Here is a 60948-nt window from a genome sequence, read left to right as displayed (position 1 = left end):
ATTTTATTATTTACATCAGTGTCTTTATCTGTTTTACAGTCTATTATGGGGGATATGAGAGACTGTAATTTTGTGTGAGGTTACATTCCTAGATTTTATCATATCATCGCTGGATTGTTGATGTGATCGTGATCCAGATATTCAGACAGCTCTGAAGGCGTCGTGTTACGTAATAAATGAGGGCTGGGCATGCAAAGAGTGAAGGGGGAGGACAGAGAAGAGGTGTAGGAGGGGACGAGCAAAGGTATACAGTCAGGCACGTAAAGTAGCTATTTTACATTCTTTGATTTTGACAGCTCTTCTACGGACATAGGGACATACGGACTAAACTCGCTGACAGATTCGGGAGATTTTCCACGCAGGGACGCGCTGACTGAAGCGAGAAGAACTCAATTTTATTCAGCACAGCTGGTAAGACACTAGTGGTAGTATTTCCATGTTATATATTTTTATATGAAAGATCCAAATAGAAGTGTTAACACATTTGTATTCCGGAGATATACATAGAAACACAGAGGGGGGGGCTCTGGCAGCCAGCAAACGCAGTCTAAAGAGGCTTTACAGCAAGCTATCGCCTGGTTGTTTTATCCCATGATGTTTATTACACTGGAATTTGGACACAGCTACTTACACACACTTCTGTTTGCTTCATTTGAGTTAATAATTGAGCGAATGTCTTTTACAAATGTTGCGTTCAGGTGCTACATTTGGTCGCTTGTCGTTGTTAGTCCTGTAGGTACTGGTTGGTGTTTACATCAGAGCTGCGTTGTTCACGAGAGCCACGTGTTGGGACCATGTGGCCATTGTAAACACTGCTAAGGGGTTTATGTACAACCAGTGTTCTCCTCTCCTCCCCCCCCCCCCCCCCCCCCCCCGCAGTGCTTTATAGTGAAGGTAAAGTTGTAACAAAAAAAACCCAACACATTTATTAAAATCCTCCTGCGTCTCTGTTGGGAGCCCAGTTCGGATCAGACCCACATGGTTCGCGAATGTTCTCCGTTTCATCTCCCCGTGTCTGTGTCATACAGATATCAAGCTTGTGGTTATGGGCGACAGGAATCAGAACCTCTTTGTCAGTAATGTAAAAGCCTGATGTAGTCTGTAGCTTCAAACTTAGACCAGAGAAGTCCGTCACAGAGGGCTGTGGTTGGTTACTGCATGTAACTCCAGTTCTGAGTAAGTGCGTAGCTCTCCATGGCTTCGCATACTGTTATTGTAATGATGCAGCTTTTCCTACTACAGTCATTATAATAAGATATTTAAAAGCACTCTCTTAAGTAAAGAAGCCAACTATTTTTATAATTGTTATTATTTTTGTATTTTTTTACTTTTGTGTAAATATAACGTGTGTAAACTTACAGTGTAGTGTATGCTTAGTTGTTTTTTTACATATTTATTTTGCGCTTATTTAACAGCTAACAACATGGTACAGTTGTCCAAAAGGCTTCATACAGTAGTCAGTGTTTCCCTCACGCTGACTGTCTCATGCTGCATCATATTCATGCTGTTTTTGTTTCTTTCACTGCCAATTATGGCCAAATTAGTCCGCTCAATTAATGTTTGTATGAAGTTTTTTTGGCTCGCTGAGATTGGAGTTCTTAACTTGTTTGGCCAGAAGCCAATACAGTGTTTATCGGATTCTATTGTGCAGCTATGTAGGGTAGGTACAGTATGTATTATGTAATGCAACCATTTGCATGAACACCCCTTCTCTTCCCCTCACACAATCATTATTAGTTCCAGCCAGTTATCAGTTTAAATGTCAATATTGTTGCAGGAAAGGTCAGGTTCCCACATGACAATCAGCAGACACTCTGGGATCAACAGCAGGCCATGTTCCTCCCACATCTTTTGTACGTGCCTGCATACTCCAGTTAATGTCAAAAAATGACAGGACAAGTATGAGTGGCAGCAGAGGATGAGGGACAGGCTTTGTCAGAAGATGCTCCCTCAGATTCTTTTGTTTCATGGATGTGGCTCCATTTAAATTCAATTTATCTGGCTGCCTGATATTGACATAAAAACCTTATTAGGTCTTCTTGTTATTATAGCCTACAAAATAAGTCAAAGCTTGTGTGTAAGAATGTTTCTAAAAAAAACACCTAGTTGTTTCCTGAATGAAAATCAATAGCTGAAAGCTACATTAGTGCATGAGCATGGTGTGGAATTATAATATCAATTATTAATTTGGCAAATTAACTATGTTGCTGAGCTCAACAGCAGAATATTTAAGACAGTGTCAGAACGAAAGGGGGGAGATCGTTTTATCGATAGACAGAGACGAACATTTCATATATCAGGCTTTGAAAAGAAAAAAAAATCTTTGCTTTTTCAGAAAGAGATGGAAATCATTTTTTTCTGAAAAAGAAACATACTATACTTTTGGTGCCTGAGGCTGAGAGGGTTGTGTTGTTATTGTGCAGCTAAGTTACATAGACATCATTCACAACAAAGACTTATCTCTCCAGGTTGGACATTTGGTCTGTTTCTATAGATTTGATTATTTTTTATAATGTAAAGATATTTTCTGTTACTTTTTGTTGTTGTTAAAAAATAGTAAAATAAATCCCTGTAGTGTGTAGTCTGACTGCTTACTTAAATCACCAACAGGTAAACCAGACTGTATTTGTCATGTATCACATTCAGAAACAAGCTGTGCCAGTTCCCAAAGGCACCAGTTATTGGCTAAAAAATGTACATTTGACCCGTCATACCAAAACGTTAACAAGGGGTTAATCCTTCTGTGTCACAGCTTGATACACAAACAAAAGATTTTTGTTTTATTTATCAATGCTGAACTGCAGAATTATTCAACATGAAGATAGGTGCGTGACAGTGTTTAGGACTTTGAGTTCATAAAGAGGGAAATAAAGTATCTGGTTTATTAGATATCTTTATTCAGTCATCAACATTTAATGTAAAAAATACTTACCTTTCAGCCAGTGAGTGAAGAGAAACACCAGTTATGACAGCAAACATCTTTTAACATGCAATCCATTCATATGTTTTTTTCCACCCCTTATATTAAAGCAGAGTAGTGATACAATACTGGGGCAACGTATAAATTATTGATACCTGTTTTGATACAAGTGCAACACAATTTGATTCTAGGTACCCCATATTGGGCAATGTCTTTTTTTTTTCATTTCCAAAAATTGCAATCAAACTTTTGCACACTTCCCAGGTTGCTTTTTAAATGTGTTCATGCAATTTAGACAGTGTCACTTTCACCTCCTCTGCACTCGGTCTGTTAGACACACCTAACTTTTGCAACATTCTGATGAACTGAAGGACTTGAGTTGAGAAACGTCACTATTTGCCAACCTGTGTGAATTTGAATTCACCACCGCTACTGAATATTTGAGAAACATTGAAAAGTTTTTAATATTTTGCCAACCAAGGTGTCAGACCAGTGAAGGTCTGTTTTCTATGTTAACTAAAGGGCATGCTTCTGTATGTGAGACAGTATGTATAGGAGTGTGTAAGGACGGGCTGGAGCTGGACAAACGCTGTGTTTGAAAGCTCTAAGGTCTCCAGTCTTGGAGATAGTGACTGTCTGCCTTGGCTTTCGAGCCAGACTGTCCCTGTGATCTTTGCCTACCTAAACCTCACCTTCCTCACACCACCCCCTCCTTTGTCCCTATCACTGTCCGCCGCTTTCTCTTTACACACACACACACACACGTATATGCACACATTCGCTTTACCACCGCCTCATTAATACTATTGCCATCTGCTCGATGTGTAACAGTCCAATTAGAGAGATGCCCTTTGACCCTACCTGTCCAGATTGAATTTGAAAGTCCACCGCCATCCCCGCACACTCTTCTTTCCTAACAGACACACGGTTTAAAATCACAGGATGCTTATTGGCTGTACAGAACTTGACCTTTCGTTGTCTCTCTACAGGGCCTGAGCTGATCTGTCAGCCTTGTGTAGGTTCACCCCCCCAAGTGTCCTCTGGATATCAGCTGACCATGAGGATCTGAACGGAGGCAGCGCAGGGAGAAAGCCTGGCACAGTGTGTGTTCACTCTAACACAGCGAGGCTCGACTAAGAGAGGAGCAGACACCGAGCGGAGCAAAAAGAAAGACGCTTGCTAAAAGACAAAATGTCTCAAAACAGAGAACTAGTGGTTTTCTACATAACCTATAAATTCTCTCAGAGAAATTATCCTCTTAATCACATGGAACTCTTAGAGCCTCCAAACAGGACTGATGGGGCGGGGGCAGGGTCGGGTGAGGAACAGCAGGTAGCGACGCACGCCAACGGGACTTTTAACGGCACGAGTCCTGGAACCCCCCCAGCGTCCCCACACCGGCAGCAGCAACAACGGTTACCAGCAACGACGAATCTGGACGCGGTGAAGGAGGCCCTCCGGGACTCGGCCAACGAGTTTGAGCTGCGATATGCCAGCGCCTTCAGCGATCTGCACAACCAGCTGCACATCACGCCGGCCACAACCCACCAGAGCTTTGAGAACGTGATGGACGAGGTGTTCCGGGACGGAGTCAACTGGGGCCGCATCGTGGGGCTCTTTGCTTTCGGCGGGGCGCTGTGTGTCGAGTGCGTGGAGAAGGAGATGAGTCCCCTCGTTGGCAGGATCATAGAGTGGATGACTGTCTACCTGGACAACCGAATTCAACCTTGGATCGAGAGCCAAGGAGGATGGGTGAGTCTCAGTCACAAACCAAAGTACTGGTGTGCAACTTATATGGGATTTTTGGGATCTGATTTTAAAGGGGATAGAATCACAGATTGATGATTTAGTGGATTTTGGGATGGAATTAAATCTTTATGTTATGCACATATTTTGCTTTGTAAACATACCCAGAAGGCTGTTTTCTTAAACAATTAACTGTATAAGAAAATATCTTGCGTTGTGTGACACATTGTCAACAGAGTTGTGATGCTCAGCTACATCTTTCTGAATTAAATTGTCTGTGAAAGGAGATCCGGCCATATTGAAATACGCATTCAGGCTTGAGGATAATTTGTTGGACTCTACATTATACAATTAAAAAAAGTGTTAGGGGTATGATGCTGTTTGTTTTTATAATCACTTTCATGCCCTTCAGCGTTGCTTGGTTCAGTTATTTGGGTAAGCTTCGGTTGCCTGTATGGAAAATTCCCATGTTGACACTTTCCCTGCACACCAGAGCTGGTAGGAACACTGCAGGAGAGAGGCCCGTTGGAAAATAACGATAAATCCTGTCCTTATTTTTCACAACTTGTTCTGGAAAATGTAAATAAAATGATGGCCCTTGGAGATTTATTAACTGCCTTCAGACCAGATTTACAGTTCTGTGTTTGTATGTTGTTTGCTTCCTTTGGCTTGTTAGTAAGCTGTGTTTCTTTCTGACACTCGCTAACCCAAAGTGACTCTCGACGAACAATATTCTCACTATAGTTTTCATTACATCATACATGTTGTGACTCCGTCCATGCAGATGGACCCAGATAAACCAGCATGCTGACATTTCAATTCTATCAGCCGCCATCAGATAATGGCATGACACTTGGGTGGGGTTGGCTCGGCGTCCAGGCAGCACACACATGGTAGAAACATTTCTGTTTAAAACCAGAATGTGTGGTCAGCAGCTGGTTCAGCTGTTCTCTAATTGATCAGCAGCATGGAGCTGAATCGAAGCAGGAGCTTAACAGGCTACATCAGGGCTTTGTAGCTCTCTGGAGATCGAAGTTCTCTCATCACACATAACCCTTTGTTTTACTCCGGCCAGTTGATTGACTTTGTGCTTTGTGTTCTTTTTCCACAATCTGTCCACTTTCTTCCCGCTGCCCTATCTTGTCATCTCTTTTGTTGTGTTCTGAATCAAGGCAGCTGGACGCAGATAAAAGCGCTGTGTGTTTTTTCTTCTTCTGGCTGCACAGTGGGCTTGTCCTGGTACTGACAATCCTAGTGTGTGTTTTTGAGTGTGTGGACTTGTGCTTGTGAACACCTTTAAGACAGTTAAGGTCAGCTCTTCTTCCTTTGTGCAGACCATTTCATGGTATGACGTCGAGCAGGGGGAGCAGAGAGGCTGTTTATGTTCTGCTCCATGCCGTATAACACCAGGTCAAAGGTCAATCCTCTATAAACTGACTTCCCAGTTGCTGAACAGCATTCCTTAAAGATAATCCCCATAGGCAGAAAGTGTCATTGCTTACTTTGCACTACAGATATAGAATTTTTATATTTATTCGGATGTTGGACTGAAACCTGGAGATAACACCGAGGAGAGGGGATAGCGGGGATGAGGTCATGGAAGCAGGTGACAGCATATGATATGTGATAAAGCTATTTAACATACTGCGGCTTTGTTGGAAGAAACACTGCAGTATCTTCCCAGAGGTCTGCTTTCATAAACACAATGCCACCCTCTTTTTTTCGCTCCTGCATTTGGAGCCATGTTAATTGCCTCTATATGGATGGCGATGCTGTGCTTTGGTTCAGACGTAAATATATCAACAACTCCTGAACTGATTTCCATTAAATTTTCCACAGACATTCAAGTTCCCTTGAGGATGAATCCTAATGACTTTGGTAATCCCCTTTAATTCCCCCTCCCTCTCTTGATTCACTCTAAAGCTTGCTCGACCACCGCTGCTCTCCACCCCGCTCTTTGGGGCCGCGAGGTGAAGCTTATTTTGAATGGTGTGTTTACAAAGGGGGACAAACAATTCCTACACATTTCACTTCTCCTGCAGGGAAAGGAGCATTTTGGCCTCCTTATTAAATGCATTAATGAAGGAAGGGTGGTGGAAAATATCCAATATAGTTAGAAGCCAACTCAACTGTGAACCAACCTGAACAATTAGTATTCATCAATACGATCCATCCATCAATCCATCCATCAATCCATCCAATGATTGGTTAGAGCCTATACAGATTGTGGTTCCGCAACAGCACTGTAACGAATGTCCGCCATCATTCATTCATTATACTTACTCATTGAAATTGCTAAACTCTTCCGCCCCGTCTCCTCTGACGCTACACATTGCCAGCGTGTGTATGCAATGACACCTCAGTCACTCTGATGGCGGATCAGGTGCGGAACGACTTCTCCCCATCATTCCATTTCTGTACTTCAAACACTGTATTCCATTTGAATGTTTTTTTTATTTATTTTTTATATTTTTTGCCGCTGAAGAGAGACAGGAAATGTTGTGAGGGGGGAGAGTGGGGGTTGACATGAAGCAAAGGGCCGCGGTCAGATTCAAACCCACAGCCACTGTGACGAGGACTATGGCTTCCGGACATGGGGCTCGCAACATTACCGCTAAAATATCTGGTGGCCCTTTTTGAAAGTTTGGACAGACATACATCTTTCCTGTGTACCAAATTTTCTTTGACATCAGTATTTGAATTAGTTTGGTATCCTGTTTATCAACATTCTTTATTAAGGCAAATGAATCAGGTTAATATCTCTTTGTTATCCCCCAAACTTTGGGCAAAATGTGTGAAAAGCTTAACTTAAAGGCATCACACTTTTTTTGAACGGCTATCCATCATGACGAAGCCAGGAAATATGTTGACTTCATGAAAAGATTCCATGAGAAACATCTTTACCAGCAAAAGATGAAGCTTTTTTTTTTAATTATAGGATTAAAAAAATACTCTGGGTCTTGTAAATTATAATTGCAGTTTTTAATTTCAGAGGAGATTAAGTGTATCAAAACAGTTGTTGGAAAAATAACAATGAGTTAAAGTACTGGTAGTTATCAGAACTTGTTATGTTCTTTGTTTTGTCCTTACCTAAACCGCTGTTTGAATAGAGAGATAAAGTACTCGTTCACTATGTGGTGGCACATTCAGGATGAAAATAGATCAGAGATTACATTTACCGGTATGATAAATATAATTTCCACAAATACCACAAAAAAATATTTTCATCATCACTGTCATCAACACATCTGTCATCTGTCATCTGTCACATGTGGTTGTTCTCCATGACCTAATGTAGACAAAATGAACTCAGCACCCACACAGATGCTCCCTCGAACTCCAACACACAGGACAGTTTGCATGGCGACAAATCAGACTGACAACATCTGCATCAGCATGCAGTGGCGTGCATGCACGTGGTCGGCGTCTTGCATGTCAGTGTAACCTAGACCTGGAGAAGTGAATGAAATGTTGAATGGATCAGCATGTTCAGACGATACACTGGAATGGTTTCACTTCTCATGCCGCTCAGTAGCAATGCCTCTGAATCACATGATTTCACTTCCTTCCTTAAAGGTTAGATAATTCAGTTCTTATTCGGTTGTTGATTCAGTTGTCTGATGCTGGGGACTGAGAATCGACCTTTTGTGTGTGTCCCTTATTCATAAACTAATACACTTACAACAGGTGCAGTCTCAACATGCATAGACAAACTCAAATGTGCAGTTCAGTAGGTGGTTCATGGTTATGAGTCTTGTCATTTCTTTAGATCATTCTACTGCTCTCCCCGTCTTTGTCTTGATATCACTACTCTTTTCTTTTTTGTGGTTCGTGTGTTCAAAGACATCCTCACCATCCCTGAAATGTACCAAAGTCTCTGATTAAACCCACACAAGACTTTGTTGTTGTTTAAGTTTCTTCCTGTCTTTCTTCCTCCCGTCCCTCCCCTGACGCTCTCCCTCACAGGGATGAAGCACAGAGCTGCCTGCTGGCAGATGTGGGGACCTGAGTGAAGCTGTGAGGCAGGTGTGCCTGTAGTGTTAGCTGATGAAATATTAGTCTGCTCTAAGAAGAAGCAAGGTCACTTTCTCTCTCGCTCTCACTCTCACTCTCTTTCACTTGTCTCATGATTCTCTTGTCGCTTCCCCTTTTTTTTTTTCTCACTTTGGCGTACTGACAATAAGGTTGTCATGATACCAGAATTCTAAACTTAAATACAATACTGGTGAAAATAAATCAAAATCCACACTTGTATTTTTGTTGCTGTGGAACTAAAACGAGTCCTATAGGCAACCAATATTTGATAATTTCTTCTTTTTTAATTATCAAACCTCTGCACACTGGCTATATTGTACAAATACATTAACAATGGATTTGTTGACAATGTATTAGTGTTAGACATGTGTCACCTCCCCTGCTCTCTGTCTGTTTGCAAAACACATGAGATGCCAAAAGGACTCAAATAACGGCAACATTTGCCGACTTTTGAATTTCAATGATGCGTCGCTGCTCTCTCTTTTTTGCTATTGGAAGCTTTGGGTAAAATGTGATTTAGGATTTGTAGTTCTTTAAGAAAGTTTCTAAACTATGTGATACTATCAATCACTAAAGCAACAGAGATTGTATTGTTTTAAAAGACAGGGTATGGAAATTTTTGCAACTGTTCTGAAAGTAAAAGTAGAGGAAATCAAGGAGAGGAAATGTGAAATTTGGACATAGGAAACATGATGTAAATGGGCCATCAGTGCACGGGTAGGACACGTCATGGCCAGATGACATGTTCCCTTAATAAAGTAACTCTGTGGCCACCAAATATTACATGTAGGTACTAATATCATATATACTGTGGCTATCTCCCAGCATAATTCCCTCGCGCTAGTGTGCTAACAGGGGCGGGTGTTCTGGCTGTTGAACTGCTGCAGCGGTGAAAGAGCTTCTGGGGATATGCTGAGCAGTCAATCAAACACACTCATACAGCGACTGGACATTGTGTCCTCTACGTCTGTTACCGTTTAGTTGTTGTCTGGCTTAGGAATGAAAAAAAGTCCAGTTTTCTGTGCCGTTGATAACCTCTGGCTAGCACTTAAGTTGACCCTTAACACTTTGACCAGGCATGATGATGATGTCATTTATTTTAAACTGTTGCAATGTTGGAATGTTTTTTTTTATTATGCAAACATTACTGACACAATGGAGGGAAGGAGGGTGGGAGAATGCATGTGTGAAGGATGACCTCGAGTCTTCTGTTGAAAGACATTATAAAATATGTTTCCATTTGATAATGTCTGTTATTTTATTCAACTGTAACAGATTGTGTGTAGCCTTTAAAACATTTTTTATTGTTAAATATTACATTTTGGCCATCAAGAATTTACTTTGGCAACCCAATTTAGGGGATTAAATGGTAAATTCTTAAAATGCAGTTAAAAAGAAAACTATGCTGAGCTTTGAGGTGTTTCCCCAAAAGTTGGGACTTTACAGTCTTTGTGGTTGGCTACGTTTCAGAAGAGACTAGAAAATGGAATTTCATGCCCCATGTACGGAGGCTGCAGCCCTCCTAGTGGACAGCCCAGGTTCCGACCTGGCGCTCCTTTCCCACACGTCGTTCCCCTTTGTCACTCTCCTTGATATCCGACTCTGTCGTCCCTATCTCTAAAATAACCCCAAAAAGAAAATCTAAAAAAAGAAAATAGCATTCAATTTAAACACAAACCCTTTCAGGAAGCAGTCATTTTTTCCTATTACTATGAATGACTTCAGCATTATGTTAACTAATAAATTATAATAATTATTATCATTTTATAAATCTGTATCCAAAACAATCTCTAACTTGTGCATATCATATGTGAATATTTGATGATTTTCTTTGCCCTATACAAAAGAAAACTCAATCATCAAGGTTTTTCTTTTGTAGTATATTCCAAAATTCCAGTCCACAAAAAGTGAAAAGTGAACATTTCTGTTGGCTGGGCAGAATTTTAATAAGTCAGAATTGGTGCTGCCTTTTCTTGTAGAATTTCAATATGTAAATCCAAAGGAAAAGTTTGACTAGTGAAATAGTTGGCAGGTAAATATTGAGAAGGGGAAGGTGTTTTGCACAATAGAGCAAATCCCACTGTCATAAACCTGAGAAAGTGTCAACCTTAATGATCCCGCTGGAGCTCATTGTGGAGCCTCCACTGCCCGCGATGCTGAGACATTAAACAGCCCGCAGAGTCTCCCTCCGTGCCTGATGTTTTAAAAGAAGTGTAGGAGGAGTAAAGCCATATATTGTCGGATAATAAACCTTGGCAGACAGCAGTGGTAGAGACAGTGCCATCGACCTAATAATGCTGTTTCCAGCAGAGCAGGCGATGGCAGTGATTACTCAGTGGAGATTGAGCCGCCTCGGGGTGGGGGTACAGGGTTATTACCAATTATAGATGAATAATATCTCGACCTGCTACTGGGAGAAACATTGTTTTTTTCCCCGTCTGACAGACTAATAAAAGCTAAACTCATTTAGAGGAATCACACTGCTACGATCTGGGGAAGCTTGGCGGGAGCTGGGTGGAGATGGGTGGAAGGAACAAGGCTGGAAAAGAGCCCATTATCCCAGCGGTTCTGCTTTATGCTGTCCACAGTCTCTGTAAGGTCAAGGAAAAGTTAAGTACAAGAAAAATGTCCTCCAGCACTTAAAATCTTTCCATAAGGGCTGGATTTCTTAACCTTTTTTTTAATAACCTCTGACACTGATGGCTGTAAACAGATCATGTTGTTGTGCCATTTTCAGCACACTGTATGCTATCTTTAATTCCTCTGTGTTATTATGTTTGAATCTAAAAGCACATGTGTTCCTGCTGCAGAAAACAATAATATGTGTTTACTTCTGCAGACAAAACACTGCCCTCAGTATATAGGCTGAGAAAAAACAGAGCCTTTTAAAAGAATCTAGCTCATTATTCATGAACAGAAGTTTTCATCTGCATTAGAAAACACACAGGGCTTTTATCTAGAGAGCTACATGCAGGCGTGTAATAAATACAGATTGATGAACGTGAGATTTTGTAAGTTATACAATATTTAATCAGGGATGTTCCTCACCACAAATTTGCTGGTTGGAAAAATAAATTCAGACTAGTGGATGAGTCTAAAGGTAAGAAAACACTGAAAACAGTTAAAATGATCACAGTTTATTCAACACATGTAAACACTGTTTGAAACCATACTGCATGAAGCTGATTGAACTGCTATTTGAATCATGGCTATTTTAGATCAAGCTGAATTGTGTGGCACTTTGCGACGTGCATTACTCTACAGGTAAATAATGTCAAAAGGGTCTGCCGAGTGTGGCTAACACTAGCAGTGCTAGCCCCACTTGCTGTGCTGGTTATACTTGTACATATGGGCAGTAGAACTGGGAGAGCTGGCCCATTAATCAGAGCTAGTGGCAGCTTTACACGTTTGACCAGTAATGTGGGCATAAAGATGTCTTCTAGTGGCGAGAAGCGAAGGTGACAAAGTTTCATTGTGTAATCGACTAATCGCACACATCCCTAATGATTATTCTTATTCTTATCTGTTCTCTGATTTGCACTATTGTAGCAGTGTTTTAATTGTCTGTCGCTGAAGTATTTGCTGATCTTGGTAAAAGGGGGTTCAAAAACACTTCTTCCTCTTGTTGGATTGAACTGAAATAGTCTTTGAACCAGGCGGAGGATTCTCTCTATATGTTTTATTCTTGTGACTTGGATGGCAGTACATCTATCTGTACATGTTTTGAATATAGATTTACGTTTATGAAACAATATTCATCAGTCATTTGTTGTTTATATTTTGAATTCTTATTATCATTATTATTATTATTTATACCTGAAGGTCTGCAGTTGCTGCTACCTGTCTTGGCAGGGACACTCATGAAAACATGTTTTTCCATCTCAATGAGACTCCTGGTTAATTAAAAACAATACAATTAATGTTTTATTTTGAAAGTATGCACGCTTGTTTAGATTGTGAAGTGGATGATCCTCTGAGGCTGTAATTTATTGACCTGTTTTGACGAGGGAAAACACCTGAGCTTCCTTTGTGTCATTCTCCCTGGCAGACTTATTGACTTTCTCTTTCTCTCTCTCGCTCTCTCTCTCTCTGTAATTAGCATGCACATAGGATAGGCAGTTAGATCCCCAACCACCCCCCCCCCTACCCTCCACCCTTCATCCCCTCCCTCTGCCTCTCCTGCCATCTCCTCCTGGAGCACTCCTCCCCCCTGCCACCGATCGATTTTTGTCCCTTATTTTTCTACCTTTGACTCCTCCCACTCCTCTCCCTTTATTAATCATTTTGAGCTCCTTTATTTCCCCTCCTGTCTGCTCTTCCTCTCCCTAACCTCCGCCTCCCCATCCCTTTCCTGTCTCCTGCACATCCATCTACCTCTCGTCTACCTAACGGACTATATTGGCTAAATACATTACAAAGCAGACATGCTAGCGCACGCCTCATCAATTTCCCTCTTAACCCCCGCGTGGCCTTCCTCTTGTGTCTTCTCCGTTTGTTTGTCCGTTTGTTTATCAAAAACACAGAAGTCGTCATCAGCGCCGTCGATTCCCTCCAGCTTTATCTCTACTTAACTACCCTCCAAAACCTCCACCCCCACCTACACGGCTGCCTCCATCCGTTCATCTTCCCCTTCATCCCTCTTTTACCCCCCCCCTTTATCTCCCGTCACCCTCCTCCTCTTTCCTTCATCGCTAATGGCTCACGTGTGGTTAATTAGGAGAGATGTTTTTGTGGCTTGGTTGGTTTTTCTTTTTAAGGACGGTGTTTTGCTCATCAAGCAAACTTTCCTTAAAGTGATTGAGTGTTATCAAACATGTGGTGGGGGTTGTTGTTGTTTCATACGTTAGGGTATGGAGGTGCGCTGGGAAGGGGAGGGGGGTGGCGGCGCTATGTCAGACTGGTCATGTGACTTCCTCAAACAAAGGACCCCATGGCCACACACACACACACAGGAATCTGCTTTACTGGCTGTTTAGTTGTACCCACAGGTGTGTTGTCGTCCTGCACACAAAGCCATCGCTCAAAGTGATGCCCCGATTTAAAAGCGACTTTGTCATTGTCTCACTTTTTTAACATGTGACACTCACAGAATCCACACACATGTACAATGGTCTCGCAAACCCTTTTTGGCTTCGGATCAATGGCGGCGACTATTCAAGCGCCCGTCAATAAACGCCTCTGTGTGGTGGGCGGCTCCGTGCAGATTGATCCCCGAATGTTTTCATATGAATGTAGCCGAGCTGAGCAGCCACGGGTGCGTCCCCATTGTCTTTGTGTGCATGTCTTTGAGCTCATGTATTAGCTTTCCCTTATCTGACGGGTGTGTGTGTGTGTGTGTGTGTGTGTGTTTGTCTGTGTGTGTTTGTCTGTGTGTGTTTGTTGTCAGTGGTGTGTGTCGGACTCACAGCTTGAAAATGGCAGCAAACAGATTGTATTGTTCAGTTGCCTCCAGCTCCATGACGAGAACATCAGGGACATGTCTGGTGTTGTTCCCTTTAAGAAGAACACAGGCCGCCGTTGTGTTTGTCTGAAGAAGCTCTGACATGAATTCATGTTTTCAATCCAGACAGATTTGAGATTCAAGTTTCTCGTATTTTGATTTCTAAATTTCAAAAAGACTTTGCTTAAGAAATGTCTGGAGATTGAAATGTAGTAAATCCTATATTTGCTGTGTGCTTGATGTTGCCTCAGGGTTCTGGTCTGATTAGACTGCATTTGGTTTTCACCCCACAGCTGGTTGTTATTCTATGGGATACTAAGCTTTCACACTTTTTTACAGACTTTCAGAAGTAAGCTGTGATAAATGCTGCTGTAACACTGTAAATGTATCCGTTTTGGGGATGAATAAAGGTTCATCTTATCTTATATTTGAGATGACATCACTCTTTACAGCCTCCTATTTTAACATTATTCTTTAACCAATTGTGGTTACTTTATCCATCATTGTGAATGTGCCATTTCAACCATTGTGTCTAGTTATTCTTGAACTTCCTGGTGTTACCAATGGTCTCAGCCTCTGCCGCCAACCTTCCTGGTCTTGGAACTGAGGTGAATGGACACTCTTTAGAACATGGATATGATTCATGGTCGAAACCGCTAGCACTTCATTTGCCGACTCTGCTAGAAAACCCAGAGGATGGCAAATGAAAAAGGCTCATGCCCCCCAACTCAAAGTGTTACTTGGAAGCCATGCCAGCTTTACTGGACAGAGATTCTTCACAGCCACCTTTCACTTTCTCTAACAACAAGTTTCTTGTGGGTTGGATCCAAAGTTTGTATTGGCGTCAGATTTCTTTCTGGCCCTGGTCCCACTCTTAAGATCTTTGCACACTTGCACTTCTGAACATTTCTTAAGAATTTCAGGACAGACTGCCCCTGAAACTTATCGGAGTTTCTTCTTTCAGACATTCGGCACAGCGGGAGCTTTTCCCTATAGGAAGGGAGGGGGGGTTCAGGAGGCAGGACATGACTTAATAACAATGCTGCAGGGGTCATTGTAATGTTTACAACATATCCAAGATGGCGACTGGGAAATGTCCTGAATAATACCTGTGTCTATCTGCTCCCCCAGACTTTTCGTGGAAATGTTACTGGACATCTGGCTGTAAAGAAATCGGTTAGAGCAAGGGTGAAAAATGTGTCCAAGCATGCATCTCCCCCTGAAAATGTTAGGACATTTTGAAGACTTTTTTGCGATGTGTGAAAAGGCTCTTGGTTGCATTGCAAACGGTTTAGCTGTATATATATTAACATCTGCAAAACCATTGTTGTTGGGTAACAAGAGGTTTTTGAGGTTAAAGCGACTGCATCATCCCTACAGTTGGTCTGTCTGCCTTTTGCTCTTCTTGAAATGTGGCCAGCTGGTACAAAGGACAGTAGAACCTGGGTTAAACAACAAATGCATGCATAATGAAACATAATGATGTTGATTTAAGTGAAACCAGTGGACTCATGAAAGAATCTGAGACCACTTTGAAGCTCATTAAAGTGATAACAAATACCACTTTGCTCGGAGAACAGGTCTTTAGGCAACAACCACCCACAGTGTTTGTTTACATCTTCTGTCAGAACATCGGCTGGGCATGTGAAAGAGGAGACCTGTCGCCCTGCAGATCACAAACAGCAGTGAGACATCACACAGTCTCTAATGAGCACATTTGCTGCATTTAGACCCTCGCTCTGTTTCTTCTTTCTCTTATTTAGAATCACACACTCCGGTGTCACAGCAGCAAGACGTCTGTGTGTTCCATATCCAGACGCTGTTTATGTATACAGGACAGATATCCAGCTGTGTAATATATGAGTGTGTGTGTGTGTCTGCACTGCCAGAACACTGCAGAGTGTGCAGCTATTAGAGCGGCTTTGCCAGACTGGTAGACATCCGACTTTCACTGTAGTGCAGCATTATGTGCCGCCCCCCCCTCGGAGGTGTCTGGCAAAGTGTGGCTGCAGAGAGCGTGGAAGGTAAGAATAGAGAGAGGCAGATGCATATGGTGAGCACTCAGGAGGGCAGCGATTTGGACACATTTTCTGATGACACTGCTTTGCTGTCCCTTCTCTGCGGTTCAGAGTCTGACCAACAGGGACGCCTACACTGATTGAATTTCTTGTTGTGATAACAACTACTTGGGCTTTTATTGAATTTATATAGTGAATCATGCACAATGAAAGCTAAGGAAAGCAACATCATATAAAAAAACACTGCTATTATTTACAAGGATCACCTTATAATTGATACAAACACCGATGTTCCTGTAAGCAGGGACAACAAAGAATTCCCCGTCTCCGTCAGCCTGTGATCTTCTGATGTTTTTATTAATCTTTTATTGAGTCTCCTGAGTTTTTTTTTTTTTTTTAACTGCTGGTTTCAAAGTCTCACAGTGAAAGTCATAAAACAGAATGTTCAAATCTGTGTCGAGATCACCAACTCCAAAGGAAGAGATCAAAAATCCTCCTGAGCAAATTTAGCCACTTCAGGACACAGCCAACACCTACAACGGACAGTTTTTCTCCTCTGCTGTCTCCTACGTATAACATGTTTCCAAAGTTATTGCAAAAGATTACAAGTTTCTGCAAGTGAAAGTGTAATCAACATCCAAATGACTTTGATTTGAAAGCAGATTGTTATGCTGCAGAATTTAGCTCTGCATGAAGATGTCACTTTAAGATTGTGCAGGATTAGATCTGCAGTTTTAAGACTCAGCAGGCTGCTGTAAAACTTAAACTTAAACACGTTGTATAAACAATTTTCAGAATTCTTCGGTTTAATCCAGTCTCATTGATAACAGTGGAAGCGTAGTTTTGTAGCAGCTGCTTTGCAAATGGTCCCTGCATACTAAAAATAGAAAATCACAGAGACTATAAGTAATTTAGTTCCCAAAAAAGCTTTAAATATTTCAGTTATTGCTCACTGAAGCTTCTTTGCACCATTAATGGCTTTTTTTTGGGGGACAGACCTAGTTTTCTAACTCCTCTTTTGTATTGTTATCCGGTTTTGCAATTTCAATTTTTTTATGATTCTACTCCATATTTAGCTTTTTTGTATTATTAATGTGTTGTCTGTCAGTATTCTGTGTTAAATCTGCTCCAAGAAGTTGCACCCAGTCAAGTTAATAAATGAGGTTTTGATTGTTTAAGTTAGGAAGCTTGAAAAAGAGGACATTAAGGGAAGGAAGCTAGATGAGGGTGTAGTATGTCGTGTGGGGAGTAAATGCATATACTGCATGGAGGGTCTGATTTGTATGTGGTGAGTGTATCCCCTCACATCATGCTGTATGAACAGTGCAGCTGCATATTTGCAGAGCCGACAGAAGACACTGCATTTGGATGCGTATGTGCTGCTCCACTTCTCCGAGGCTTAGTGTTGAAATCAGGTCATGAGCAAGTCTCCCCCCCCCCCCCCCCCCCCCCTTTCCTCTTCTTCCTTCTCTCCTTCATTCAGCTTGCCCCCCTCATTTTTTTTACCCTCTCTGCTCTAGCCCACATCCTTTCACTTTCTCCAGTGATAAATTGTTGTTTTATTTTTTTCTCCGCGCAGCAAGGTGAAAAGTCTCAGCATCCGTCTGGATCCCTCTCTTCCTCTCTGATTGCATTTCATTCCTCGCTATCACTCTCCCTCGATCCGTCTTCTTCCTGCCTTCTCGCCTCTGATTCTCTCTCTTGCTCATATCTGTGATCAGATTACGAGGCATATCATGGGATTATTGAGTCTCATGGCAGGTATTAAAGTGGGAGAGCACAGGGACGGTTGGGAAGGTTGATGAGTTTTTCATGGTAATGCGGCACCCAATCTCATACAGCACAAAGACGAAATGATGATAAAGAGCATCAGGACCATCGTTATGTTCATCACAGGCTCGTTTCAATGGCCGACGGGGCAAAGCAATAAAGACAGAAGATATCTTCACAGGCTTCGCAATAATAGAAGAGAGAGGAGTTAATAGAAAGAGAGAACAAAAGCTGACTAGCTCAGGGCTGCTCGATATCCATCAGTGTAGCAGTAATTCTGAAGAACTGTTGTCCTTGTTGTTGAATTATTAAAAAATGTTCAAGTGATGGGAAATTTAGTTTTAAGGATATCTGTAAGAGTACCTCACTGCTTCCACCTCCGCCCTCTAAGTCAAGTTCTAAACTGGCCTAGCCTTAAGAACCCACCAACAACTCCTTTTATGAAAATGAGAAAAGTTCCCGGCTTTAATCGGCTCCTGAGACGGTCATCCTTCCTGACTTCCAAGAAGACTTTATTGGAAACAGCATGGACTTCAAAGAACATAATGGACACAAAAATGTTAATTTTGTTTTTGCTCAAAAATGATCTTGCTCTCCCTTGGCAGAAAGCAGCTAACTGTTTGAATCTTGAACCATAATGCAAATTCAATATGTCAGCTGAAAAAACCTTTTTGATCATCAGGTCAACATTGATTTAGTTTGACATGTTTCTGTGGAACATGACATTAGATCTGTCACCTGGCCAAGCAATTCCCAAATGTTCTCCATCACTTTGAGTTTTTGAGAAAACTCTGATTCAGAAACTCATTTTTCCAATTACGCAGACGCCACATGAATGCAGCGTTTCTCCTCATGGGGTTTCCTCCTTTTCAGTTTCCAGTCGTTTTCGTCAGCCGCTGCCCCCCCCCTGCCTCAGCAGACGTCTTCACCCAGTTCATTTGTTCTACTTTCTCCTATTTGGTCTCATTTCTACCCCTGCCTCAGCTTAATATTTTTGTTTGGTCTCAGTGTCACTGCTTCCACTCTTGGTTTCTGCTCATCATCATCCCAGACAGATGGTAGATTTTGGGGTCATGATGAGGTGTCTGGGTGGGGTTGATAGCCTACAGGGTGGAGGGTCTTATACTGTAGCAGAAATCCAGTCAGACATTTTATTCTCTTTCTTCTTCAGCAACCTCTCTCTGTTCTGCTCTCTCTGTTCTGCTCTCTCTTTACACTCTCCTAATGTGTTTATACACACAGTCCTGAGTCCTTGGCCTTCCTGCTGTGTCCCGTCAGGTTATACATATATGTGTGTGTGTGTGTGTGTGTGTGTGTTAGGTGACAGAATGGGGTTTTGTGGAGGGACAGCCCCCAGAGTGGGACTGGGAACAGATTGGTGTCTGAGCCTCTATGTCCTGACTCATTAATCTCCTCTTTAATTCATGGTCTCACCGCCGGCTCAACATATGCACAAACGCACGCACGCACGCACACACACACACACACACACACACACACACACACACACAGCCAGCTCCAAGGTCTGAAAGGAGACGACGGAAGAGTAGCAAGTGTCACCACCGAGGGGAAGTTAAATGATTCCTAAATGATTTCTAAATTTCTCTCACTTCCTTTCTGCTGGTGGGAAATGATCCATCACAAGTAAAATCAGCCATGTCGTCCAACACCATCCCCCTCCTGCTACATCGATCTCAAGCTTACGTTGGAGGCAATTTAGTCGAAAACGTGATGTCAACAGGAGGGTGCATGTTACTGCTGCTCATCCTTCATTAGACTAATTGTCTTTTGAAAGTCCCTCTTTCTGGCTGAACTCCAAATGTCGATGACACACGGAGAAGAAAAAGAAGGAAGGTTGAGAAACCATTCAACTTTCTCTCTCACAGTTGGTGCATAACTTCCTTCAGTATCAGCTGGGTCCTTTCACGCTAAGAGGTGCTGTCTGTCACCTTTAAAATGCTGAATCCTTTTATACATTGGAAAATAAGTAGAGTTGAAACACATTCAGAACAAAAAGAACCCTTTTTGACGAGCAAAGGCTAAAAGCTGCCCAATGTTTGTTATTCCATTATCAGCCCAAGTCAACTTGCAATTTATCAATCAAACTCTGCACTTTGGTTGGTTTTTAGTTGCATCATTGGACACAGATCAGTCGAGGAACGACTTCATACAGCCTTTCATCTTTACAAACCTCAAATGACCCTCACACTGCTCCAGGACTAACAGGGACTGACCACTGTTACCTCTTGTACACGGTAATGCAACACCGGCTTACGTGATCATGAAGTGTGCTTAGTTTAATACAGCCATAACACTCCAGGATTTCTAGATAATGGAGGTGGGGATCGATCATACTTCGTGTTTACATTGTGTTCTTGTGCTCGTGCTCGTGCTTAAGCAAACGTACCGTGCCGAAGCACACCTCCTCCAACCGTGCCAGGGCCAAGGGATCGGAGCACTCACACTTGTCAATGTATCTTGTTCAAGAAGAATCCAGTAACAACGGGGGACATCCACTGCTAAACACCTGACTATTAAGCTCTGACTGTGCTGTGAGTTTCTCTACACAGCACTTTTCCATGCACTGATTCCTCCCTATCAAGGTCATATTTGATCTCTGGCAGCTGGCCTGCCCACCATGCTCCTTAGAAAGACCTTGGCTATTGTTGTTCAGATGGAAATATGTAGAAGGTCCTGATGAGGAGCAGTGAAGAGATAGAACTGGAGGGGATGATGAGGACTTTGATAAGAAGGGAGGAACAGACGCTACCATTGTTAGTCCTTCTTTTTTTTCATTACTGTACACAGATCTGATGTCATGTAATAGCTAGGATAAAGGAGTGGTTATAATGAATACAGTAATTATAATCATATGATGTTGATGACTGTGTTGATAAGGATGAGGGCTAGGAGGTTATCTGTGAGATCATCATTTCAATCGTTTATTATTATTCTAAAGCAAACTAAGGTCAGGTTGAGACTGTCATGAGCACTTTGGAAACAATTGTACAAAGTCATAGTTTTTACAGATAATAAACTTATAGCTGGTTTAGGTTCACACTAAACCCCTCGTTAAAACCAGTAACGAGGTTAAGTTGTGTCTTTGTTTGGTTGCACCACAGAGCAGAGACATAAGGTTCATAAGGTACATAAGGTTAACTAGTTGAGCGTAACATCCTAACTCACCAAAATATTGTCACAGTGATTACATTTTCACTTCCTGACCAATCAGTGAAAAGCGTTTTTGTGATGCAGTGGATGTTGCAGTGCTGCCTCTCGTGTCTAATTGTATCTGAAGAGACTTACGGCTGCAACTAACTTCCGTTAATCACCATTAATCCACAAACAACGTTTGAATTGTTTGTAAAATATGACAAAATGGGAAACGCCAATGGGATTTCAGATCAAAGTCATGATATGGATTATAGGGATCAAATCTGTCATAGAGAACCCACTGCCCACATCAAACAGCTAGAAAACTTGCCACTCCTCATCCTCCAAGTTCAGGTTTAGGTTACTTGTTTTGTACTTGTAGGTACATTTAGTTGCAGGGAGAGTCACGTATAACTTATTAAACCCAGACAATTCAAATGCACCTCCGGTCAAAACGATACATTATGACAACTGTATTTTAGGTCTGTACATCTACTAGGAGTTAGGTGCAAGATTTAAGTTATAACTCATGCATACATTAGAATGATCTCAGCTGGTGTAACAACACAAATGTACATGTGAGAAGTGCATAAACCCCATCAGTTTTCTCTCAGTCTTTAGTAAACTACATTTGAACGTGCGTATAACCGGGGCTATTCAGTGGTCATCGCTCTGACTGAGTCTTGTCAGGTTACACTTCAGCTAAATAAGCTTTAGAAATAGATAACTGATGTTGCCCATTTACATGAATCTGACTAATCCCCGAAGATAAAAATCCACCACCATTACTGAAGTGGGACTTACTATGCAACTAGTCTGTGATGATTAAATGCATCAATTTATCAAGACTTCTTGTTTGTAGAATATTGTCATATTATTCAGCACTTCATCACAAACATATTTTTTTTCTCTGTTTCTTCATTATAATCGACTGCTGTTGTAACCAATGTCTAGTTTGTCAAATCTGATGATTGTAAAGATCCTCTGATTAAGGTACCTTCATAAACAGCTGCCTCACGATCTATGCTGCTGTCACAGTCAGTAGGAAGCAGCAGACACCAAGTTAGCGCCGACGCAATATAGCAGTGAACACAAATTGGTCGTTGGATTCATCTGTAGAAGCCATGGTAGTAATGTCTGGGGACCTAAGAAGAGTTCTTTATTTTAGTCTTGCTTGAGCTGTTAATGTGTAATTTTAAACATCTCTGGAAATCAAATCAGAATTGATTGAATTTGCCAAAGATGGCCTCCAAATGAATTCTACTTTATTCTTTTGAAAGGTTATTAATGCGATAGTATTGAGATGTTGTGATTGGATTTATCGTCTTAAATACACAACATTGTTCAGCTTAAAGTTGAGGTCTTTACAGTGTATCTCTGTGTCCTCAGCTGCTTTATCTGAAACCCTGAGTGTTATCTTCTGTTTCTTTTGATCTTACCGAGTCACTGTGATCTTCTGACCCGATCACAAGCTGTTTGTCCCAATGTGAGGCAGAGGTCACTCACTGTCTCCCTGTGTGACATCACCTTGTTTTACCAGCAAGAACATCACACTAGCTCATCGTGTCGCTCTGTAAACACTGTTTAGTCAGTCATGAGTGCAACAGTGACATTACTCAATAAACAAAAACACATGATTTGTTGTTTTCTCTGCTGAGCCTTAGAGACACTGTAGCGTACGTGTGTGTTTGTGTGCGCTAAGGACTTGTCTGTGTGTACACATTGAATGTGTTGCAACTTTCTGGAAGTGTTGTTCAGCTTTTCCCTGGACAGATGACTTTTTTTTTTTTCAAAGAAACATAGTCAACTCGTGACTCTGGGAACATCAGGCTTTGGGGTCAAGAGCTTCTTTTCAGCTCGGGAACTGCTCTTCCTGCTCAATCTGTCTTCTTACCCATTTATAAAATCTATGCTATTTTGGGGCTTTTTATGCTTTTTATTTTGGAAACATGTACAGTGGATAGATTGAGAAATCAGGGAGAGAGAGTGAGGAATTACATAGTGGAAAGAAGCCAGAGGTAGGATTCGAACCCCGGGCCGCCCTCTTGGCGGACTACAGCTTCCGCACATGAGGCACGTGCACTAATCACTAGACTACTGGCGTCCTGGGGGTCTACGCTTTCTAAGTTTTTGGGGTAGGATATAAATGTAATAAAGCTATTACTCACAGGGGCTGAATAAAGGTCAGGAATGTTTTTGATCTGCTATTGTCTTAACTTTTACTTCGCCCTTTCAAAGGTGTGAAAATGCACTCATTGTTTTGCGAACAAAAGGTTGTTGAGAAAGTGTCAGTGGCTGCTTGTTTGATTGTCTGACAGATTTTGTCTAGAAGAGAAGCAGACAACAAAATCACCCCCTGTGCTTACATTACTTTCTGGCTGTTGATTGACTCACTCGGTGGATGTGGAGTTTATTATCACTCAGCAGACACTGCTTACTCATTCTCACACACACACACACACACACACACACACACACACACACACACACACACACACACACACCGATATACCACTCATAATACAGACACAGGGGTTTGAAAATGTGCTCGCAGCAGTTTAGAGTTGAATTTTTGTAAAAGAGATCACTGAAACTTTTCTTTTTAAAAAGCAACTTGCTTGTATATTCATCTGATCAGTTAAATTCTTAGAGTCTCATATAAAAAGTATTTTAAGAGCTAATAACACCTCATCATATGAACATCTCTTTGTGGTGTCGTTAAAATTCACTTCATTCAAATAGATTTATTTAGTTGTTTATCTTTTACTGATTCCATGCTCCCCACAGAGTATGACCCACTCAGTTCCAGTAAGTTTCCACTTCACCTCTTAAACTCATTTATCTCCTCTCTCTGGATTGGACTGGTTCAAAGCCGGCTGATCTAGATTATTGTTTTTAGCAAATAATTGCTATTCAGAGGGAGTGTGGCACACAAACTGGAAGCATTCCCCCGTGTGTGTGTCCAACGGGAAGCTTTGTCTGCTTTCTATCAGAAGAACTTTCCAGTTGGGGATGCTGATCCCTCTGGATTCCTCTTTCTGCATATGAATGGGGCTTTCTTTCTAGCGTCAGCACAGTTTCGTCACAGCCAACATCCGCTTGTGGCCACTGTGGCCTGAACATCATGTGTTTTGTCTTTTGGGTTGCTAGAAAGCTTCCCTTCTCTGTTTTTTATTTGGGAACTGTCTAGATCAGATGTTGTAAAAAAGTCAACCTTATCATTTATGCAATCATTTCATCTTCTGTTACCTAACATGCTCGAGATTGCGTCACGTAGTGCAGACATTTATTGACTCCTTCCGTCAATGGGGGCATGGCATGCATGGTTGTTTGTCAACGTTTTTTTGTATGACCCGCCATGTATAATTGATCCAGACTGCTTATTCCTCTTTTCGTACAGACATTATGTTGATGAAAGTCATGAGTTAATTCCAAGCGGCAACCTCTGGTCTTGGGAAAAAAGGAAGCCAATGCAGAAGTGAAAAATCCTGCAGTTCCTCAAGTGTCCTCTTGAAGCTGGCTCCAGGAACACTGGAAGTCACATACACATGACTGGCAAAAAAGCTGTTTTTACAGAATAAATAAACATGTTTACAGCCTGGTACAAAAACAAAATAGGTCTGATTAGTTATTGTCATCACTGGCACACACTGTACGGAGGGGTGAACGGCTGTGTTTTGATTTTGAAAACGATACGTGTTATCCATAGTTAGGTGCGTAGCTGACATGATTGACAGGTGGGTGCGATGTAACAGTTCGTTGAACCCACCTCAGCGCCACCTCTCAGCCTGTCGTTAGGTTGACTGAAAGTTAGACTGAGACAGGATTTCCAGCATGGCGGCTGCTGCAGATGAGCCTCCAGAGCCCCCTGCAGTAACAGATGTCATTCAGTTTTCATCCATAAATATTTAGTCTATGGTTACTTCTCTAAAATAAAATTTCGAGTCTACTGCAACAATTCATGAAGCATCACGGTTACCTGTCAATGAGCCGTATTAGACTTTGCATAGATCCTCTGTGTTTGCCTGTGATGGGCTGCAGACTGTGTTAATCACAGATGTAAATTCTCTTGGGAGGAAGTGCAGACTACACTTGATTGACAAGAGGTCCCGATTCAGTGAGCAGGAGCAGGATAGCATTTTAATATTCCCTCTGCTACACCAATTTGTATTCAGCATAAAACCACGCCTCTTACTTCTCTTTTTTTCAGAGTCTCCTTTCTGTTCCTTTGGTGAAAAGAAATGGGCAAGGGCACTGGTTTGTGGAGGTATACCACTGCAAGGCATTCACTCAGGTTACTCTACTCGCTCATTTTGTCAGTAGATCTGGCTTTTAATTGGCCCTCGTGTATGTTCACTGGAAATATCACTTTTTCCCTCGTAATTTGATTAAGTATGATGACATTTCAGGAAATTTGAATAAAAAGGGTATATCAATGAGAGCGAAAAAAGATACTGTGTGTGTGCGTGCGTGCGTGCGTGCGTGCGTGCGTGCGTGCGTGCGTGCGTGCGTGCGTGCGTGCGTGCGTGCGTGTGTGTTCACTTCTGTGACACTGCAAACCAACAGCACATAGTAGTGGCCTTTATATTAGGCGGGTATGATGACAGGTTGTCTGCCATCTGCTTTACTTGCAGACGCTGCAAGAGCTTTCCTCAGTGGTTGTGTGCATCGAAAGTTGAGCTGCAAAGATTCATATAAATTAATATAAATCGATTAATTTACCTTTTTTAATAATAAGTTCATAGTTTTGGAGGTTTTTTTCTGCTTGTTACAGTTTTGAACATGTTCAGGATATGCTGCTTTTTTTGTCTTTTGCTTTGAGAAGTTCAAGGATTTGACCTTTTGCAAAGACAAAAGACGTCATTTGAAGACATGTCTCTGGACTGTGGAGAACTGTGACAGTTCATGTTTATTTTTTTTTCATTTTAGATGTCTTCCTCCTGACCGAGTCCTCAATAACCCAACATGAAGCAGCTAGGTTGTAAACAAATACTGGTTGTTATTCCCGTATCATTCCAATTGCTGCCTTGCTTTATTGGCTTCCAGTTCAATTCTGAATTAATTTCAAAGTGTTGTTAATTACATGCAAAGCCCTGCATGGCCTTGCTCCTACATAACTGTCTTACTGAGCCGAATTCTAGCAGCCTCTCTTCTGTACGTCTGATCAGGGCCTTTTAACAGTTTCCCGGTCATATTTTAAATTCAGAGGTGATGGTGTGTTTGCAGTGGCAGCATCTACACTCTGGAACAGTCTTCCCCAGAACATCAGATCTGCCAGAAACTAGTTACTCTTAAATCACTAATTTCTATAGGTCAGCATTTGACCAATTCTTCTGTCATTTTCATTTTACTTGTGTTAGTGTTTGAATATATGCTGGTTTGTGTGATTTATGTATATATTTGTATGCTGTATGTGTGTGCCTGTCCTTACTTTGTGATTTTAATTGTGCTGCACTCTCTCCAGTAGGAAAGGACTTTGTAACTATGGGTTTGAATAAGTGCTGTACAAACACAGTTATTGTTATAATGAACTTGTGATGAAAATAATCGATGTTTGCAGGCCTAGTTTATTTTATTTTTCAATAATCTTCAGGCCTTTAATAAACAATCCCACTCAATTGGCCTTTGCAGGAAACAGAAGGTAAACCCTTACTTTACCCAACAGTCACTGTTTTCCAACCAGGAGTACATTTTGCTTCCAGGAAAGTACAAAACCCTTTTTTATTTTCGTATAGCCTTGCATCTTTCTTTGGCTGAAATTTTTGAGAACCATAAAGTATGACAAGCTACACTTTGCATAATGTGTCAATGAGGATAGGGCAGGGAATAATGTCCGTGTCTCTTGATTGGCCCATCGACTCGCTCTGTTCAAACTTCTGAATGTACTTTTTCAAAGTGTCCCTTAATGATTGAATTTCAATTAATCTCTGCCCCATTGTGGCTAATAGGAAAAGGATATGAGGATCAATGTCTTCTGTGTGTCTGTTTGTGTGTGTGTGTGTGTGTGTGTGTGTCTGTGTCAGAAAATATCGTCTGTGTCTGTGTGTGTGTGTGTGGTGGTCAGCGGCTTTCACAATCAGTGATTCGTGTGTTGCAGCTTGTTATGGTGCAACACCAGAGCAACCGACAAGTCAGATCTGATGAATAGTGAGCTGCTGCTAATGATCGTTAAAACGCTCCTTTCTCCGCATGCTGCATCGAGTCATTTATCACACACAGGATGGACCTACAGTTCCAGACACACTCTGACACATCACACACGCTAATCAGGTGCTTTCTGGTAGCCGTGGCAACCGACTGCAGACTCTTCTTCCCCGTGCACCTTAACCATTCCTCCCTCTCTCTCTCTCACTCTTATATCCACCCTTTTGCTTTCATGAGCTAATCCTTCCCTCATCCTTTTTTCCACCCCAACTAACAAAAAAAGAGAAAGTTAAAGACACAGAAAAAGCAATGAAAAAAACAGAGAAAAGGCCTGAAAGCGCTCTGCAGGCTGCTGCCGAGCACCTGATTTCCTCTGGGACGGAGGAGAGATAAAGAAATAAAGGTGTGACCGTGTGAAAGGGAAACAGAGAGGGTAGATAAAGACTGGGTTTACCTGCCAGGTGGGAGTAAGGAAGATAGAGCAGAGCAGAGCAAATCAAACCAGTGCTGCCTTGACATGTGCACAGTGAGCTGACTGGTAATGCTGGTGAAGAAATGAAACAGCGGGCCCTCAGGCATGAAGTCAAACACTCTGTACAGCATGGTAGTGGTATGTGGATGGTATATTAAAACTACAACAACGATATTTTCTGATTCTGATGAAAGGAAGTTCATTGGCAGAGAGGGTTTTATAGTACTGATAGATACTATATATCTTGAGAATTACGAGTACAATTTGTCAATTGTGGAAAAACTTAGTGGAACTGATTGTTAGGGTAATCATTCAGTGAGAGAACTAAAGCAGGGAGCTGCAGGCACTGCTGTTAAAGTGACGGAGGATTTATATTTACATTTTTTAATTAACATGACCTGTAACTTGTTTGTCCAGGAACCATTTACGACCTCGGTGTTGCCCATGAAAAGGTTGGGTTTGATTTATTTCCTGTTTTTAATTGATGTGTCAGTTTGGATGAGTCAAGGAAATACAAACTGACAAACTATTCCTTTTTTCCCTAACTACCAAAACACTACATATTAACACACAAACTTAAATAAACATTTACTTTAATAAGGTGTTAAATACGCTGCACGCTACATGCAAGTCTATTCATCTGTTGAGTAATCTGTTGAGTGAATGACCCAAGTCTTTCTCAGAAAAAAATGAAGAAACTCTTTCAGGTTATTATCACCATGTTATAGCAGCAGGCTTTTTACAAGACTTACATTCATTTTTTTACTGAGATTAATCCTGCCTTTGTTGTTTTATTTGTGCTCTTTCTTTGTATCTCAACTCAACATAATTTTAAATGAGGGACACCTCAATGAGTTCCGATGCTTAAATGGTTTGAAATGAAATGAAATAATACTGAACTTTTTAAAGCATCTGAATGAGCCTTCATTTGCATCTTATCCTGTTGCCACAGGATGAATAAACATTGTTGCATAATATTATTCCCATTCACTGAATAATAACATGTCATGACATGTCCATTGAACAGGTGTCAGTCACCTTCATCACGTGCTGAAGTCTGTTCTCTACACCCACATTCTTCACATTGTTCTGTTAGGTTTCACAGGCAGGGATAGGGCGCGCTCAAACGGCCTCTGAAGTGAGATTAAATGCCACTGTAAGACATTGACTCATACCGCATAATCACACTACGTCATTATTCACTTTAGTACCATTTATCAATCCCTTGTGGCTCATTCCTGATGCTTTACTTAAATGCAGCTCAGTCTTTAGGATGCTTAGAATGTACCTCAGCCCAACCCCTTATTATCATGTGTTTTGGCTCCGTTTGAACCCTGTGTGTGCGTTCAAATTGGGATCTTATGATACATTGCAGTTATAGACCAATAAGGTCATTAAGGTTCATTAATGAGATTCTTAAAGCAGGACAGTGTAGCCCACAGCAGGTGAATAACACAGGCAAGTATGAAATATATAATTAAACAGAATAATATAAGACTACAGGCTGTGATAGAAGGCATGTGCTGCTTCAACGCCTGCAGGAAGTCAAGGTGAGGCTGAAGACAAATATTTGCTCTTCCTGGGTAGTTTCCTCTCGAGCACTGACTAATGAAAGTCTCCTCTCCCCTTCACATTCATTAACAAGGCCCTGGCACAGTCTATGTCAGGGTCAGTCAGTATGTAAGGCCGCACTGTACCAGTGAGTAAGAGATGAAGAATGACGGAGGGAGGCTGAAGGAGAAATAGTGGCCATGAGTGAACCCTCGGTGAGTTTCAGCTTCTGTGCTCTGTTCAGTTACATATTTACACATCCCTACTCATTGACTATGACCGTTGAGTACGCAAGTGTTAAAGCTTCTATAGAATGAGTTTGTGTGTCAAGTGTGTGTGCAGTACAAGTGTGCGTATGTTTATTTAAAGCTATACAGCTTGAATGAGAGGAGCTACTATGATACACACTCTCCAGTCAGATTCAAACAGCAGTGAGCGCTTAAGGCCAGTGGTCTCCACAAAACATCAGCTGAGAAAAAATGTGGTTTGTCATTTGTCTCCTCCAGCTTTGCTTGCATTTATGGTAATGATGTCTGTCTTTGTCAAATGGAAACCTTTTCATGACTGTTGTAAATTTTAAGTAAACAGGCTATTCGAGATAAACAGGAGAAGCTTAAAGGGGTGTTGTTGCCCAGTGGTTGAGCTGGTCGGACTATTTTATTATCACTCAACTTATACTAACTCATTTGACAGAAGATGGGACTATTACTTTAACATTTCTTCAAAATATGCATTTCATGCTGCTATTGTAACCAGTGTGACACATATGTAAAGTATCAGTGTTTATGTTTCTGGTTAAGCATACACCCCAGTCTGACAGAAGAAGTGATGTCATCACTGCCCCCCACCCCCACCCCTATCTCCCTCCAGCACATTCACACCCAGCATATTCTTGGAAATCTGAGTCACACAGCAAAGATTGGTTTCCTGAGAACGTTTGCTCAGCATTTCATTTTAACAGATGCACATCAAACACAAACACACATCCCTCCTCCATGTGGATTATTTAGAGATCATCCTCCATATACTGTGCACGTTCATTGTTAGGCGGTTTTCCTGTGAGATCAGGACAGGTCAGGGTCAGTTTCACTATTCCGGTTTAAAACTGGACGGTCCACAGGTGATGATGTCATCACATCAAGCTTCAGGACATGCTAGGGCGTGGAAAGAAGCTATACTGCAATGTTGTGTTATCAAACAGACATCAAAATACCTTAATCCACTGGAATGACTCAGGAATGTTACTCCCACACTTCCTCTTCTCTTACCTCACGCCCTTCCTCTTTGTGAGCCAACTCTGATCTCTGACTTCTTGAAATTGTTTCTCTCCAAGTCATTCTTGTGATTTTCACTGAAAATGTATTTATTGAAGCTAGAAAGAGTTAACCCAGAGTTTTTAGTTGCAGAAACAGAAACAAACTCTCGGTCAACCACAACGGTCTAAATGTAATTTAAAGTTTCCTCTTATTAACCATTCCTTTTTGAGAATCCCCTCCCCAACAGCCCAGCCTTACAGCCTCGACTAGCTTTAGGACAAGCTCTTTAATTCCCTTATTGATCCAATCGATATCCAAGCTCGTTTATTTGCAAGGATTGCCATCAGGAGGGGAAAATCAAATGCCCAGTTGGATGTCAGATTATTCCTGAAGGACTGTCTGTGCTAACATTACTGCCTTCATGCACAAGCATCTCTTTGAACACTGACTTCTTCCATCACATAAAAATATAAAAATAAATTATTAATCCTCAACTTGAAATAATCCGACACAAACTACAGCTGTATTTGCGAGTGATTTGGTTTACAACACTCAGACACTGCACATGAAATCATCTCTAAACATATTAGAAAAGTCCCCTGTAAGGAAATATGTACAAGATAAGACAAACCTTTATCCATCCCACAACATCCTGTAAATGAAACAGAATATTTATTGAAGATTGCATGATGGACTGTGGTGTAGTTGAAATGACAATAAGATAATAAAACAGGATTAAATGTAGTTGAAAGTGGTTGATAGATATATGCTGCTGACAGAAGTCTTCACATGATATCACCCAAATGAATAATCTGGATGCAGATATGAGGATGAGTGTGTTGTTTGTGTGACCATGAAGCATTCTGAGTAGGACATTAACACAGTTATAAAATCTGGTGATAAACTGTAGCCTCTTCTGTATTGTCCTTGTCTCCTCTCCTCTCTTCTTTGTAGCTCCTCCTTGGGATACGAGTGTAGTAGGTAAGGAAGAGAAACGAGGAGTCAAAGCAGCAGGCATTTAACAGGATGAGACATCTTTGCTTTGAAGCTGTCATTTTTAAACAAAGGCAATTAAATATGACATATGGCCCAGCTGCTGTATTTGTCCACTGTTTTTCAAGCTTACTGTTGGGTTTTATGATCTCTGTATCTCTGTTAGAAGAGCAAACAGTGGTCAAGTTCAACTGGTTTTAATTCAAAGTAAATGTATACTTTTATGTCACCAGTGCCCAAAATGCACCGGAGAATTCAGCCTCCGAGCTTTAAATGCATTGAGAGTATTAAGACATCCTTGAAGGGGCGCTGTTGGCTGAGTGGTTGGTGTGCCCGCCCCATGTACAGAGGCTTTGGTCCTTAAAGGTGAATAGCTCAGGTTCAAATCCGACCTGTGTCTCCTTTCCCGCATGTCATCCCCCACATTTCCGACTCTGTCCACACTGTCCTGTCCCTCAAATAAAGGCATACAAAAAAAAGAAAAAAAGAAAAAAAAAGAGAGATCCTTAAAGATTGAAAATGGATTTCCAGGTCACTGTAAGGAGGACAAAGGAGAGATTGGATGAGGACATAAGGAGTTTAGTTTGACATTTCTAGTTGGTAATTGCACAACAAATACACTGTTAGAGAAATAGTTTGCAGAATGAATCTGCCACTATCAGCTGATGAATGTAGTCCATTTATCTATTGATTATAGTCACTGAATCTTTTTTTATTGTTTAATTGGATAATTATTCTTTTTAGAATAGTTGATTTGTCAATACATTTCAAAAAAAGGGAAACAGTCCTTTTTATAATTGACATGGCATTTTTACATTTAGTTTTCACCATTCCACTTTCAACCTGGACGTCTTTTTAATTAAGTCATAATAACCCGTGAGATTACAATCATATAAGGAGTATGTATCATAAAAATGTCTTTGTATTTTTCAGTTGAACCACCTGCGTTTGTTCTCTCTCAGTTTTCAAGTGAAAAATATATATGACAAAGAAAAGACTGGATGATATACAGACACATTTTTATTATCATTAATTTTTATTTCCAGTCATATTCCCCCCCCCCCCCTTGCGTTCCTTTTGATTCACTGACGACATCTTTGTCCTTTCCTCCTCTTCTTCCTGTCTCATTTATCAGCAAATTCCGGTAACCTCTCTCCCCCCCCCCACCACCACCACCACCTCACTCCTCTGCAATAGGATTTCTCAGAGATCAGTGTATTCCACGCCAACATCTGAAGGAGTCATTTTCATATTTGTACAGATCAGATTAAAGTTATGTTTTCCCAAAAAAAAAAGGATGGATTTTCCTAACAAACCGTGTTCTCAGGTGTTAAGCACTTTGTTTTGAATTGTGTACAACATCACCATTATCAGTGTGATGAGCCATGTCCAGTCTGCTGTAGGTTTTTTTTTACAAACCAGATTTCAGCCTCACTGGTGCATCCTTGTGGCCAGAGTTTAAAACTGCATTCTCTGCAGCTGGCTTCCAGGAAATGATTTCAGTGGGCGGATGTAGGCTTGGCAATCTGAGTACAACGGTGGGAAAGAATGTCGGCAACAACAGCGGTTCTGCAGGAATCTGCAGCAGGAATCTGCAGCAGGACTGATGATGGGATGCCTTAAAAGGGAGGAGAGGGAGCGGGGAGGATGGAAAATTTTAAAGCAACAGTTGTTGTGACAGGGTCCTAACACGTGTGGATTTTTCCTCTTATCAGTGAGATCTTGTTGTGACTGTGTACAGAATCAATGCAGGTGGTTTCATGGGTTTTCTTCATGATGTTGAATTATGCAGTGTCTCGGGTTGATGGAAATTTCCACTTCTGTGGATTCAGTCATAGTCATAGTCCAGTCATACTGATACTCAGGTGTGGGTGGCTCAGCAGCCATTTGAGGCATAGAGACCTTTACAGGAGGGAATCTACCTGACTCTTCAAAGCTGTCAGTAGACTTTCGTTTTGAGTGGGGATTTTTTTATAGGAAGGGCGCATATGTCAGTGTTTTTTCAGCTTTAAATATAAATCCTATATTCAACCACAGATACCCATTTGTTAACCTTCTTCTTCCTCTTTCTTTCTGTCTCACAGGAGCGCTTCTCTGAAATCTTTGGGCAGGATGCGGCGGGAGAGATCAGGAGGTCTCAGGAGAGTTTCAAAAAGTGGCTGCTGGCGGGGATGACGCTGGTGACCGGGGTCGTGGTGGGCTCACTCATCGCCCAGAAACGCCTGTAGAGAAACACAACAAACCCTTTCTAACTGTCTTCTCCTTCCTTCATCACCCTCAACTTAAGGCCCACACAAGTTCAAATGAAGGTCCTGTTTGTCTCGTCAGAACTGCTGATGATGTTTACTTCTTTTCCCCATCACAGCCCTCACAGTGGACAAAGAATCCTCACATGTTGTCGAACTTTTGAGAAAAAGACAGAGGAGGAAGAGTAACTTGTATTCATATGTTCTCCTTATTCCACCCTGATGAAAAAAAAAGCGTGCTAATACAGAGACGGACAAGTCATTCTTTCCCTTACAGAACTAGTTAGTTCTTTTAGTCCTTTCTCCACTGGTTCCTGTGTTATCTTTCTTTATGTATGTATGTTTAGTTTTAACAAATTTTGGTTGTCCATTTTTGTTTTTTAAAGATAATTAAAGTGTTTCCAGTCTTTACCGTTAACCCCAAACTGTCTGATGTAAAGAGTCACTGGCAGTCGGGCCAAGAGTGCCCGACGTGTCTCGTCCTGGAGCTCGTTTTGTCGCTCGTCCTCACAGACGGCTCTACCACAGCTTTGTGTGTGCCATAGGGGAAGTGAAGGCAGGAGAGGTTGTAGCACCTGCCTCTGAACCGCTTCTGTAGTTCTCGTTTCCTGCCTGCCATCCTGATCAACAGCAAATACAGCACAACACATCATGATCCATGCTCCATACTCTAATCCCCCCCAGCCCTGGTCTTTCATTAGTGTTGTTTTTGTATGAAAGGTAAAAAGGTGTCGAACTGATTTTTAGTTTACAAGAAGGTTGATGCTGGAATGTAAGCCCAGATTTGGGAAGCTCTCACAAGATTTGTTCCTGTATGGTGCGTCAGGGTAACAGAGTTCATGCAGAGACCGGATTTAGAGTTCAGCTTGAAGCCAAATGTAACATTCTGATATTATCTGAATACTACATTTATTTGTTTTTTTTCCTTAAACCTGAACAAGTACGTTTGGTGCTCAAACCAAACCAATGTCTGTTTCCCAATGTTCATCGTGTGTGTGAGATGTTTTAAGATGATTGCAGTTTGGTTAGGTTTAGGAAAAGATGATAGGTTGAGCTGAAATAATGCTTCAATGTTGATTTTTTTTGTTTTGTTTTGTTTCACCTGGGACTCCTGGGTTAAAGAGAACAAGGAAAATTCTTAGCATGTGAGATCAAATCTAGAGTTACATTCTAGATACAACCTCATAAAAAAGTGAAAGTCTTAAAGTCAAAACATCATGGAAGATTCACTCATTTGCTCTTTTGTGTTTGTTGGTTTCCTGGTTTAGGATTTGTGACTATTATAAAAAAAAAAAAGCCTCCTTGTGATTCATGGTCATATTTGGCCTTTATTTAATTTTGATTGTGTTTCGTCATTTTGTGTGAGAAGTTCAAATAATTCAAGTAACTGCGGCTCATAGCAGGACACCAAGGGTTGGACCTTTAATGTGGCCTGGTTACATGACATATGTGAGCATTTAGCTTTTAGCATGTACATCACACCCCCCTCCCCCTCTTGTTCCGACAGATTTTAGTCTAGCCTTCAAGTGCGGCCAATCATCGACTGAATGTTAGATATAACATTCGGTCGGTTTAACTTGATCCCGGCATGTTTGTGACATCCTGAATCTGCCATCGCATCACTATTAAAAGAAAAACTTGATGGTAGTGAACCTTTAGAAAGTCTTGAATACTAAATCATGTCATTGCCAGATGTCCTTTAAATATGTTGAACTATAGAAGCTATGTTGAAACTAGCTAGTCAGCCTCATACTACATCACACGCGTCATTGCTCTGATTGGTTGTAGCGCAGAGTTAAATTGGTTTGTGTGCGCTGAAAATGCCCCTTAGGAAGGAAAAAAGAACTGAGCAGTCCTGGACTAATACCTACTTGGTTGCTGGGCTGGCTGTGCTATGCTATGTTTTCTACACGGTAGCTGAAGAATGCAGCAAACACTGTAGCAACACACACACACAGACACACACACATTAGAAGAAGCAGAACCTCCGAGGCTCTTTAGTCTTAAATGTCCTAAAGGTTCAAAATTACGATGAGAGTTTACACGTTATTTTAACAACCCCTATTCAGCATGTATACATATAAACATATTACACTGATCTATGATAGCTGTAGACAGGTTCTTTAAGGACCAATATGGAGATATCAGATTTGATTAAATCTGCATTCTTTTTCAGCCCATATTTCTTTTCCATAAACATGAAGCAGAAAAGAAACAATCTTCTTATGGAACCTTTACATTTTTAGAAAAGATCACCTCGTTTGTGTTTTTCATTCGAGCTCTGTAACACAGACACCGTTGAATTACAAACTTAGTTTAGCATGTCTGTCGGGCACTTTCTTGTCACTTGTCCGTTGTTGCTTTTTTTCATGATCTGCTCATGCTCAAGTTGCAGATTCATTCTGAAAATCGCAACAACAAAAAAACTACACATATCCTAATATTGGTTCGCTGTAATGTGTAAACACTATTATTTTTGTCATTTCTTGATCTGGAAACGTGGTGATAGATTATTTAACTGCAACAATTGAAAAAAAGCAACCCTCATGTAAAAATGACAAATAATATAGTTGTGTTTTCTGACAAATCATGACAGCAAGGAAGCTGAAAAACTTTTTTTGTGTGCCTTTTCTACCATTTTATATTCAAAACGTTGACTAGTACAAAAAAAAAGAATGAAACAGAAAGAGGCAGCCTTTGATAGTTAATCCACTTGACGGGTTGTTAGAATAACGTGTAACGTGTCAGTGATTTGTTTTTCATTTACTTATCTCCCAAAACGTTTTGAATACATTGATTATCATGTGATGCAGTGCACAAACAGAGGACTATTGTCCTGTTTACTTTTTCCTTGTGAAAATGACTCTTTTAAAAAAAAAAAACTCCAACAATGTACATGTATCAGTGACACAGTTATACTTCATATTGAATCAACATCACAGCCTTCTGAAGATGTATGTAGCAAATTGATGAAGCAGCTGTCCTCGAGGAGGCAGTGCAGTTCTGCATCAGATGTTAGGCCTGATTAGAAACGTGTCTGTTAAGCATCTTAAGCAAATCAGCAGCAAGTCACCATACCTGACAGCACCCCTCACCACCTCCACCACCTCTCCACACACACACACACACACACACACACACACACTTCTCCTCCTCCTTCATCCTCCCCAGCAGACACCTCAAATGTGTCAAAATCTCCATCCAGCTCCTCCTCTTCCTTTGCGGTCCCTCAGCTGTCACTGCACCTAGTCATGTGTGTCATTCACAGCTGGCCCACCTGCTGCCTCACACAAACACACATCAGCCTGCGCACTCTTTAAAAAAAAAAAAAAAAAAAAAAAAGTACACCCCTGTCAGTCACGTAGTCCAGGGAGACAGGGAGAAAGAGACCGTGTCTTTGTTTCTAAACATCTTTAATTTAAAGTTCAAGTCCCAGGATTGTTGCCTGATGTGCCAACACAACAACTGGCAGCTTCTTTATTTTTACTGGAGAAGTAGAAGATACTCCTCCTGTTCCCAGTATCCCCCCAGTACTTATTCCTTGATATTTTCTCAAATACTGTCTCCAGCTTACAACAACATGCCCCCTGCTTATGTTGTGTTGGAGCAGCTCCATGAGGCACACTATATGGTAGCTTTTGGTTTGACATACAGGAACCATTGTCTCAACAAAGAATGGTTCAGCACCAGATTCAGTCGTGTAGTGAGCAACAGAGAGTAAACATGAAAGGATGGGAGGGATTTATGCATGAGTCATCCATCACTACACTGTCATTATCTGTTTCCAGCTCCGCGCAGTGCCTCCATCCTCAAACCAGGACTTGTCCCTCTTCATTTAAATCAACATTTACTCTATTTCATCTTCACACTTCACATACATTTACAAACGTAAACAAACATAAATCCTCTGTCTAAAGTCCTGCTTGTTTCCCTTAGAACAAGAATTTCACCAACTTCTAGAAAAACAATCTGCATCGACTATTGATGAGTATAATCATCTAAATGCTTGTGTCCTGAGCATCTTAATAGCCAAGGTCTGCTCTCATACATTCCAGTACAGTATAAATATATATATATTTTTCTAGTGTATGCCCCACCAAGAAGCTGCTCGCAGGCTTTTCTCTGCTGTCCTGGCACTCACTGATACAAGTCCCCTTCTTACACATATGTGAGTGTGTTTGTTTGTGTGTGTGTGTGTGTGAGTGTGTGTGTGTGAGTGTGTGTGTGCATGCGTGTGAATTTCTGTGTGGCAAAATGTTCTGGAAGGAGCCACAAATGAAGGAAGTGTAACAGCATTGGCACAACCCTATATGCTAGTTATTTAAACTGATTAGAATAGTACATTAGCTTAGTAACATATTTAAGAAAAACAGAACTGATGGCTTTTAAACATTATTTATATTTGGTGTAAAATAAAAAGTACAATTGTGCCCCTTCGAATGGCCTTAAACTCCATCTTTGCATTCATTCAGTGAATTGTCATTTATCGTGTTTTTTTTTTTTTTTTGGATTATTGGACTGCCAATAGAAAATAAACTGCAAAGAAATTAATATTTTCAAGAAGTTAGGACTCTGAGAAATTTTGTTGGTCATAATGAGAACTGGGTTAAAGATCGCAACCATGTCCAATGGTCTGTTTGTGTGTCTAAAAATACCATTGTAAAAATTGAAATTGCATTGAACCTAATAAAGCCCATGTTGCAAGATGTACTCAGTCTCGACTGTCTTTTTTTTAGAGTCAGAGTGGGTGAAAGTAAATTACATACCCGATAGGATCGCGTAACTGAATGTAAGATGGGGATATCACATAATTCATTTCAGTAGTTCATCTATAAGTTCAATGTTCAATTCAGTGTGGAAATGCTCATTTTGACAGCAGAAACGGTTCAAAAAATGTTTTCACGTCTGTATTGGTAAACACTGTACATGGGGTGATTTTTTTTTATCTAACTGGTTTGTATTGATATTACTACTGTGCTCTTTGGACGGTCCCAGTTTCCCAATTGAGAAGTCATTCTTCCCACATTTATGTGCTTTAAATTCAAAGTCAGAATGTTCTAAGAACAAACAACATGGATAATACGAAGATGTTTAGAATTAAATTACCTGATTTTTTTAATCAAAGCTGAATGCTAATAAATACTTAAATATTGCTTTAGTTGACTTGTTATCAAGGGAAGAATACCTTACCAATGTTAATAAATAACTTCTCTAACTAGTTAAGGTCACTTTTGGACAACAACTAATCGTTACACCACTTTACAAATTATATATGAGCAAAATGTTGATGTGCAATACATGAATTAATATAAAGTTTCTCACAAAACATTTTGCCTGCCACATTAATGGCAAATGGGTATCCAAAGTGCATTTTCTAACTCAGAACCTCTTTTTTCTGATGTGTCCCACACCTCATTAATGCAATATAACAGTTGTGCATATATTTGAATAATTAGAGGCGTGGTCAATCAGACTCACAGGTGGGCACTCAGCTCTACCTGTTTACCTGTTGCTAGGTTGACAGAAAGTTTGTTTGAGACAGCAGTTCAAATATGTTACAACGACATTATTTGGCTTCAAAACGCCGCTTCAGAAACCAATGGGTGACGTCACTGAGATACGTCCCTGTACGATAGAGTCCAAAAGACTGGAGCCATGCCAGGGGGGTTGCACATTGTTGATTAGCTTAATGCTAACGGCAGTATGCTTAAATGCTCACATTTACAAGGCTAACATGCTGATGCTAAGCTGGTGAGTGCATTTTGTGTTACTGTTTTTGTTTATTATAATTATTTGCTCATGAACACAAAAGCACAGCTGATGCTGATTAGAATGTCAGTAGTTTTGCAGGTAGCCCATGTTGTCGTTCACAAAAGTTGATAAATAATTTAGATTTGACCGGATGTGCTGCATGATGAAAAACCCAGTCGTTATAGTTCATCTTGAAAACATGACTAAACCAAATTTCTTATGAAGCCATTTAATAGTTAGGTAATTAAAAAAAACAAACCTGCGAACCTCATTGTGGCATCAGAGCAAAAGTCATTATCATTCATATCTGCTAAAAGTGTCATTCACTAAATAGTTGTTCAAATAATTGAATATGGACTGAATCGATGGGCCAAACAACACACGGACACTGCAATATTGAGAGCCAAACTACAAGCATGGTTAAAGATGCAAGGTCATTTCACAAATAATGTAAAAAAAAAAAAAAATCACAGATAACATCACAGCAGGAAAAGTGCATGTGCAATCAATACTGTAATAATTTAAAGTTGTTCCAAGTTCCTGCCATTATGCATGCTGGTTCAATGTCATGGCCTACAGTGAAATTTGATGGAAATATGCCAGTGCTAATATAAGTGACAGCCATGCTTTACATATTGTAAAAAGTCAACATGTCAGCCTACTAAAAAAATATGTGGTAGAATGTCAAAGCACCATAATAATTGTTACCTATGTGAATATTTTATGTTAAAACATTTTTGTTCATACATAACACACAAGGAGCTGACAGTTAGCTACTGTACTGTGAGTTTGAGATTACTCGTGAGTTTGGAGACTTCTGTTTGAATCCTAAAGTCTTAAGATCTGCAGATTTTTGGTGGCAGGAGTCGCCATATTTTCATGCAAGGATGAAAAACCTAAGAGGTTAATTTCAGTGACTCGAGTTAGCCGATGTGACTTCTAACAGACATATAGCAGCTCCCATCTGTCACTCTAAAGGGTCGTCACTCCTAATGATGGACCATTGTAAGCATTCATATGATGCAAACTTGAGTTATGTTAAATACACACTCTGGTCATTTGTCATGGATGGGGAAATTGTCTTAAGGGACCAACATGTTTTTTTTTAATACAAGAATGTAATAATGTTTATTTGTGGCCTCATTTCCTGAGATAGTCTAAATGGATCTGCAGTCGTCAGCTTCTACACTTTTTTATTTCCCATTCCACAGCCTAGGAGGAGGATACACATTTTGGTTTTGAACTTGTCATTTGGATGTCCTAAACTTCTTAATTGGCCTTAATTGACATGTTTGTTTCATATTGTTACTTTTTGAACCCAGTTTATAAAATGCCACATGAAAGCTCACAGCTAAATGTGATCATTAAGACACTATTAAACAGGAAGAGAACTCATTTCCATTGGAATAAGTCACCTTCCAAAATATGATACATGACCTCTTTTGGATAATTCTTTATAATGGTTAATTTTTGTTTTTTTTATTGTGAATAAAGTTAATGATTATGTTGGCAATGTCTTGCATTCAAACTGTTCTAAAGTGCAATTATAATCAGCTAAATGTACCAAATGTTCAATGTTGATTAAGCAGAACAGTAAAAATGTATTCCTCAAAACATCAACCTGTATTTAACCTATTAAACCTCTTACAATAATGTAGTTTATTTTTAAAAGAGAAAATTTGGATTTTGTCAGTAGTTTAACTACAATGTTAATGGCATACTTGAGTACATGAAGACAGATGCGCTGCTTGTCAACAGGCATGTCAGGCAACTGCTTGGGGCCCCTGAGGGCTCACAAACTTAAACCAAAGCAGAGGCCCCAAATGTGCAAATTTTGCAATGACAGGAAACCTCCCCATCTGACAGCACTCACTCTCGTTGCTCTGCTAAGCGTTGCTTGCTTATTGCAGTGAAAACCAAAGTTTGTCAGTGAAGTAAACAAGGAAGAGGAATTATCCGTCTATAGGATAGGAAAAAGAAACAGGAAAGTATTGGGACACTGGTTGGAGGGCACCCTAAAGGATTTTTTTCCCAGGGCCCCACCATACTCCAGAATCACCACTGCAGAAAGATAGAAATGACTTGCCACTACTGATAAAATGAAAATGACTTGTTCCATGTTCACCTTCTCTGTATTAATCACTCTTTTGAGCTGGACTCATACAAATAAGACCTCATACTAAGTCTTACCCCGAACATTTAAAAAAAACAGTATGACAGAGAAGTAGGCAGGATCATTTTATTGAATATGGTTACGACAGTAGGGACGGTTTTCACCATGACAGAAGGCTGCAGCGTTTGAGGAAGAGGCGAGGGGTGGCACAGAGTAATTGTACCTCAGAGATGGTGACAAGGAATAAATTCCAATCTTTGTAGTGGTTTTCACATTGGTAATGCAACATTCAAATTTAAACTGACTTCATCATTAGCTTCATAAAACGAGCTCTGAGGTAACAGGTCCGTACTCTGTGCCACCTCAGCCACAGTGCGCTCATCTCTTCACTTCCACTGGCCCTTCTCATAGTCCCACTTGGCCGAGAAACCCTCGATGGGGTTGATCCGCATGTCTAACATCCTTTTTATTTGTTTGGCCTGCAGCTCCGGGTCAAAGGTCGGGGGGGTCTCTGGGTAGACTAGATCAAGAAAGGAACAAAGGAATATGAAAAATGTAGATTAACTCTGCAGAGTAAAAACATATATATATTTAAAAAGCTGCCTGTTGACACAATGCTTCACTAAAAGCATGTGATTGATGTCTTCTTCTGGTACCAGGCCTTTTAGAGTTGGCTCTCTTATCGTGCATGCAGGCTTGTTTGGTCTAATGGGATACTTAAAGGAACAGGACCATCGTTAACGATGTTAGTTCCAGCTGTGCTTTGTCTGCTCTGACAATTCAAAATGTCTGCTGTAAAAAAAAAAAAAAAAAAAAAAAAAAAAAAAAAAAGGTCTGTGGCACCAAGTGTGTCATGTTTGAGCCTAAATTTTCTTTTTTGTTCTATAAATGATTTGAAAACTGGGATTTGTGTCCTTCTTTTAGAGACAAAGGGAGATTTACCATAGATACTCTGCCACAAGACCACCAGGCCAGTGATGCCCAGAAAGATGAAAATCCCCCCCATGACAGTCTTCCACTCTGCTGATGGTTCATTCATCTCTGGGTAGGTCTGACAGAAACTCATGCGGTACACTGGAGAAGACGTTAAGAACAGATGAGATGAGTTAGAGAGACGTGTAGCATTGACCAACGATGTCCCACAAATAACCCACTGATAAAATGAAGTCTTGACTTACAGCATTAGATGGAATATTCAAAAATTGGTTCGGATTAAAGCCAAGTAATGTTGTAGTTTATAGGCCGCTGGGTGGTTTTATGAAATGTAATATTGAACATGTCATTGTTTTTTTTATTCTAATTATATATATTTAAGTCTGCAAAGTACTCTACAGCAGTTCTTCAACAGCAGTTTGTTTGGGTGTCATGCTGCTGCCCCATGGGCGACATCTAATGGATCAAAAAGTTGCACACTCTTCCTTGAAAAAATTCACAACTTGACTTCTTTCAAATGTGCAGCAGATGTTTACATATTTACATAATTCTTGGTGTACATGGCCAATCACTGCAGTTTTTTTTCCAAACAGCACGTATATCCAAATTGATAAGTTCTAGGTATTGGACAGAAATACATAAACCAAAGGAAGATCTAATCCGCATGTATAGAAAAGTATATCACCACTAATGATGGTTTTCCCATGTTGACTGGTAAGTTTCAGCAGTTTTCCCAAGATCTTTAGAAACAACCGGAGTAGAATTAAATTGATGGATGTACGTCTGCAGTCTTACTGTGAAGTTGTACTGTGCAGATATTATTCAAATCATATATTATATCTGTTATTTCAGTGACTGTGCTGAGCTATCCCTGTGTTTTTAAAGAGATTCAGGTCTCATATATTTGGTGGTTTTATTAATTTTTGATATGTTTTTTGGCTGGAGCTGGACATTTAGAGTGTTGGAGGACCTACAGGCAATCTTTTCCTCTTTGGTCAGCTGGCCCCAGGGTCCTTTCTCCTTCTGTTTCAGGCTCTGGTCAGCAGCAGTCAGGGATTCTTTGAAGGCTCTGTCAGGCAGAGGGATGTCTCGACGGTCCCAGTACTGTGGCTTAGACATGTCCACCACATCTGACACCGCTGGATGGAATGAGACGGGAAGACTCAGTTTTAAGACCAACACATTCTAAAAGTAATAAAGAGGGATTTAAGGAGCACATTTTCCTGTATATGTCCTACAAATGGTTGAGGCGGGCTCTCTTTGGGGAGGCCAAGTCATGATGGTACATTAGCACCATCTGCTGGTTCAAGACAGCTATAGACAGAGGCCTCCAATTCTTTCTGCCACATGGGCCTTCTGAGGGATGTGAAAACTTAAGTTAAATTAAAAACAGACAAAGATCTACTCGTCAAAATAAATTAAATTCAATGGCGCTTGGCATGACTTCTGTTGTAGCCAATTAACGCATACAACCTCCTCATTATCAAAAGGTTCAATTCCTTTGACATTATTCCTGCTATCAAGAATCTCAACCCTCTTTGTGAACATAAGTCGCTTAAATATGACTGAATAAAGTCTTTAAAATAGCGTGATGAAGTATCTCACATATCTGATGGGTCACAGACTTCCGGTCCTCTACCTTTATTCCAGAAGATGAAATACAAGTTTCTTGTACTCTTCTAATTCAGTAGTAGTGTTATATTATAGTGGATATGAAAATCAGTTTCCTGTCATGATACCGTGACTGGTGCTCGCCATCCTCGCGCTGCCGACGCTGAAGGCCGCTGCAGCGCGGCTGGCCAGACGGCTTCCCACACGGCCTGCAGTCAGGTGGAGCATCTAAAACACGTGAGCAGAAACATTAATCATGTATTTGACATTCTTGTCATCTTAGATACTGCTGACAGTAGTTATTACTGGATGTGTTTCATTAAATATCCAAGATTGGTAATGCACCTGAATCATACATACAAATCTCTTCTTATATCTGTAGAAGATGGACGGGATAGAATAAAAAAGAGCTCCATAAAGTCAAAGCTGCTAACACTTATTTGTCCTTCCAAGAGGAGTGACATCCTTTTCAACGAGGGCGACTAGATGTTTGTGTAAAAAAAAAAAGAGGTTATTTGTTTCAGAAGTATTTAGGACATCGATGGCCCGAGCTAATATTTGGCTTTTTCGTTGGGGATTTTGAATCAATGACACACTTTGATATTTCAGTGCTATGTTAATGTGTTCAGCTGCTGCTAATAGTGCCTTCAGGTGCTGTCAGAAACCATTCATAAAATAGTTCTGTAGTCACTTCAGTGTTGTGTGAATATTATCCAGTAACATGAACGTAGGGCTGAACATGTATCCATCTGGCAAACATTATAACAATATATTATGACTCATTAAGAATTATGGGTACAGTCAGAGAAGAAAACAACACTCAAATTACTTTTCCCGTTTAAGTTTTATTTTCAACATAGATTACATTTCTGTTGTATTACAGATTGTATTACCTGTAGATAAAAGACTAAAAACATAAAATTGTCTGCCTGACTCTTCAAGTTTTTAAATTATTTTAAAATGCAAAAACAATCATTTTTCTTGTTATATTGTATGCCCATATGCCCGCACATGCATGCATGGAACTACATTGGGGCTAGCGGGCGCTATAGCCCCATCATAAATCGGTCCAGCCCCCCTCATGTATTTTGCTAGTTTTCTTTTCTTTTCAAATAAATTGTAAATAATAGCACCCCAACATAAGCTCCCCCTCAGCACCGGGAGAGAATCAAATCATGGTGCCGTCCCTGCGTACATATTCTCTTTAGGTTTTCCACTGCGCCAGTGTGAACATTTAATTGGCCTTTGATTCCCCTTAAGAAGAAAACTGTGGACATAACCACCTCTCTGTGCTCTTTATTCAAATCAGGGAATCTCATTAAGTGCTTTCAAAGGAGGCCTGGTTGAATGACAAATCCCAGCTTTGCCAGTCTGGACGCCTCATTAGCTCTGACAGGTAAATACAGTGCAGTGCAGAAATAGTTCTTTTATACTGTTCAAGACTGTGACCTGTGTTAGGAATGATATGATCCATGAAAATTATCATTAACAAGTCAAGTCAATGCAGCTTCACAATAAAAGGTGATGGCTTCAGGCCACAGTCTTAGTTATCAGGTGATTAGAGCAGTGATTAGTGCAGGGAGTTACACAGACGATCAGTCTGATTATAATGGCATTACTGTGAAAGTGATCAGATTTAGAAATCATGTAAAACTGCAACACATAGTAAAGTTTACAACATTGTTCTCACTTGCATTGATTTTAGAGAAAGTAGTTTGCAATCTGTGAGTATAGATTTGAAATAATGACCAAAAAAATCAGATTAATATTTGTTTTTGTTGGTGTCCTTTCACTTGTCGTTCTGTGGCCTACTACTACTACTCACACCCACACTAACACACTAACATGCACACATGAAACTGAAAATGGCGGATATTGGCAGTTAGTCAATTTGAGAGTCCGGGCTGACCTTCTTGGAAAGTCAGAAGTAAACAGACACATTAAACCTTTTTTTGACTTTCTATTAAAAGACGAACATGTGACCGACTTTAATCCAGACAGAATTTATACTTTCTTTTTCTTTTTGCATGAGAAAAGTTACAAGAAGGAAGAATGTTTGCCTTCAAGAAGGAGGATCATTCAGTCTTCACTCTGAATTCTTTTTAAAAACATTTTGAAGAACATGCATGGCATATGAGTGCATGGAGCATTGTTTTTAAGCACTAGATACTGCTTTTATTCTGGTTTACATACAGCTGCAACAGGTTTGACTTCATTTTGAGTCTTCTTTACTAACACAGCTGCTGCACATTTAATGCATTTCTAGGAAGTTCTCCCAGCTGTGATCTGATCTGATATATGTCTGTGCCATAGTTTACTATCTTCTCTGCACGTCCGCCACTTTTCTAAGCTGTGTGGGGTCAGGGGAGGGGGAAGCCTATCGCTTTCTATTTGTAGCCTGTTTGTTTGATTTAGCAAAAACCAGATACTCACAGTTGCTGGTAGAGAGGAAAATTGCAGGATTTAGAAGATGCAACAGGAAAATCTTTAAAGAAAAGGGGCTTTTAAGGACTTGTATTCCCTTTCGTCTGTGCTCACTAAGCAGGAAACAAGTGGTGGGAGGGTGAGACACACTGGATCGGAGGAAGAGAGAGAGAGAGAGGGAGGGAGCTTAAAAAGGAGACCAAACAAGTGCAAGTAAACAATCTAAACGAGCATGTGACATGTAGGACAGGCAGAGTGGGCTGAGTTTAGCTGTTGATCTGAAGACAACACAGACAAACTTCATATCTTTTATTTCCCTCTAATGCAAACGTTTGGCTCTTGTCTGCGCTGTCTTCATACTTGAAGGGGTCGTTTAAGGGGAGGCTGCTTTAGGGAACAGAGGAGACGTGTGTATGTTTCACTGTGGGCGGGTAGGAGGAGAGTCTGCGCATGTGTATGAAACGGTGAAAGTGAGAGTGAGGTTTGTGGAAAGAAGAGAGTTAAGAAAGTCTGACACAAAATGAAATGCAGTAAGTTGTAACTTTTTTTTAAGTAAGGGTAAATACTTCCATAAGTGCAGGTTGGCACCAGGCCATAATTATCCCATACTCGCTGGAAGTGAGCCCAGGAGCTGACTGCTTTGTGGGTGTTGTGTGGTGCAAAGGCAGCCAACGGTTCAGCAGCAGTTCAGCAGAGACAGGAGGAGACAGGAGAGTCCTGGAGGTCGGTTAAGGACAGACCTGTTCATGGCAGCCGCTCAGTGATTGGCTGTATGACTGAGTATGACCCGGATCACAAACTTACATGCTTAACCCTTTTTGTATTGTGAGAACAAAAGAAACAAACCTTCCACTGAGCACTTTTTTGATACTTCAAAGTAATTTATCAATGTTTACAAACTAAAAAACTCAAAACACAGCTAAAGAAAAATTCTCTAACTTCTTTTTTGTGAGTTTAAAATACAGTTTGTTAAAATGACTTTCTGTTTTGCTATAATGAAATGATAATGTGATCTGATTTTCTACTTTCAGATAGTATTGTTTGTAAAGTAGCAGGGAATGTGGTAGAGCACAGCTGTGGTGTGCTATAAAGCACCCAGTCAGGTGCTGTGGTGTCATTGTTCAACACATGTATTGAGTTATATAACCCTGAGAATACATGCAACACTTAGACTTAGACTTAGACTTTCTTTATTGTCATTCAAACTTGTACTTTACAGTGCAGATAAGAACGAAATTTCGTTGCATTTGGCTCGTTGTAGTGCAGGATAAAAACAGCAGCATGTATTTACATATAAAAAATAAAAATAAGGTGCGGATATAAATAGATATAAAAAGAAAAACTATGAGTAAAATTACTATACAGATAAACATATTGCACGTTATATTGTGTTTTACAGTCCAGTGAGGTAGTCCTGTGTGGGGGTTTGAGGGGGAATGGAGGGATTCTTTTTTCCTGTTCAAAAGTCTTATGGCCTGTGGGAAGAAGCTGTTACAGAACCTGGAAGTTCTGCTTCGGAGGCTGCGGAACCTCTTTCCAGAGTCCAGCAGCGGAAACAGTCCTTGGTGGGGGTGGGAGGTGTCTCTGCTGATTTTCTGAGCCCTGGTCAGACAGCGGATCTTTGCGATCTACAGACAGTGAAGTGCTTTACTTCACTGTCTGCACATTCACTGGCTTTCTCTCTACAACAACAACAACAACAGGCCAAAGTTCATTCACTCAAGTCTTTATGACTTTGTATTCCATCTATAAAGCTTTGCACAATCAAACACAATAATTATTGTTAAAACATGTGCAGAAGTGTTTCAAACTCTGCAGTTACCAAATGTAAATTATTCAATGGCAGCTTTTATTAGGGTTTATTTTGGGGGCTTCTTATGCCTTTATTTAGAGATAGGATGAAATGGATAGAGTCAGAAATCCAGGAGAGGGAGAGAGAGTGCGGAATGACATCACAGGTCACACTCGAACCTGCCTGCACAGATCTCATGTTAAATTAGATGTTCATTGTCCCTGTCAAAATAAGCAAATAAAATACTCAACTTTACTATTTTCTGATTGTTTTTAACAAGCTAATTTGTGAGCTAGTAAATTAGCTAGGGGCATAGACTGAATTTAATTGGATAACTTAGCATTTGTTTAATCATCTCTCCAGCTTACGTGATGGCAGACAAAATACCAAACACCGGGCCTCAGTGGGTGATGTGAGGATGGCTGCTTCCATCTTAATCACACCGTTGCTGTCCTATATTAGTCCCATATTTTATATTACTGTTTCCCCTTTGATTAGAATTATAGTCCTCAATAAAAATGTGAAAGTCGCAGAGGACTTGCACGTATGACAAACAACTAAAAGGTGTCCACAGAAGCAACAATTCAACTGGTGAAACGTGGTAGCAGTATTCATCCTGAAATAGTCATTCTTGCAATTTGTCAAAAAAAAGAGCATGATGGTTATGCCACACATAGACATAGACATAAACATATGAAGCAGAATCAGGCAAACATTTAAGAATTCATATTCTGTAGTATTATCCCCATCGTCGACTCGTGTCAACAGCTTGACTCATTCACTTATTTTTCCCATTCCCTAATGATTGCTAAAGGCCTTCATGTTGGGTAAGGGTTAACTTCAAATTAAAAAAAGCCATTTTTATTTTGGCAAAACAATAAAGCATTAAATCAGGAACACTTTTGTAACCAAGCTGCTATTATTGCTTTTACAAGGACGCAGCAAAATATTCTGAAAACTACATCGACCTTTAAGATAAAGAATTTATATTTCACTGCAATTTCCTCTGCTTCTAGCTGTGTTCTGAAGGGCCACCTACTCATGTTTTATGAATAAAACATATACATGGGCAGGACTTCTTAGAGGAGAGGAGAGTGTACAGGATAGAGCAAGAAAGGGGATGAGAGGGTGGGGGCTTAAGATGCAGTAAAGGGTTGAGAGTTTGACCCGGGTCTGCTGCTTTGAGGGCGATAGGTTCTAAACATGAGATACTCTATTTAACCCCTGAGCTAAACTGGTGACCCAGGTTTACAGAGTTTTTCTGTTCATTCTATTCTTTTTAAATAAGATAATGATGATACTTTATTGATGCCCAAAAGAATATATATGTAAATGTGCTGTAACAATGCCAACAGGAAATTCTATTTGACTTGTAGTGACTGGAGGACATTTAAAGATAGATCTGAAAACCTTGATTTATTAAACAAAACTAGCTAGATACCACAAGATGTACCAAAGGAACTATGAACATCTCCTCAATCATGGCTATAATGATTTAATTTTAAAGACCATATACAGTGTGTCCACTAGAGGGCAGCACCACACAAATGATTGAGGCAACAACAGGCTGAAACTCTTCTTGGGTGTAAAATATTTAAATCCAAAATGTTTTTTATACAAAACTTAAAAAGTTTTTTGTATGTGTTTATGAAACCATAAAAATAAAACATTTATATGACAGACATCTCTCAGACCAGATTTCACTAAGGTCTTACTTTTCTTTCAGCCCAAAGTATGCTGAATAATTAAAGGCATTTTGCTAGATTGTTTTAGCTTAGCTAAACTACTTTAGGATTATACACATAATTTATTTATTTATTATTATTAATAATAATAATAATAATAATAATAATAATAATAATGTATAATTACAACATAATTTTGGTGTTTAACACTACAGTTTATCTGCTCTTAGAACTATAACCATTTTCATATAGAATTACAAGCTGAAAGATACAGTATGTAACTGGGAATGCTCCTTTTAAGCTGACCTTCAGATTTCAGATATTAGTGATCAGTGTCGGGCTGTCACAATACTCGCATTTAAAACTTTGATACAATTCGAGTAAAAATGAAACAATATCAATACCTGTTATGATACCACAGAAACAAATAAACATCCTAGGCACCCAATATTAGGGAATTTCTTGTTACCAAAAATTGTAAACAACTCCTGAACACAGTCTTATTTGTAACAATTCATTGGTAACGTTTTGGTACAGAAACATTGTAAACGTATCCATCAGGTCGGAGATACAGGACTCTGACCTGGAAGAGGGCACACTTTAGAAAGAGCTTTGTCCCGTCAGCTACTGAAGCTCTAAATAATCTTCCATGATGACTGGCCTATTTTGCCGATGTGTTTCTTTCTGTTTCATTATATGTTTTCTTCATGTGCCATGTTATCATAGATGTATACCTGTGCACCAACTGAGCAAAGTGGTGACAACAAATTTCCCCCTGGGGGACAATAAAGTATTGTGTTGTTGTATTGTACACTTTAAGACAGTGATTTATTTTGTTCATTATGAATGTGACTGTATCGATATGCACTGAAGCTTTGAATAAACTACAGATCTTCAATCAATCATTAACATCAGAGGGATTGTGTTGTTTTAAAACACGTCAAAATGTTGACAACCTTAGATCACTGATGTTTACGATGAAATATTTCCTTGTATCTCTTGTCTGTCCTGTTTTTTTTCTTCATGGATTTAATGGTTAACTCAGATGAGTCAGTGTGTGCTTCAGCTTCTCGTGAGAGCGTTTGTCTGTCGATGTCATTAACAAAGCCTCTTTCTGCTCAACCAGTTCGGTTTCAGTTTTTATGTTCTGGAAACGCATCTGAAGTGCAGAAACATAAACATGAAGGATGTGCAGCACATTTTCCAGAAATACATCCAAAGCAAAACCTCACAGATGAAGAATGATTGAAAGTGGAGCTTGAGCTCTCCAGACAGAAATAAATGTGTTGAACTTAACTCCCTCGCTGACGTTGCATTTGTCAAACAAGACAGCAGCTGCCAGTGCAACACAGAAACAGTTCGGCACGTGTCCACGGCTCATTTATGGAAATCGGCTGAGGACCATGGCGATCCAAACAATCCCGCATCGACCCCCTTTCTCCCCCCCGAAACACACACTTTGTCCTTAATTCCCTGCAGTGTTGAACCCCACTCTGACCCCCAGCTGCCCTTCCTGCCCCATTAGAATTGGAGATGTTTCTCCATCTCTCCACTAAACGTTTGACGTCCATCATCTCTCCTCTCCCCTTTGTTCATTGCTCAGCCATTGTTACTTTTTTTTTTATAACAAAAAAACAGCAGAAATGAGCATTGAAGGGAGCGAATGGGCCCTGTCAGCTTGGAGTCAATCTGTCACGTTAACCAAACGACAAACACACGCACGGCAGATCTCTCTGAAGCACACTTGAACATGTTTCCCATCTGACATCATGACAAAAGGTAGATTCAGCACACTGCTTTCTGTAACTGACACTGATGCCTCTTAGATTGGAGGGGAGAGAAGTGTCAGGGAAAGTGCTTAGTCATTTTCATCTCCTCCGTTTGTCTAGATGAACGTTTTGTCACATCGTTTTAGAAGATTCAATCTATTTTACCCTGCAGGAAGGTTTTTAAGGACGACTTATTTCTTGTGATTTTACTCTGCTTTTGCAAGTTTATTCTCCTCCCTTTCACTTTCATCTCTTCATAGAGTGTACATATCAGAGCTACAGCTTACTCAGCTGAGGGGGAACCTCAGGGCAGAGAAACGGGAGGAGACCAGGGTGAGTGTCTGCTTGTCAGTCACAAGAATGCAGCAGCAACAAACCCTTATAACTCCTCTAAACATGGTGAATGTAGGTCATAGAAAGCGAAAAAGCCAGTTTGATGGTGTGTGGCCTCAGATCTTTCTGTCGCCACTTGGCCCTGTGATGTGTGTGTGTGTGTGTGTGACAGCCTCAGCTTGTCGTCACCTAACCTCAGCATGCCCAGGCTTGTATTTTGCCTTGCCCTTTACTGTAAAACTTGTCTGGGTCTTGGCAGAATATGACAAACGCATGTGTGTTTGTCGGCATGTGAGTTTGCACGATTGTCGTCCCCTTTGCTTTCCGCCCTCGAGGCATTGTGTTAAACTGGGTCATAGTCCCTCGCTAATGATGTTGCTTCTCCTCCTCATAATTTCTCATCCAAATTCTGCTCTGCTGATTTTTGTCATTGTGGTGGCTCTTCGGATTTTGCAACCTTTCTGGCATCCTCTAAAAGAGAGCACAGAGGCATTACCAAGAATGAACAGAAAAATGCAGAGATGGGGGGCATAATCCATGAAAGCATTCAAACATATTCATACTCGTTTAAAACCACTTTTTTTTTGCTATATTCATTCTTTCAGTTTCCCAAAGTAGCATCAAAGTAGCACATGCCTCCTTCTTCCTTCCTAAAGGCACCATTTCCAACACTAAAAAACTCGATAATCAGTGGATAAAAATCCCAAACACAATTGTTGACAAGCCCACTGAGTGCACTTGACTTCTGTCCAAATATGCAGACACACCTCTTACTCCAGTTGTACAAGGACCAAATGGCTCATAGTGACAGCTCTGGCACTCCCCACTTCTTCAGTACCCCTTTCAAAATACTCATAGGCACAAGATCAAATCCCCTTTGCAGAACCTTTAATGCATTTTTAAACTTTGATTAACCCATATGCCTATTATTTTTCCTGTTCAAAGCACATTGAGTCTACGTTTGTCCACAGTTCCAGGATAAAGACAGAATGCATCAAACTTCTTCTGAATCTGGGGCTCCTAGTAGTCTTCTTCCCAACATCCTTGCACAAGATATCTTAGTGGACAATGGGAAGATCATCACAGTCGCAGTTAAAGTTTCAGAATGAACAACATCACAGTTTTTTTGACACAGTGGGCAGCTTTCCAGATAAGGAATCCTGCGGACTTGAATTCATTGTTCTTCAGTAGGTTGTTCAGTAACATTTTGGCCCACATTGAAGTTCTGAAGTCATCTTCTGTATGTCCAATCAGCCGATGAAAGACTTCCTCTGTTTGCTTTTCCGATGCTGACCTGGATAAAGTGTCTAATCAGCACAGAAGTCCTCTCTTTGTTGTCTTTCACTCACTTTCTCTTTCACCATCATCCCGCCTCTCACTTCCTCCTGATAGCAAGTTTCTGAAGTAGAGGTCTGTAGAGGTGAGATAACTGTTTGTTACTTAAGCCTGGCGTGTTCTTGTTTCCCCCTGGGCTTGCTGTTCATCCCTCAGTTTTCAGTTGAAGCAGTTCTCCTCATCCAGGAAAGCAGGGTTTTAATAGTTTTGTCTTGGATAGAGAAGAACAGCACTGTTCCCTGATCACTGTTTATATGCAAACAAGACTATTGTATCATGGGTGTAACTCGAGTAGTTACTTGACACCATACTAACTTGCACTGAAGAACCAGGTTATTATAAAAGATGTTCAAATTCAGATTTTTAGTCATCTGATGTCTTGAACACGACGAGAGAATGAAGCCTATTTTTACTTGCAAGTCATTGTCTGACATTGCCACCTTGGTTTGTAAGATCCTGGAAACGCTCAGGGCTTAGATTAAAAACTCTGTTTCATCTACTTAGAGCCAAGTAATCTGCATTAATTAGAGCATAACAGCTGATAAATATTCATGCAGAATGAAACACATCAAATCCAAATTTTCTGCCATGTGCAAATAGTCCTCAATTTTCCTCACCGTGAGTGTCAGATTATATAACAACTCACTCTGCAGTCAGATATTAACCGAATGGTTTAAACTTCAGTTTCAGTCTTTCTCTTGAACACAGCAGACTTCTTTATCTGGACTTCATACTTTTACACACTCGGGGTAAATTGTTAACAAATTGGACCTTTTTCCCCCCCTAAAAGATAATCCCATGTTTAATGTTTGAATGGTTGGTGAAGAGTTTCAAATCATTGTCAGGCCCAACCCACCATTATGTAATCCTGTCATGCCCAATAACGATGCACCTATTTTCATTAAGTTCACTTTTTTGTGTTCACAAACCAATAGACACATTTGTTATTTGTTCTCTTTGAAAAATCCAACCCTATAAACAGTGACGCTGATAAACCCTGTTAAGGAACCTCGATAAAGAAAGAAACAGATCATTTGTTAGTGTGAATTCAGTGAATAAAATTGTGTTACAGATACCAAAGGCAACTAAGTTAAAGGTCCTGGTAGAAGTTTTAAGACAGTTATAAAAAGTAATTTAATTAACACAGGTGCCTCTTTATGAGCTGCAAAAGCAAAGACCGCCATCACCAACATAAAAACGATTATTTCTCTGAAGTTATTGTCCAAAAGTGCAGCTAGGGGGTAGGTGTCAAACAAAGTGATTAAGTGCATACTGCAGAAAAAAGCTTTTAAAACATTTTACATGGCAAAGATTCAAATTGAGTGAAATATTTGACTGTGGAAAAGAGGCAAGCAGAGATTTATGTTTAAAAATAAATTTACACATATATTGGAAAGAATCAGTAAAGAGATTAGACGTACTGCTTTGTCCACAAGAGGCGTCAAAGTAAACAAAAACAGAAGGAACCTCACAGGAGCTTTAATAGGATGGAAACAAGTAAACAATACAACTGTTTTCTTCCATTGAAGTTACTCCCTCACTCTCTCGCAACAGCATCCATTGTCAAGCACATTGATGTCATGTAAAAGATACAACACATTTGTGTAGTACTTCAGTTGTTGGACAAAATGATTATAACTCCATGAAATGAAACAATGAAAACCCCTCAAACTGAGGTTGAACACTCATTGGATTTAGTTTGATTCAATACGAGTTGTTTTCCACTGTTTCATTATGCTCTGTTAGTATTCTTGTGGGGTCGCTTTTAGCTCTGTGGTGTTGGTTGGTTGCCATGGCAGTAAAGGGTTGGTTTTGTCAATGCCCTGAAAGCGGTGAGCCTTCCTCTGTGTGTCAGCAAGGGTTCTGTTCCCATGATGGATCACCTGTGGAAACAATACCAGGGTCCCGACCCAATGGGGTTCCCAGCTACGCACTAATTAACTTGATACCAATTAATCTACAAAACTGTGCTCTCTTCCGTCACCTCTGTATAATTTGTTAAGCTTCCAAAGTCGCCCGGGGGGCCTCAGGAAACGTGATAGGAATGAATCAGCTCCTAATCTATGTAACTGGTCCAAGAATTTTTCTTTCTTTGATGACAGATACAAAATAATGAACACAAATCACCCAATATACATCAATTATATAACCCTATAATTTAAATCCATCACTAACCCTTCCAATTATGCAAAAAATGTATGCCTCTGCAAGTGATGTAAGGTTAGTTCGTAGAATAAAAAAAAAGTTTTGCAGTGTTTTGGCAACCAACAGAACTTCACACATGGATCTGTTTCTTGAACTGGACTGGCCTGCCCCTTATGTCATTGTCCCAGTTTGACCAAAACAACATAGCATCTTTCATTTTTAACATGAGGGTTTTTTTTTGTGCTGAATACCATTGAAACTGAGCCATTTTACAATCCTTTTGATACCAGTGATGGTAAATGGCAGAAGAAATGGAATTGCTCCTTTTTAAGTCTGGAACACTCACAAACCCATGGTACTCAGAATGCAATTTAGGGTTCAGGAACTTGCACAATGAGTCTTTGACATGGAGGCTTTGGGAGCAAGGGTGAGTAACTAAAATATTTGATGTGTAAGAAATGGATCTGATGTGCTAAACGGTGTGTCAACATCACCAAAATATAAAATGAGGGGATAACTTCTGAGAGAAAGTGCTTATAACAGCTTTTAACTCCAGAAGAGTTTTAAACACATGCATTCCTGAAAATTTCAGGAACGTCTTCCTCTGAAATCTTCCTCAGGAGGCAAGATATCACATAAAAAAACAAGGCAGATTTGAGATAATATTGGATGAAGCGTCACAGTCCAATCATACTCAAAGGAAATGTACAAAAAGAAAACAAACTCTGGAACAGAAACAGAAGTCTCTTTCCTTTCCTTGTATTGCTGTGGTTTTAATTGTCTGTGGTGATTGAGACTGTGACTGTGGCTGGGTTAGCAACTAGTAAAGTATTTCCTTCCTCCATACATTCTACTTTCACTGGTTCACTGAAGCTTATAGTGCATTGCTAACACTATTCTGTAACAGCTAGCAAACATTCAACTATTGCAACATTTTGTGTTTTGGTTAATTAAAAATGATTTCAGGGAAGAGGCCATAAATCTACTTCAGGGGAAATTTTAATGGAAACTCATGTTCCAATTGTTCAGTATCAAGCAACAGGTCACAGGAACAATAACATTGACTCATTCTCAAGTGAACCCTTTGGTAAGGGAAAGTAATACACAGATACACAGTACTGAACCGTTTTGGCAGTATGAAGTGAACATTGCTGCAGGATAGGGCGTGTCTGATTTACAGATGAAATCCCCTTAAACTGTGTTTCTATTGACATACTTTCATGTATTCCATAAATAGCAGTAAGTCAGTCAGCACAATCACATGACCTGTGAACAGGAAGAATCAACGCTTGATTGTTTATATAATTATGTTGTCATGTCACATTATGATGAAAGTTAGCGCAGCAACTGTGAGTTAGAAAAAGATCCTTGATCAACATTTCCCAACACAGCCAGACTAGGCTTCTCACACACACACACACACACACACACACACACACACACACACACACACACACACACAGGAATTCTGTAAAGGAATCTCTTCATATCCTGGTTTTTAATCAGGTGACCTAAAGAGAGCCGACAGGGAAATATTGTGAGTTTGTTTGAACAGTTAGACTCCAAGGGATCTCCTCCTTTAGGATGTTGTCAGGTTTTTGCTTCATCTCAAACCCCAAAATAATGAAACACATAACATGAGCTTACTGGGCAAGGTAACATTTGTAGATATTGTTGTTTGGGGTGCAGTGACCACAGATCTGTGTGGATTCCTGTTTGTGTTGTTAGTATCTAGATTTCAGCATATTTCAAGCTCACTGGTTTCCCTGAGAGATGTGTCAGGCGTTCCTCTTTGTCAATCAGACCAAAATCACTTTACCCTGTTGATCACACTCTGCACCTTAAGGTGCTCTGTGATCATGTTTTTTATGAAAAGTCCTGTAAATGTCCCAAAGAAAGCTGTAGTTGATTTTGTGAAATGAATGAACAAAATGCAGAACTTTGTCTGCAAAGGAGAGAAGATAATGACGATAAACTAGTAAATAAAAACAAAATTTAAAATACATGAAGATTAGAAAAAGTGGAATAAAATGTGTCATTTGATTTGTTTAACTCACCATAAAATGTAGTCAAAAACTGTGATTGTAAATTCATTTTTATTTATCTTATTTGTTAATTTGATAGGTATCCATGCAATGAACATTGTAAAATACAAAGTACTGTAGATGCCATGCTAACAGGAAATTCGCCGTGGCTAATTTGCAACCCCTTTCCCTCGCTCAGCTTTTAGGATTAAACCAGAAGCAGAAACAATTATACTATAAAAGTATAGACATTATAAACTCAATACATTCAAGGCAGAGACTAATAAAGAACAAACAGTTACAAGAGGAAAAGGTCAGTACTCACAGACTTGCTTCAGACTTGTGTTTGTTTACTTAAAAGCTCCCCAGGGCGTCTTTAAGAGCGGCTGATACGTGTGATGACTCAAAGGTGGATGAGCGGTGTCAAATGACAAATCCACTGACATGGAAGTGATGAGACGAACAGTGACATTAAATGCACAGTGACATTATCTGAAGTGACATCAAAGACATTTCATAAAAACGTGATGTAAAGTAAGTGCATTTCTGGGAAAAATGCTTTAATGACACAGAAACTGAGAAAGAGAGCAAATTGTATTCAAAACTTTCATAGTACATGAAAATGACTTTCAATAAAACTCTGCAGTCCTCGGCTCCAGAGCTAGAGCAACATATGCAGTCAAACAATTGGATTATTGTCATTTAATTTATTCATTTAGAATTTTTTTTAAATTTACATTTAAAAAAATAAATTGAATAAAATATACAAGCAAACAACAAATAGCATACTTTCTGTGATGTCTCGATTTTCTTTTTGAACTTGTCCATGTTCAAAAGAGTGAAGTGAACAACCGTATCCAGTCCTCACTCTTTTTTTCTTCTATGCTTTATAAATAATCCAAACTTTCTAAATAAAGTCCAAGAATGCAGATAACTAGGTAAGTAACAAAAGCAACATCAAATATAATATATTGCACTCATTAATTGGTAGACAGTACGGCTTATTGCTAGTTAAGCTAACTTGTCAATAGTAGCTAAAGTTAGCAGCAGCTGTTACTTTGATAAACCTCCAGCAGGAAACTCAATAAATCACACAGAGTTGAGGCAGACCTTCACTTTTAAAGTAGTGCTGTCAATCGATGCAAAAAATTAATTCATTTAAGGCTTTGTAATTAATGAATCACAGATGTCAATAATATGAGAAGAACTGCATTACAGGAAGATTAACTGCAGAACCTTGGTTCTAGTTGGTTATATGTAGGGTGTGCTGTGCGTCTCGATAGAGGCACACCAGCACTGGAGGAGAAGAGAAGGCAGACTGTTATTAATCCATCCTTGATGGTGTTGATCTTTTGGATAGAACAAAAAAAATCAAAAGGCTTCAACACTGCTGTGGATTGTTGTATGAGCCTTTTGACTGTCCAAAGTGTGTGTGTTTGAATCTAGCATTGGTTTGCAGGCCAGATACAGTCGAGACTAAGGTCATTAAAGGTGACCAATCAAGCCAGTCGTCAGACACTGTCAATACTATTCTCGTCTTAAGAGTCTCAAAAGTCAACTTCAAGAGCAGATGTTGATTAGGCGCGGGCGTGTGGAGAGGGTTGAGCAGGGTGCTTTGCAGCTTTGTGTGAAGGAGTTTGTGTTGAAGATATTGTGCAGATAGTTTAATGTTGTTTCCACAATGTAGAAAATATGCTGTACAGTTTCATTTTCTGCTCTGTACCAATATACGACTGTGTGACTTAGTGGATTGATATTGGGGATTAAAGGGATCTTTTTAATTTGAAAATGATAGGATAATCATCTTAGCAGCATCTGATCCGTGATCAGTGTCAGGAGTAGAAGACAAGGCCTCGTACAAGGGAGAAGTAGTAAAAGCAAAACACCTCAGAGAATCCATTTATCTAGTTTTCTACTAACATAGAAATTGAGTAAGTTGAAATAATGTCGAGGAAAAAATGTTTCCAATCATAAGCTCTCTGAAATGATTCATCTCTCGCTGCTTCTTCAAAGCTCCACAACTTCTAGAACGAGCGATGTTTATTGTCTTCCTTTATTATTCATTTTCATACGATCCATTATTCATACTTTGGTGAAGTGCCTCTCTTTGCGTACAGCTCAGAGTCTACAGGGGTTTTCATGTTTCTGCACAGCAGCTTTGCCACATACTCTGCAACAACTGTCCAAAATCAGCAGGATGAGGAGCGGTGTGGGGGGGTAACATGGAGGAGACAGGAGAACCATGAGGTCGGGGGTAAGAGATGGGCGATGAGTGTGCTGATTTAGTGTTGGGGGATGGGGGGGGGGGATTATTTTGTAGAGCAGTGGGATATTTAAAGAGACAGAACAACTTGAATAAGAAAAGAGGCTGACAAAAAATTTAATCCTAATTTCTGGATGTAAGTCTAATATTTTCTTTTTTACAGCCAGGAGAATGATGCTTTAGCAGAGCAGAAAGAGACAGCTAGTCTCTAACATCTATCCAAAGATACCAGAATCAGCTGACCATCACTGCTGCTAATTCACATTTTACATCTCTTATATCAATCTATGGACATACATATATTGCCCTTCACCAGCTTCTCCAAGAGTAGATACTTTATCAGACTGTGTTCTAGCGGCATCTCCTTTTATTTGTTGTAGTTCTGCTAAGATAAAAAGCATCCAGGTAGCTTGTGTAGGGCAGGCCATGAGGATGGAGACAGGCTGGGTGGTTGACCCACATGTAGGATGCTTTACACCTGAAACAGGCCTCAGTTTGAGCCTTCTCTTGATATCCACACAGCCATTGGATAGAAGCCAGGTTTTAGAAAGGTGACTGTCCTACACTTTAGAAACTAAAGCCTAAAGCCTATCAAATGAGGACATTATCTCAATTTGCAGGATGAAAATTATGTTCAGTCCAGCACTAAGTGTGACACAGGTCACTGTACCAAGTTATCTCTTGTAATTTATAAACTTCATCATTTGTGAAGGTATACTTCTCAGCCTTCATATTGCATGTTTTACCTTTTTATGTATAAAGTTAATCACATTTTCATTTCACAAACTGCTGATATCTGCTCGTACCTTTTCACCGTTTCATAGTGTTTAAAAGCTAACATTTCTTTCATTCATTCCTTTTTTTCATTTTATTCCAGTTAGATTTTATTTTTCCTCCTACTCAACTCTTTGAGACCTCCCACTGCGCCGACTTCTCTGGTAAACATGCGTCAGTCGCAAATCTTCCTCTACTGTACTGTTAAACACTTGATCCTAAAATAGACACATTCACTTTCATGCTTTTCTT

The 60948-nt window shown here is 40.2% G+C and overlaps 2 protein-coding genes across 2 annotated transcripts; one reads left to right on the top strand and one right to left on the bottom strand.

Moving 5' to 3' along the window:
- The first annotated feature begins 211 nt into the window (after window positions 1-211).
- On the top strand, window positions 212-38454 carry bcl2l1 (BCL2 like 1). Its single transcript, XM_029277629.2, has 3 exons — window positions 212-411; window positions 3910-4672; window positions 33583-38454. The coding sequence occupies exons 2-3, from the start codon at window positions 4112-4114 to the stop codon at window positions 33724-33726; spliced, it is 705 nt and encodes a 234-aa protein (XP_029133462.1). The 5' UTR covers window positions 212-411; window positions 3910-4111; the 3' UTR covers window positions 33727-38454.
- A 3266-nt stretch (window positions 38455-41720) lies between these two features.
- On the bottom strand, window positions 41721-46746 carry cox4i2 (cytochrome c oxidase subunit 4I2). Its single transcript, XM_020635403.3, has 5 exons — window positions 46586-46746; window positions 44281-44380; window positions 43516-43680; window positions 42551-42682; window positions 41721-42128 (listed from the first exon to the last, which is right to left on the bottom strand). Exons 2-5 carry the CDS (start codon window positions 44378-44380, stop codon window positions 41995-41997), a joined length of 531 nt encoding a protein of 176 aa, XP_020491059.1. The 5' UTR covers window positions 46586-46746; the 3' UTR covers window positions 41721-41994.
- Window positions 46747-60948: the final 14202 nt, after the last annotated feature.

This window comes from Labrus bergylta, chromosome 12 (assembly GCF_963930695.1).
Source record: "Labrus bergylta chromosome 12, fLabBer1.1, whole genome shotgun sequence".
Lineage (NCBI taxonomy): Eukaryota > Metazoa > Chordata > Actinopteri > Labriformes > Labridae > Labrus > Labrus bergylta.
This window is presented reverse-complemented; position numbering and strand designations above follow the sequence as displayed.

Bases quoted from the DNA above. Each gene is read 5' to 3' on its own strand.
- bcl2l1 (XM_029277629.2), top strand. From the start codon at position 4,112: ATGTCTCAAAACAGAGAACTAGTGGTTTTCTACATAACCTATAAATTC. The intron at 4,673-33,582 runs GTGAGTCTCAGT...TCTGTCTCACAG, and splicing joins TCGAGAGCCAAGGAGGATGG to GAGCGCTTCTCTGAAATCTT.
- cox4i2 (XM_020635403.3), bottom strand. From the start codon at position 44,380: ATGCTCCACCTGACTGCAGGCCGTGTGGGAAGCCGTCTGGCCAGCCGC. The intron at 42,683-43,515 runs GTAGGTCCTCCA...CGTCTTCTCCAG, and splicing joins CAAAGAGGAAAAGATTGCCT to TGTACCGCATGAGTTTCTGT. The intron at 42,129-42,550 runs GTAAATCTCCCT...TTCTTGATCTAG, and splicing joins CTTGTGGCAGAGTATCTATG to TCTACCCAGAGACCCCCCCG.